Here is a 72,089-nt window from a genome sequence, read left to right on the forward strand (position 1 = left end):
GGTCCTGTTGTCTTTACAGGGGGAGAACAGAAAACTTTAAAGTGGCCTTTACACAGCATAGAAAATCATTCCAGCAGCAGTTCAGTGGGCAGCGTTAGAAGTCTGTCAGCATTTCCATTATAAACTTGTATTTTCTGGGGTTTATAACTTAGCTGTAAAATTCACTCCAGACTGGAACTTGGCATGAAAGTTCTCACAATCAAGTATTGTATTTTTAATATACTTATATAGGGAATATACTTCAAAGTGAACTTGGAATGTACTAAAGGGATTCTGAAACTTCTTTTTTATAAAGTTAACTCAAGACCAGTTTAACAGTGAAAAAAACCCACCCTAAAACCTGAAAAATACTTGAAAACTAAACCCAGCATTTACAGGAAGGGACATATGAAAGCTCAAAACCTTCAATTTTGCAGCAGGCTTGTGACAGTACAAGAAGGAGAAAAATTTTTAATGTGTTGTATTGATGTCCCGTAACTGAAAAACAACATTTTCTAACATTCACTCTAGAGCAAAGCAGTTGTTAGGAGTGTGAATCAGAGAGAGGACTGAAAATTAAAAGAAGGGAAGACAGAAAAAAAGCAACTCTTTTTGAAAAGATTCCTTCAGGATTTGTTCAGAGATAATTATTCCTTATTTAAATGGTATCATCCTGCCTTGTTTGACATGGTCACAGCTCAAGCTAGAACAACTTCCACCTTCACTTGACTGAAACGATATCCTTTTGATGATGGCTTTTGTGTCTGTGGCATGTTGAAGAGCCATTTGCAACCTCCCCATTCGGCCTTGGTCCCCATTAGGTCTGGGTTGAACTGGCCAGCCTGTATGTGAACTCCTATCACGTAGGAAGTCCTATTGTGTTTGGACACCTGTAGCTTTCCTGTTTGAAAGGCTGGTCCCCAAAATGTATAAAAATCAGATAGCCTCATTAAAAAAAACCAAACCAAACAAAACAAAACAAAAGGTGGAAGAGTATTTTGGCAAAAAGTTATTAGAAAAAACAAGATTTTTAATGCAACATACAGTCAATCTCACCTAAAAAATTGCAGTTATTTAGTCTTATTTTCCCATATGACTACATTACCTCTCTCTTTCTCAAAAACTTGCTTCAAAATTTTTATTGTGTCTTTGATGATTCTTATATTCTCCCTTTAGGAATGTGTTTTGATTGAAAGCTGAATGAAGAACCAGGAGGTCTGGCATGGTCCTTTAACTCTTGAATTTGTGTTGATGAAAGGCTATTTAGAATATCATTGGACAGCCAATGATCTCCTGAGCTTGTAGGAAGTTCTGTGATTTCTGAAACTGTCTTGTTCCTCACAAATCGAACCCAAGTCCTGTCAACATTTTCCAGGAAACAGCCACGAACAATTCAAGAATAGCAAATAGAATGTGCCACTTACCCATGTTGGTGAGATTGGTTTGTGTCACTGTTACCTAGCTGATGGGAGATATACAGAGTATGGGTCAATCGCCTGCTTACAAGACTATTAGTTAGTTCTAAAATCATGTAGAAAAGATTACTGAAAAGGTCTACTAACTTTTAAAATATTTGGGGTATAATCACATCTGACTAACAGTTTAAAAATATTATATAACACAATTCATTATGCTTTAGTTTATATTGTAATGAAACCTGAAAAACATGTTCATCCAAGAAGTAATTCAAAATTAAAAGACTGAATCAAAACCCAGAGTCCAAGATCCTTGAAGCTTGCATATTAGGTTAGAAACCCTAGTTTAAACCCAAGCTTAAATAAGAATTAAAGTTCATAGTCTAGGTACATTTCTAATCATTGTAATTATAATGATCATGTTTTCCTTTTTCATGGCTTTTTCATTTTATGGTCATTCTGTGTCTTCATAAGTGGAGGTCCTCTCTCATAAGCCAAAAAATCTTTATTGTTTTCCTGACTTATTTTGAGTCCAGTTATGTTTATAGAATTGTTGTCTCCCAGTCATTGACAGTAGGTCATTTGATGACGACATTGTAGTCATCCATACTAATCTACGCACATTATGAGTTTTTTCTTAATTGAACTTTATTGCACACATCTTTTATGTTTAGAGACATTAAAAGCAAAACAACTACAAGCCTATTAAAAATGTTTATTTTGAATAAGGGACTTTTGAAGTTTGAAAAGAAGTGTTAATTGTTTCTTCTGATAACAAATAAAATTTCTTATTTTTTTTAATAAAATCTGATTAAGTTTCATCTCACAGCACCTGGATGAGTGATTTCATAGTAAAATTGCACTGATATCATAAGTTCATGTCAACCATAGCTTGAAATCAAACCAAAAAAAAGAAAAGTAGCAACAAAGAAAAAGAACATAAATAATCTACATTACTTTCTTTCACCTAAAACTGAGCAGATGTTAGCTCTTTCTGGAGTTAAGCTACCATTAGGCATTTACAGGACTATTCATATTCCACAAATTACACACAGGAAATTCAATTCTTTTTTAAGTGGCAGCACTATTTGCACCACAACTACCTCGTTTGTTGGTGGGTTCCTCAAAGGCTTAAGTAAAAAAAAAGTTTCAACTTAATGTTTAAATTCCAGGGTATCATGAGTCATAATGTATCTATTCACTGTCATATAATGTGTATTGCAACATATTTATGGTGTGGAGAAAGAGCAAGCTGTAGTTTTCTTATGTGAAACCAGGGACAAAGTGATTTTTTTCCATGGATTTCAAAGACTGCAGGAATTAAGGAAATTACTATTAAAAATAAATTCCATTGAATTGAGTTCTATGGAGATGTTACTTGTTTACTCTTTTGAAATGATGAGAAGAACCAGGGAATACGAAATGATCACCACATAATATCTGTTAGAAAATTATTTATGGTGCTGAAGGAAGTATAAAAGGTATGACCTTCAATGTAAGCAAAATTGTAAACCAAACAAAAATGTATCTTGCAGTTCTGAAGTACACATTTGATGTCTTCCTTTATTTAAATGTGTTTTCATCTCCTCCTCACTGGCTGATACTTGTGAAGGTGACAGGATTCTGATATGATCATATTTGTAGCCCAAAACACATATATAGACCTAATAAGACATTCACCTGAACCTTGGAGAATTAATCTGAAGTGAACCTGAATGTTTTTGATACTCAAAAGTGTTTTCCTCCAATACAGAATTTCAGTGGAAAAAGATTTTTTTCTTTTATTGTTTCATTTTCCAGTTCGTGTAGTTCACTAATATTAAAATGTTTTCCTAATGATTCCCTGTTAGCCAGAAATTAGCTAAAACATTAGCCATATACTCAATATAAAACATACTAAATGGTACAGCAGAATAAGAATGAAGATTGAACTTCAGTAAATTAAAGCTAAAATGTCAATTTTCAGCATCATATGACTAAGTACTACAGTTTTTAAAATACTGCAATAGTTTAAGGAGTAGTACAGCTTATTGTTAATTTGATTTGGAGGTCCATTTAGTTCATGCTGGAACTGAACGTTAATGGATCTTGCGTGCACTATCAGATTTTCCTGGCCAGTAGCATTTTGACCCTTCCATACAAATTTGCATCATATTTTCTGAATCAAGTAGCTGATGCTACTCATGGAAGTTTTAAACAATGTCATAAAAACACATATTGAACAATTTCTTAGGTCATGAATGCAAAGAGAAGCCTACATTTAAAAAAACAAACAACAAAACCAAAACAACAAACAAAACCAAAAAAACCCAAGGCCTTTTAATAAAGAAGCAAGAAACTGAAGCTCATTTTAGGATCTTAAATTATCTCTGAACATAAAAATGGAAATAGTGACACCGTGACAAGATAGATAAGTTTTCTGCTTTGCAGAAACCAGATTTATTTTTAGGAGGTATGAATCAAATCTGTGCTGAGAGGCCAACTTCAAAAAACAAAGGAAGAATTGGCAGTGAGAGGTTTTCACCAATTTGTCTAAAGTGAACCCATCCACAGTGTTTCATCCTAGCAGAGTGCCTAACTGTGAAAATTGTTCAAAGAGTAGCTCTCCTTGGCTTGCCAAAAGGGGATTACAAACTGAAGTCAGTGTTGCAGGAAATGTCACCTACCCTTCTGAAAGACTAACAATTAATCAAAAAAAGCCTTTTGTTCATCTAAAAAAATAACTGTACTATAGTTGTTATTCTTTATTTAACAAGCTAAGTAGATAACGTACAGAATATTTCACTGTAATTATTTTATTTTAATTTCTGCTGGATTAGCTTGTAAGGGAATGTAATGAACTGCCTTTCAGTTTGTGCTCACAAAGGGGCATGAAACCTGGCTAAAGGAAAGTAAGTGATAATTGATGAGGTTGTACTCAGTTTATTGTGACAGGGATTGTAGCTTAGCGTAGAAGGAGTTTTTAAAAGAGATTAAGGTTTTTGTGATTTCTTTAGTCATTTTGGTCCAAAACAACAACAAAAAACAACCCAGTAACAAAGCAGAACTAGGAAAAATAATCATTCTCAGGTCCCATATTACTACACTGTGTTTTAAACTAATGGAAGCAAGCCTATGAAACCAGCATAGTGGGGATGCTTTTTGTCTGCATATTTGCTCTTCTCCTGTTTTAATCATCTCTCAAGAGACATGGGCAATAAATACTGTCTGTGATGAGAACACTTTATCACACTATTGAAAGAAAGTTATCTCCCCCTGGGACACTCCCTGCCTTCTGGGTATTTATGAGTATGGTGATAATGTCACTTCTTCCAGGAAAATTACAATTAATTATGTATAGTTGTTTGCTATTCTAAAAAGACCAGGGAGACTAAGATTTACACGATAATATATTTGCAAAAGCTGTTTTCTCTGCCTCCTCTAACACTAACATTCAGGGAACATTACGATGTCACAAACCATAAAGGCAATAATATTCACAGGTCAGAAAAAACCACACTTTAGAGTTTATGCTTTAATACTAATGTACAATGTGCACCTGAAGGTTTCCATTCAGAAAATCATCCTTATTTAGAAACGGCAGTCCAGCAAGGGCTTAAGTTTTGCTGAACACAATGAAGCTAACGCTCACGCTTCTAGGCTTGCCTGAGCTGGAGACAGCATTCAAGTCTTCAGCATTACAGGCCAGGTGGTGCGTTTCACATTGACTTGCCCTTTCTTTTAATAGATTTACTACAAAGCCTAGCAGAATTGGAAAGCAGTGTTTGTTGGAAATTTTTCTCCTTTTTTCTTCCTTTTGATGTTTTAAAGGCTTGATTCAAAGCTTGTTGAAGTCAACGGGAACATACAGCGGGTAAGTTATCGAACAAGTTTTGGAAATGCTAAATGCCTGTGACTCTTACAGCGTTTGGGCACCATCAGTATCTCTGAAAACTATTCGGATCAATGCAGGCACGATCCTCGAATATTATGAGAGCCACCGTTTGTAATAATTAACGCAAGCACCTATTAACAACCTTTGGTTCGCGTACAAACGCTCCAGCACACATCAAATAGAGCCCCGGTAGCGTGCAGTGCCTAGGCTCGAGGAATAGCTCCTCTAACCATGAGCTGTAACAACCCGGGTTGGGGAAGGGCCAAGCCGTGAGCCCTCCTCGCAGGCTGCGAGCATTCCCAGCGTGCCTCGCAAGCCTCTGCACTCCCCGGCCCGCTTTCATCTTCCTTCACCTCAGGCTCCAGATGTGGGAGGCGGCAACGCGATGGGAGTTCAAAGCGGCAGCCCACGAAAAGGGCTCGTCGAGGCTCCTCAACGGGGAGGCCCTGGCTGGCAGATCCCCTTCCCCGTCTGCAGCGCAGCGCAGTGCAGCGGCCTCTCCTCCGCACGCCGCCCTGATGGGCCAGGTGCAGCTGGCGGGCAGATTGCGAGCCCTACCAACAAGCTGCGTCTGGTAGAGGAGACGGTGGAAAGCCTGGGAGATCAAAGGACGCGAGGTGTGGCGGCAGCTCCTGGCTCCGAGCCTCGCCTGCTGCAGCTGCTTGCTGCCATGAGGCAAACCGGGCTGTGCAGATTGTAGGTGTGTTAGGTTTGGGGGAAATGGGAGTCTCCGGTGCCGCTGCGCTCAGGAGCCCATACACGCCAGGGGTAAAGGGCTGGGAATAGGAAAAGGAGTCAACGGAAGGACGTGGGTGGTGGACTAGGGAGGTGGATGGCGTCCGTCAGAGGAAGAGCTCCGGAGCTGCAGCCCTGCACCTCTCCTTCCGCGGTCCGGGTGGGAAGGACGCTGCAAGGTGGCACGAAGCTCACGGGATTTGGACATCCAGCCAATATAGATACTAGAAGTGTGAAATACTCAAAAGAGGTTTAGAAATCTGAGCCAAAGCCCTGCTTGCTACTTGAATGATATTTTATGGTCCCGAGTGGAACATGAGTGTATTACTCTTGCTGTTTCCCTGCCAGCACGTATCGCATTACTTTATTTAGCCTCTGTTTGCAGTAAACATAAGCTACTCTTGTGTTAAAAGTAAAGTAAATCTGAGATAGTTTTATCTTTTTCAGGTAAGAAAGCTCAATATTTGCTGGCAACATTATAAGAAATGGATTTTGCAATCTGTTGACACTTTAATTCCTCCACAACCCCCAGTTTGCAAAGCACAATAATGAATGTATTGGAATTTTTAAAAGGTGGAATTACACTTTTTTCTAGCAAACAAAGATGGCTTGAATGGAAATTTTTTGCTCTATTTTTTCCTCTTCAGGCTGTCCAAATGTAGAAACCGTGTTTGCACCACTTCATAAACAACAGTGAGCATTTGAAAGAGAAATGAGCTTTTGGTCAAAGAAGTAACAAAGAAAACACTGAACCATGAAAAAAATATTTAAGTCTTACAGAAATTTCCATGAAAAATAAACTCAAATGTACACATGACAAAGCATGTCTTCCCTGGATGTGAAAACTCAAAGCAATTTTAAAAAAGAAAAGAAAACTAAAAACCGTGCCACACAACTTTTAAAAGCTCACGAACACCCCAGCTCCCGTAAATAAATAAATATAAGTTTTGTAGTGCTAAAGCATACAGAAGGCTCATGTATCAGGATGAAAAGGTGAAGACTTTTTAAATTGGGCCTTTTCTGAGGCAATACATTTCTTTTATTTCCTATTCTCTTTTTTTTAGTAAATGCTATTACTTTGAAACTCTCCTGGCATTTTGCAAGCAATAAAAAAGGCAAACAGTGTTCTTTTCTGTAAATTGCTCCTGTCTAGTCCTCTGTATGCTTGCTTAAAAGGAATATGTAACTACTTCCATTCTGCTGCTTTTCAGTTTGATAATTGTTACATTTGCAGGCAAATAAAGTCACAGAAATTTCCATAAAGACATAGGACTAGTGCTACACAAAACACAGTTCAGACATTTTCCTTTCATTTCATACTTTATCCTTTTTCCTTCAGGAGAACACTAGACTCAGACTCAAGCAAAAGCTAAAATGAACCTTCCTCTGACTTTGATGAGATTAGTAATGTGTTTTTCTTTAATTAATCACAGCAATCACTTAATATTAGGGATACTGATCTTTTCTTTAGCTGGTATCCTGACCTATCTTACAAATTAGCATCTAAGTTATGAACCAATTCCATTGATAATAATCTTTCTGTCTTTTAACAACAAAAAGTAGACTGATCCAAAAATAACCATATTTATTCTTTTTCAAGGAAAATGCTTGAAAATGTTCTTTATGATTTGAACCAGTCAGTATAAATGCTTGCTTTCTGCAGACAATGTGGCAAATATAGCTAGTTTTCCAAAGGAGTTCCAGGACAACTTATCTCAGGAGAAACCATTCAATTCTCTGGCATCACAAGTTTCTCAGTGAGATAACTCCAAAGTATCCATCTTACTCTTTCTCCATCTAACAGGCTCTTAAGCTGTCTTGTTTCATAAGCAAACAAACATTTAGGCTGATCACTTGCACCTCGCACCAGTTTACCTTTTCACTGACTCTGTGTTACTGGTGGTAACACACCTAACCAGATTTTGGCATCCCTGCCTCCCTTCTAGAAACGTATACAATTTTCCATTTTATTCCCCTGAAAAAAAACCTTAATTAACAATGTATATCCCATGGAACTTTCTACATTTTCAACTTTTGTGTTTCTGCAAACACCGGTTACAAGTAAAAGGAAATAGAAAATTTTGTTCAGAGCGTTCCCAGTTTTTGCAGAGTTCTAGTAAATATGCTGCTGTCACCTAGCAACTTTATTTTCTCTCCTTTTGGTATTGGAATGTCAATATGTGGAGAATGGTAAACTATCAGCCAGCTCTCCTTGAAATAAATCTTCAAGAAATCCCACATGAAACTGACTTAATTCTGTCTCCAGGAAAATAACTCAGAAAAGAGACTTGCTGTAATAAGGTAATGTTTTTCAGCTGGTGTTTCAGGTGAGCTTGCAGGTCTGAATTCTCTACTCCTGAAGGAGTTTTCCACAGCATAGGGTTCATTTGGACCCAGCTTCAGAAAAGCATTTAGGGAGTGCTGAAGTACATCTGTAAGTGGTAAGCACCTAAACAGAGCCCTAAATGTGAGTACATTAAATGTATGTTTAGACTGAAATGTGTGTGCTTAACTTGGAGGGATTTACAGCTAGTACTGTAAAGATCTTCGAGATTTCAGTCATACACTTTCTAACTTGCTTTTGAATCCTTAATTAGTTGCTGAATCAAAACCTCCATGTTTTGTCAAAACAAATTAATTGGTGGTTATGTCTGTACTTTGTCAAAGTAACAGACCAGTAATTTAATATTGAAAGGAATCTCTGGACAACTGTCATTGCTTACCCTGGTAATGTCTTGCACAAACAAGGGATGTTACTTCTACAAAATATATCTGTCTGTAAAAAAAATATTCTGCTCTTCTTTATATATTTGTCTGGTTTTACTTTTAAATCAGAGACAAAATAAAAAAGAGACAGAAATAAATAATAGAAACTTAACCTTACTACTTTAGCATAGAGATGCAACTAGTCAACATCTGAGCAATCTTAGTATGCAGTTGTAATAAAATAAGATAAATCAATACTTTGGAGCAGATGCAACACAGACAAGCAAGGATGCAAAGTCTGAAAGGATGTAGAATCTCTTGGAAAGAAGGGGAGGAGAAAAATCGGCTAGAGGAGACAAATGTATTTGGTACCCTTCCTCAGTTGTCTGAAAAGGCATAACAGATTATTTCAAACTCTTGTAGTTATACAATGTGTGTTAACACCAGCATGTCTTGAAATATTCTATAATCGAAAGTAACGTACATGTATGTATATTCACTTAAAAATAAAATTAAAAATATAATTTCAGTAATCTTAGCAATTCACAATCCTTCCTAACCGAAGATCTCCAGTCCGGTTCTTCCTTTCTAATCAAGTACTTGTAGCCTGTCAGGATCTGGTTTGGGGTGTAAACCTCCATCATTACTGAATGATTGCTTGATATTCTAACTGCTTCATTTCTTTCTAAGTACAATCTACTATTTTAACAATGTAAGACACGACTCAAATGGCATTGATATTAATTTCCTGGGAGTGGTTATTTCTACTGAGTTTGAATTTTAGCTGCTACAAGAAACTTTTTATATTTAAATGTCTATTATTTGGGACTTTCTAATGTCAGTGCTGCAGATACAGTTGGCCTCTAAAATGCCGGGACATTTATAACTTTCTTAGAGAGACAATAATGCTAAGGAATTTCCCTTGTGTTAAAATTCAAACCATCCACTTACAGACTGTCCCTGTAAGAGTAATAGTACGGTTTGTTAATTGTTCAGCATTCAATCCTTGTGTGAGTTCAAGACAACCCAAAATGTGCAAACACAGGGAAATATGACAGTTCCTGCCTGACTGAGTGTATGGTTTGAACAAAAGATTTTGTAAGGACAGACTGGCAAGAACAAGGAATATCATAAGACTATTGCTTACATGATTAGTAGAAGGTGCACAGCTGTCAAATTTGTTAAATATATCATGCTTTTAGGAAGAGATTTGAGAGATGGGAAGGATATAAAGGTTTGCACTTATTTATATACTGCACCTCCATATGGGGATCAGCATAAGAAAGCACAAAATTTCTTTGAAAATCTGTGAAGTGTTTGAGAGCAGTTGAAGTCTTGAGTCAGTCAGAAACAAGTCAGCCTTTCCAAGTTGAATGAGAGGAAATAGTGAGGAAATAGGGAGAATCATTAAGAGTGAAATTGAGTAGTTTTAAGCTCAAAATTATAAAGGAGCAGGAGTCAGTGGAGATATGTTGTGCTGGTTTTGGCTGGGATAGAGTTAATTTTCTTCACAGTTGCTAGTATGGAGCTATGTTTTGATTTGTGCTGAAAACAGTGTTGATAATACAGGGATGTTTTTGTTACTGCTGACTTCTGTCATCCTAGTGTTGAAAGTTAATTTCTGTGCATGTTGCTTCCTTCAGGTACCATTTAATATGACATGAGCTGCTTGGGAAAATATATATATATATATAATGAATGTGTGAAGGTGAGGAGCTCTTTACCACATTATCATACGATACTGTCCAGAAAGGGTACCTTATGCCTTTCAACTTCAGCTGTGTCATCCCTACCAGAAGTGTATGATCAGGATTTAACTTTAATGGAGATTAACAGAGAAGACAGTCCTACCTACATGTGTTTCTTACTGCCAGACTTTTTAGCAGAGTTCCCTATGGGTTAGTAAATGAAGGTTAGCTACCATATAGGAAATAAAAACTTTATCTAATTCTTTTATACACAAAAATAGTGGGTTTACACATAATATTTTCTGTTTTCATTTCAGGTATTTGGAATCTGGAAAATGTCCTGGGCATACAGAGGACAATTCATGTGGACCTTTTGAACTGGGAATATCTAATCAGCCTCTTCCATCTTGTAGAATCTGCTGGTGGGGTGATGTTAGCAAGACATCTGGCAGCATGTTCTTGGAGTTAAACATCACTTTTATATGAAAGAGAGAGTTCATATTACTCAGGAGTATTATTTTGAACTGCTTGGATGCTCAAAGCCTGTTTCTGTTAGGCACATTTGCAGTATAGGAACACATACCTGGTAAAATGACTACAGACTTTCCTAAACTACAAAGGTCTGGTTTCCTTAATCTGGGCTTCTGCAAACTTTTTTAAAGCTTTTAGGGAGAGAAGGTGACTTTAAAATGGAAAGTGAAGGCCTGAAGTATGGTCTTCTAGTTTATATTAATTTGGTCTTATGAAATAAATGTCCTAAAATTATGTGCTGAATATATCCTTTAGTTGATGGTGAATTATGGATCTGCAATCACATTTTGCCTCCACAATCTCCTTTTCTGAGACATCTTGCATATCTATAGACGTGTGACATTCAATCCCATTCTGAACATTGGTGTATGTTTGGGGTTTTTTTTTTTTAGTTTGTTCACATTTCAGGAAACATTAACAATCAGCTCTTGAACACGATCATTTATTTCTTTTAAATGTTAATTATTCCAAGAAATCAGTGGACCTACATTCTTGGTGGCTTAACAGACTATCTTTCTATCTCTTCCAGAAGGAATATCTATTGCAAATTATCTGTGACTGATGCTGTTTTTCTAACTTTCATAGAAAAGCAAATACTACATTACTACAGCACTGTGCTGATTTTATATAATATTTTCTTAGATTATTTTAGTCATATTCCCAGATGCAATTAGTATTTGCAGTGTCTGATAATATCCTGTATGTGGTATTTAGCTTTAAGATATGTTTTGTTCTTTCTCAAGGACTAATTTGTGCAACTGATGACAGCAGAGACTGAAATCCTGAAAGCTTTTCTGCAGACATACTAAAAGATAAATTTTAGCCTAATGAGAAAAGTTTAGTTCTGCTTCAAGGTTCTTGCTTATTTGTTTTAATTTTTTCACCTTGTTTTTGTGTATTTTTTTTTGTTTGGTTTCCACCTTTCTGGTACTGAATATTATACAGACATAAATCCATTCTGAAGGGAACTAATTATTCCTCAGGGACTGAAGATACTGTTGTAAAAATCAGAAGAGGATTTGGGTTGGCTGAATTTTTCAGAAATGGCAAAGGATCTCATTGTTTCAAAGTTCTTTCTAAGATATGGTAAGACATTTGAGCCTCTGAGTCCCTGCTTATGTGAGTATGCAATTGGTAACGGCCAAAACCCAGTCATATTAGGAGACAAAACTGCAAAAGATCTAAGATTAAAATCTGAAATGAGAGTTTTAGAATAAGTCCCAGCAAGCAAAGGAGAATAATCATATAAGGTAAGAAGAAGCAGATATGTCTACCAAAGGTTCTGAAGAAGTTCTGTGTGTGGGATGACCGTAGTCTTATTCATACAGCAGGTTGATATAATATTTGAACTTCAAGTTGTTGGTTTTTTTAACTTTTAAGTGACATTCCAACTCTAAATGTTCTCTGCCTGTAGAGGAAATCTCAGATTTGTCAGAAATTAATACCATTCATCACAGAGATGTATTCAGAAACAGTGTTGTTATTTCTTATGTTTCTGCTAAGCCTTCTAATTTTCCTTCTTCCCCCTATGCATCTTCCTGACTAAGACATCATATTTTTGTTTAGTCAGAGTGTGCAGAAAGAGACTAAGTGAGGAACAGGAATGTTTGCCTCATCATTTAGTTCTGAACAGGGACAAAGCATCTTTTTCTTCCCATATGAACATTCAAGACTGAGGTTGTGTCTAGTTCCAGAAGTAGTGTGGAGCTACCAGAGTGGATTTACAGGGTGAAACAGTTTGTGCTTGATGTCCATATTAATCATGTTTTGACAGGAATTTACTTCAGATTAGCCTCAGTTTGGTTCCATGACCTAAATGACCAAATGGAGCATGTAATGTGTGCTCCTGAACTCCATCTTCTAGTTTTACTTCATCCATAAGAAATCCAGTCTGTATATTTCAGGACTGCACCACAACACAAGCCGAAGTACAGTAAGTAGATATGACCGGGACATTCACTTCAACTGTGTTCCTGAGCCTGAACAGCAATGCAAATGTAGATTGGCTTCCAGAGAAAAATGACAGAAAAAGTGTGCCTGTCTTTTACCAAAACAAAGAAAAGGTGTGAGCGTCCACTGAATTATCCAGCGTTCACTCCAATTCTACTATTCTGTGCTTTTCTTTCTAAACCAGTGGGATAAGGAAGAGGCATGATAATTTTATCCTATCTCCTGCAGTTTTCTGTTCTGTCAGGATGTCATCCCAATTGTTTTTCTTTCTTGTGAGAATTTGTTAGATTTTTCTACTCTCAAATCATTAGAAAATAAACAGAGACCCCCCCACCCCCCCCCCCCCCCCCCCCGGGATATTCCTAATAAATGAAATATGGTAAATATATTTAAGTGTAGCACCTGGTCCAATGTACAACATTATAGAATGATAAAAAGGGTATTGGAACAATTAACCAATCCATTCATGTTCTACAGGCAGATAGGAAATATTCAAGTTTTTCAAACACATTACCTGTACTCTACACAGGAATTCCCCAAAAGGCCCAGTAGGTCTTTCACAGTAATTAACACAAAGTGTGGAAGCATGTCAGACAGCAGTCAAGGGAATTCTGTGACAAGCTAAAGCATCATTCAGGAGACCAAGGTGCCTTAGTAAAATTAAGATATCAAGGATACAACAGTAGGCATGGTGAGTGACTCTTGCAGCTTCTGTAGTTCTGTATGGTAGTAAATCATAACATATACAGCAACATAAGCAATTAGAGAAACTGGAATATACAACAGGTATTTAGAGCAGGACTGATACTGTAAGCTCCTTCATAACCAAAAGATAAACAGATAGTTGGCTCTATACTTCACATATTTGGTTAGGCAGCGAAGACTGATGATATGCCTGCATTTTAGTCATCTACCTGCACTTGAGATATTATTTTAAAGGATTATGAGATATTTTTAGTGACTTTTGGTACTGATTTGTATATGCAAATAGTGAGATCTTGAAACTCCTTTGGAGGCATGTTCACTAAAACAGCTGGAGTGGATTTAAAGTAAACTAGAAGCAAGTAGAGCACACTTTTGTAGAAAAATAATTAAATATTATTTCCAGACAAGTCTACTAAATAGACAAGAAAATACAGATGACCCACAAGGAAAAAAAGCTTGCATTTTAGCCAACAATACTAAGGTCCAGAAAAAACCCCTGAATTTTATATTATTTGCAGACTTTTTTTGAAAAATCTAGAAGTGGACCCTGCAATTTATAGAAATTTGGAAGCATCAAAGCCCATGGAAAAAATGAAAATAAAGAAGTGAAAATAAACTCAGATGAAGACTGACTTCTCATGATCAACTAAAGACAGAAGATATTACTATATATACCCTGTATCACAATTAAATCTACCTGCACACAAACCCCAGGAAGACTTGTTTCCTACCTACTTGTAGTTTCAGAGAGTTTCATTATCAGGAAAAAATGCCAGTTGAATAATGCTGGAACTCTTTAACAGGGCTCCTATTAGGCTTGGTGAGTTAAAAAAACAAACACTGAGAAGAATTTAAGAGAGTTAATATTAAAGGATGTAGCAGGGACACCCCAACCCTGACAGGAGGAGGAGAGGAAAAAAAACCCAAACCCTAGAGGCCACAGGCTGAAAATTGAATTGACCAATCAAGACGTGCCAGGTACACGGAAGTGTTTACCTTTTGGCTGTTGGGGATTAAAATGACCACAGATCAGATTTGACAAGAGTATAAACGGGGTCCCACCAGAGGACATTTTGAGTCAGTCCTCCTCGGAGCAGCGGGTCTGCAGTCGAGGACTCTCCCCTTGCATTGCGATGCTGCCCTAGGTAACTCCTTGAGGTTGAGAGCCCTCATCTTTTAGGTGAGTGATATGTGCATTTTGAGTCATCATTTTAAATCTTAAGAATTCTTAAATCTGCTGTGTAGTACTAATTCCCCTTACATCATTGAGCCTGTGGTTTACAAATGTTATCGGAGTTCTAACTAACTTTTTACTGAAGAATAAATCTGAGTTTTAACATCTGTTGGATTTGATTGTGTGAGCCTCCATAACAAAGGACCATGGCTGTATCAGGCACCAAATACTCCCATGCACCAGCCTTAACAACATTAAGGCATAAAAAAATGTTGTTGAAGGTATTCAAGTATTTTAGATAATGTGACCAACGTGTAATAAGTAAATTAAACTTCCATTTCTAGATTTGAGTTCGTTATGAAATGTACCAGTGTGAAAGCCCTGGAGGAAGAAATACTCTTGCTTGCCCATGGAAAATATACAGCACTTGCAGTACCAGAGTATTCCATGTTACCATCATCCATCTCTGCAAAGAAAAATGAGATGTTGTTTAATCACCATGCTTTGGGCTCTCATTACTTAATTTTGATAGTTCCTGACAGAAATTGGGATACTGGGAAAAAAGAAATTTATTCCCCTTCCCTTAATTATAATACTTCTGGCAAGAAAAAGACACTGTATTTTATTAACCCCACTGGGTAAAAAAAAAAAATTGCAAAAGCAACAGGATTTTATTGGTCATATATTATGATTTCATTTTTTTATCCTAAGAGTATGGTTCAGTTAATCACAATGGCCTCTGGTTAAAAGTGAAGATGTCTATAAATTTTTTTGGCATGAAAGGATACTCAAAATATCAGAACAGAGCAAGCATACAATTTCAAGTCCTAGTTATTAATCCCTTCATTCCAGCATAATTCTTTATTGGTCTCCTAAGACTGCTCTCAGATCAAAAGATGATGAAGTCCTTTGATGTGAGTAGTTTCATGCTCTGCACATTCTCCTGATCTCCCTTCCTTGTGCTGACCAAACTTCCCGGACTTGTTCTTCCTTTCCCCAATTTCCTGTAATCTCTTCATCTTCCCATCAGAGGCCACTTCTTCTCAGTATTCCTACTACTAAATCTAACTGCTTATCTTTACCTATTCTTCCTTCAAGAGTACAATGAATTCATCTATTCATGCTTATGATTTTTCCCTCAATATCCAACTCACTAATGCATTTCCCTTGTCACTTTCCTTTCTCTTCACTCTCTTCATGGTAATTGCTCTAGCTTTTATTCTTCTGAACATTTTTTCTTTTTTTTTTTTTGTCCATCTCCTATTGCTTGCTCTGTCTGTCACTCTCAAGAATATAAGAATAGATGAACTAGATGATGATAAAGATCCACTTAAATTAGTGCTGATCAGAGGACAGTTCAAATATATAGTGTTAGTTCCCATGATACTGTCCCAAATTCAATATCTTTTAACCTGAAGGGCTCGAGATGGGGTGAGTCTCTGTAAACCAGAAGCTGTGTCCTTTTGCAGAAAGGCTGCAGCACTGATGAAAGATTGTCCAAAATTAAATAGGTTTTGGGTTTTTTGGGGGGGGAGAAATGTTTTGAGAATACAATATTCCCTTATTTTTTCAGCCAGTTTTGGCGCTCAATAATGTAAACACGTAAGTGTGTCATGTTAAATTAAAATTACTCTAACAAATTTTCACCCATGTATGAATGCTAATATACGATCTTCTCAAAACCCAATTGATATGCCATTTCTATTTAAAATAAGTGAAGAGTCCTTTGAAGGGAATCAAGAAAAAGGAAGGTAGAAAACCTGATGCATTTTCTGTCCAACTGTTTAGATATAATCACTTAAATCTACCAAGTGGTTTGAAATGTGAGTCCATGAATACAAAAAGTTGCTTTATTCCCTTTGCTGTTCAATGGAAATGGTGTTTTGCAAAGTTCTTTCTCAAAGCCTTTTAGGGCACATTCATTTATAATTTTGGCAAGCATCTTCCAAATGGTGAGGCTAAATTAAAACATACACACTACAAGCAGAACAAAACCAAGCAATAAAAACAATTTATAGTCCAGAAACATGGCCTCCTATCACCCCACTCAGGAAGTTATGAGGACTTGCTGAATTTCTGGCTGAAATATTTTATATTTGGCTGAATTTTAAAGTGTTCTTTAGGTAGAAGTCTTCACATTTGTATCATCGCAACTATTAATAAACTTTGCAAACTTAGTAAAGTCAACCAAACTGCTGTGAATATACCTAGTGAATTGCCAGATGGTGCTGCTGAAATGATTTTGTTTGTGGTTTTCAAATGTTGTGAGTGCAGTTAGTGTAATTTTTGAAAAAATATGTAAAATTAGCAACAATTAATCTCTGCTCAAAACAGATCCAGGGCCCTGATTTGTCAGTCAGATTTCAAATTCAGATGGTCTTTAGGCATCTGAATGTTGCCTTTCACAAACTTAATTACTAGACTGAAGACATGCACAGATCTTAAGAGAACCGTAGCACTTTAAAAGCATCAAAGTGGCATAAGCAGATGAATGAGCCTCTGAAAGACAAATATCAGTGTGAGCTTCTTACACTTAACCTGTATGATAAATGTGAGGATTCTTAGCTTTCTGTTATTACCTGGACTTAAGTTATCTGGGAGCATTTCTCACTTACCATCAGGTACACAGAAATGACAGCAGCTGGCATGAGTTAATGTTCACACTACTGTACCTGAGGGTAACTTGTTAGTCTACCTATTCCTTAATCACATCAGAAAAATGTACCCGAGTTCCTGAAGACACTGAACCAAGGCTATATTTCAATACTCCTCACGGTTTTGTACTTTAGCATTACATACCAAACTGCTGAAGACACAGCACTTAAAAAAATGGAAAAGGTTATTACTCCTTTTCATTAAGACCACTGTCATGGTTTAACCCCAGCCAGCAACTAAGCACCACGCAGCTGCTCACTCACTTCCCCCCCACCCAGTGGGATGGGGGACAGAATAGGAAAAAGTAAAACTCACGGGCTGAAATAAGAACAGTTTAATAGAACAGAAAGGAAGAAACTAATAGTGATAGTAATAACAATACTAAAATGACAATAATAATAATAATAATAAAAAAAGGATTGGAACATACAAAACAAGTGATGCACATGCAATTGCTCACCACCCACCGACCGATGCCCAGTTAGTTCCCGAGCAGCGATCCCTCCCTGCCCAACCCCCCCCAGTTCATGTACTAGGCATAACGTCACATGGTATGGAGTAACCCTTTGGCCACTTTGGGTCAGCTGTCCTGGCTGTGTCCTGTGCCAACTTCTTGTGCCCCCCCAGCCTTCTCGCTGTTGGGCATGAGAAGCTGAAAAATCCTTGACTATAGTCTAAACACTGCTTAGCAACAACTGAAAACATCAGTGTTATCAACATTCTTCTCATACTGAATCCAGGGCATAACACCATACCAGCTACTAGAAAGAAAATTAACTCTATCCCAGCAGAAACCAGGACAACCACTCAGATTCAACACCCTGCTCTTTTCCTCAGCACCTTTGTAAGTCTACTTGAGAAAGGCAGTCAGCTACCACAGACAACCCAGGATGCTACAGTAGCACTGTGATTGAAGGTACAGGATTGCCATCATAATCATGTAATTCTTTACGTGTTGGCATCTACTAGCGTAGTTAGATGAGCTCATCTTGAGCAGGTAGCTGTAGATGTTCATGAGTTGTCTTAGGAATATGAATTGGTGGTAAGGTAACATACATATGTAGGTATGCCTGTGAATACATTGGCAAACATACGTGCAGAATCACAAAACAAATAACGTAGCACAGTGCCATGCTGTTTGGAGTGAGGCTGGTTTTGCCTGACAAGATGGTGATGGATGCATAGAAGACCTTCTTTTCTGCATAAGTTGGAATAAAATTCAGAGCCTTTCACAGCTACCTCTGCTGGTGTGGAGACTGTTTTCTCAAAGCTTAATTTTCACCCAGTTTTGGCACTCACTGACAGAGAAGGGAGCTGGCTACCTATAGCCCTTGCCCAGACCCTTGCCCAAGCAGGAATATTTATGGCATTTCTGGCAAAGCATCTACTTTCAGCAAGTTGTCACTGCCAACAGAGGTAGAAAAGAAAAAGCAAAATCAATCCTGTTTGTTACTAGGTGGGAGTTAGTCAAGTTTACTTGCAAAAGTTTTCAGCTCCTAAAAGTAACAGCATTTTTTACTCTGGTGTAGACAGTTCCTGCCTTACAAGGATGGTTTGTGCCTCTGAAGGCAAAATGAGCTGCACAGGGGTGTTCCAGACATAAAGAACTGTCAGCAGAAGCAGTACTCACTGCCCTTGAAGAACTGGGCAGCCACCCAATTAAGCCGGGGTAAACAAAGCTGTTTCAAAGTCTTCTCTGCTCAAAAAGCATAAAAGGAACATAAATTACATAACTGTAATATTAAGATGTTAAAAATCACTAAAAATCTGAATCAAACCCAGAAGACTAGCCACATATCAGATGTATTGTTTTGACTTTTAAATAGAAGTGCATAACAGCCTACAGAAACATATTTTTTCAAACAAACCTGAAAGAACAAATACTCTCAAACACATAGATATTTTCCAATGTAAGTGTTTGTTTCCCCGTTTTTCATGTAATGTTACGTGTTTTCAGGTCTTATTCAATGTCATTGATGACAGTATTTTTTAGATATTCCCTTTAAGAAAAAAAAACTGATAGACAGACTATAAATAGAGAACCTTATTTTGAATCTTAGGGATTACTTGTGTATTTTTAAATAACCATTATCCTTTAATATAGAAGTCCAAGAGAAAGAGTTGAGAGGTAATTGCATACTATTTCTACTCTATCCCAAAGCAATAAGCTATGCAGTTACAGAAAACCTTACCTAGGCTGAAAAAGCATTTTCAACCAATACCAAAAAAATAAATTTGATGTCCCTCTCCTTCGCCCCTTTGTGCACAGTAGCCTATTTTCAGCCAAATGTGTCAATTTATAGCACATAGGGTCAGTTGGTGGTGGTGCCAGCAGCCTGCTAGTGGTTGGAGAAAGTGCATCAGGGAGCGGATTCGAGCTCAGCGGCTCTGCCAGCCTGGCCCGGCCCAATGCCACCCTCAGGCTGGTGACAAGCTTTTCTAAATCCTGACATTGGCTTTGGTTTGCCCATACCATGAAATGCGAGCATCATGAAAGGGAGCCTACATATATCTCCTCGTTTCATAAGTCAAAGAGAAAGGAGGAGAAGCAGAAGTGTTAGCATTGGTACAAATGCTCTAAAAGAGGGGATTTTTTTTTTTTAAGGCTTAAAGGATCATTGAAGTGTGCTTTTTTTTTTGTGTGCTTGCTTTCTTTTTGAAATGGGACTTCTAAGGTATTTGTTTATGTAATCCTAGCTCCATTCTCTATTATAGCGGTTTCCTGATGTGTTAAGGAAAAGAATCAGTTCAGCTTCTAACCAAATCATTACACTTATCTGGGAATATTTTTGCTGCCTAAGGGCAGCCGTATTAGTTACCTGCAGTTCAAAAATCCTTCCAATATATGTGCCGATCTCAAACACTGAATTAAACAGCAGTACTGCCCTTTAAAGAACATTCACTATTTCAACAGTATGAATGTGCAGATGACTATATATACTTTTCAATAAAATTCTTCCTCTATTGCCAGCAAAAACCCTTTATTACACTTAAACTCTATTTGTTTCATTGCTTGTTAGCTTAGTTTATAGAAGCTTCCACGGCATTTTTATTGTCTCATGGTTTTATTGTATTTTTTTAATTGTGATATAATGTGCCAAATCCCTTGGCAAGGAGGAACTATATTATAGTTTTATAATGCAGCTTTTCGAGGAGCAAAGTCTATGAGGAAAGAAAGTCTATGCCTCAAGGTAAAAACTGGTGACCTGCTTGGTCCAGCAACATAAGATTGAAGGATGTAAGCTCAACATTTCCATCTGAACTTCTCTTTTGTCTTCTGAATTGGGGGAGTCTACAGTTAAACTTTTATCTTCTTATACAACAATCCCCTGAAGTGTACATTGAAGGGAAAGAGTCTTTTGGGTTGTGAATCAGAAATCATTCTCATACACAAAGAGCTGTAGGAATAGATAGCCTTTGCAGTATCTTTTGTAATTGCTGCAGATAGCTCAGATATGCTTTTCTGATTTTCCATGCTGTACTTTTAAAGTTAGGAGACACTATACAGAAAGGCTCTGACTAAGAGCTAGATAAAACCTTGAATGTCTAGAGTAATCATAGTCTCTCTCTATGAATGAAGTAAAGGAGTAGACTCAAATCCAGGGATTGCACTGAATTAATTATAAACTCGTTCTTTTATCTTGTAATGCTGATTAACTTCATCAAAACTATTCCTGGTTCTCTATCAGTGGATAGAGATCTCCAGTTGTGTAACAGTGCAATTTTCCTCAAACCACTTCCTCATCATGTGCTCATTCTGCCATATTAATAAGGGTAATGAAACACGATACACATCGACCAGTAGAAGAAATAATTTACCTTTGCTGTATAGATTTTTTTATTTAGCCACCTAAAAGATTTGGTGTTTAGCCTCAATAAATGGTGAATCTAATAATAAGTCTGCACCTCTCCTGCTGTGCCAGGAGGCTTCAGATACAATGATGCAGAGTCAGAAGAAGTAGGTTAAAACTCCTTGCCATAACTATGGTATTCTATAGTTTTATTTCTGTTGCTGTTCTTAGGTTTCTTTTCCTTTTGTTTTTTTTTTTTTTTTTCCCCGTGGAAATTATTTGTCGTCCAAAGCTGCGCATGTGATAAGCTAATATGCCCTGGATGAAATAATGCTGTTATTATTTTGATTTTATTTCTTTTTTTTCCAGCTTATCCCCTCTTCTACGTTTTAATTTTGTTTCATACTATGACTCATTTTGTTCTGAAGACAGTAAGGTATTCAGAGGAAGAAACCATCTTTTTCTGTAAAACTTTACCAGCTCATTATAAGAGTCTGCAAGGAATAGTATTGCAGAAATTATTAAACATTACAGTGTATTAAACAATGCAAATGACAACATGATTTCCAGATGAACTTTTTCTGTTTTGGACTGGAAGTTGAATGGAAATCTGACTTTGCAGTTTTTCTTTCAATGCTTATAGGAATTCATCTGCAGACTAACAGCATTGCAGCTTATCCCCCGCATTGAGCATCTCAGTGAAACCCTGAGATTTGAGCAGAACCATCTCCATCAGAGAACATCGTGACATGTCAGAGATTGTTAAATAGTCTTGAAACTTTCATACTGTTGTATTGATGCTTGAATGGAGTCATGCAGGAAGAAACATCTGAATGATATTGTGCTCTTAAGAATACAGCTGTCTTGTATTATGCCATCACTACTGTATCATGAGCTTTTGCTTGTCAAACCCCCTCCCCCCCAATTATTGTGCAAAAACCCCACCTTATAGGGACTGTGAATGGTAATTAAAACAATTAAGAATAGCTACAGAGGCTAAGTCATAAGTGAAGTATTTTACAACTGAACTCCTTTTTGAGGCTACCTGCTGGATGCACAGAGTGCTCCCAGCACTCACTGCCACTAACCATACTGCATCCTAACTGAAAAGGTAAAATGTCATCAAATGCTCAACATGCAGTTTCTATAAAGTTTTACAAATATGTTCTTACATCCATAGCTATGGGTATCCTGGTGAACGTATTTGTTGTTCTTATTGTTCAGGATCACCTTATGCCACATGGTGGCTAAGTAATTTGTGGCTTTTCCTAATCAACTGTCAATGAAAAACTCATAATTCCCTCAGGGTATGTTGTAATTCAGCCTTCATCATCCAGGACAGACTTGGCACAGCTATTTTTAGAAGAAATAAAAGTCACTTGATTCCTGCTATTTTGGAAGTGCAACAACCATCAGCAGACAGAAACCTCTGTTTTTCATCCAGAAGATAAAAGTAGGTCAAGCAGCCTTTTTTTCATGCAGGCAACATTCAGTAGTTCAGCCTGGGGTGAGGGTTTGGCTGACACTTGCCTCTCTCAAGGCTTTAAGCAAAAGCCATTTGAGTTTTGTTGACACTTTTTCTCACAATCTTGTAATGCCTTCTCATTAATGAATGCACTTGTTCTTCCTGCAGCAAAATGCATAATCTAGAAAAGCTCTCTTCATGCAAATTATGTTGCTGACATATCTATCTCTATGATAATGGTCCAAGGGATTTGCATACTCAAGGTACGTAACAGTTTGGCATTTCATTCCAGGCTGCCTCACGGCTAAAGAAATTGCTCAAGTTTTGTCACTGAGGTCAGGGTCAATGTACTACCAGTCTGTTTGCGGATCATTTGAAGGGCTCCATTGCATCTGACTCCCCGGATGGCTTCTTTTGGCCAGGCACAGCTTTAGGAGACCTCCACTCATGCATTCAGCTGTTAGTAGGGCTGCACTCCAAAGGATCCAGCAGCAGTGGCTTTTTCCTCTCCGAGAATGCTTTTAATCCAACTGATGAAAAAAAAATTTGCAGAATATTGTGTGTTTCCTGGTGTTGGTAAAACCAGAAAATATTTATCTCTTTCTATCTATTTGGGTTTAATTATTTTTGTTGTTCTTCTAATTATTTTTTTTTAATGTAACAGTTAAAAGTCTGGCAATTTTGTTTATTCTTCTGTGGAATAATTTGAAAACTGTTAAATTTTGCCCCAAATAAATCTATTCTAAAGGCAATCTGTTTTTATTTAAAAAGCCCAATTGTGGTGGAAATATTATGAAATTCTGCTCAGTTGTCAAGATGTCAATCTCACATCACAAATGTGAGATCACAGTTTTGCAGCATCCAGAATAAACAATCAGTTCAGGCTAATGAGTTCCAAACCAAACTAATACTGAACATTAACACTGTAACTTTTTTTGGAAGAGATATAATAAGGAATGGATAGATTGTGTTACATTGCCAACACTGTATACTGTAATCTGTAGCTACTGAAAGCACTCCCATATGACACTGTATTATAAATAAACCAGAAACATTTTGTTGTTTGAAATTTTCTTTTGAAAAAGAGGAAAGAAAAAGCAGTACAAGAGATTCCCCCCACCCCCCTACCCCTTATGTTTATTTGTATGTAACAAAATATCCTAAGGAAAATAATACTGATTTTTTTTTCATTTGCTTATTTGATACACAAAGCAGTTCAAAAAAATCCTACATCCATTCACTGTTGGGACATTTCCAGACTTCTGTGATGTTGTTGGAAATGGGAAAGTGTAAAATGGAAGCTTCTGTACTAGCAACTCTACCACTTGACACAGAAATAAAAGCCTTTTACAGGGAATCCATTTGTATTCACTCTGGATTTCAAAATTATTTCCATCCACTGACAGCTTTGGAATCTGTGTACTTGTAAATGCAAGATGTGCAGATGTGAGGAGAGCCTGCCAAGAGTCTGGAAAAGCAGCAGAAGCTGGTGTTGTCTGGTTTGATCAGGAAGGGGTTGACAGTCAGACAGTGAAAAGATCCATTTTGTGTGACAAGAAATATTTCCATATATAAAGCATTGATATGTGTGATCCTTATTCTTTTTGAAACTTGAACGCAAGTGTGCCCATGAGGATTTGTCTGCGTATTCAGAATGGAAAGAGACACTGTGGCCTGGAAGGTTTGCAGAGAGGATGTAAAGGGAGCTGGAATAATAAATACATTGATTTTGGAATTATTGCTTCGTTTCTTCATTCATATTCCACTTGGTATAAATACAGTGACTTTTTAACTATGGAAAGTTGGGAACTAATCTGTTCTGTTTGGAAAGCATTTAGCTTAGTGGGGAGACGTTGTTTCAGTTCAGCTCCAGGGATAAACTGGAGCTGTAAGTTTTGCACTTGGTTCAGTTCAAACACATAAGTACAGCAAATACTTGCCCATAAGTCGTTCAGTGTACATTTGTTAAATAAGAAGTCTGAAAATAAATATGCTACTTAAGATACTTAATGCCTAGTCTTTTTCTGTAGTGTTACAGGTAGGGACATTACTGATTGGGAAATGTTAAAAGAACTTTTACTTTCATTAGCTGTTTACTTACTAAATGTTGTGATCTGAAGCTTTAGGTATTATTTTAGTTCTATCTGCATGCAAATGGAGTTACCTATAAAGCAGGTGAATTTAAAAATGGGCCTGTTGGTTTTTTTAACTCTCAGTGGCATCACCATACATTTAAATGACAAAACTAAGAATATAATGAGAACAATATGGTCTATTGCCCTATTACCTAATGTTAAGTTAGCTATGCACAGCGACTTATTAGCGAGTAAAGGCAGGCAGCATTGCCATTGGTATGAGAAATATCTGAGGAGACCTATGTAAGGTAAAAAGTTGTGTAGCAGGTATCACACAGATTTCCTTCCATTGAGCTCAGCTACTGAATCATTCCCATAGAATGGCAAGTGGAAACTCTAAGGAAGGCGAAGGCTGGAAGCAGGTGCCTACTGGCACCAAGAGGAAGGCTCCTGTTACACCTGAACATTTGCAGCTACTGAACAGGTTCACTACCCTCAAAGCTGAGGAGGAGCTGGATTTGCTTTCAAGCAGAGCACCTTGGCCAACCTGAGCCACAAAGAAGCACCAGGAAGAAGTGGCAACTGATAGGAGTGGCTGACTCCCTGCTGCGAGGGACAGAGGCACCTGACCTGGCCTGCCATATAGAGAAGTTTGCTGTTTCCCAGAGGCTCAGGTCCAGCTTGTTGCAGAGTGACTGATGAAGGCTGAGTAACCCTCGGACTATCCCCCCCTGATATTCTTCCATGTGGGCACATGTACAAGCAAAGAAGGACTCACTGGGGATATGAAAATTGAAGGTAGCCTTGTCTGCAGTGACCATGAGATGGTGGAGTTCAGGATCCTGAGACAAGGGAGCTGGGCAAAAAGCAAAATCACAATGCTGGACTTCAGGAGAGCAGACTGGCCTATTCAGGAATCTGCTTGAAAGTGTTCCTGGTGAAACTCAAACGTAAAAAAGGAGTATACAGAAGGTGGAAGCAGGGACAGGTAACCTGGGAGGAATATAGAGACACTGTTCAAGTGTGCATAGATACAATTAGGAAATCCAAAGCCCACCTGGAGCTGGAGCTAGCAATGGAAATGATGGGCAACAAGAAGGGCTTCCATAAGTACATAAGCAGCAAGGAAGACTAGGGAAAACGTGGGTCCACTGATAAATGCAGCAAGGGCCCTGCTGACACAGAACATGGAAAAGGCTGAGGTACTGAATGCTTTCTTCACCTCAGTCTTCACTGGTAAGAACAGCCTTCAGGGATCCAAGGCCCTGGACACAAGGGGGGAAGTCTGGAGAAAGGAAGACTTGCACTTGGTGAGAAAGGATCAGGTCAGAGAATACTTAAGCAACCTGGACATATATAAGTCCATGGGGCCTGATGGGATGCGTTCATGGGTGCTGAGCGAGCTGGCAGATGTCAGTTCAAGGCCACTCTTGATTATCTTTAAACAATCATGATAATTGGAAGGGCTGAATGAGGACTGGAGGAAAGCAAATGTCACTCCTATCTTCAAAAAGCTCAAGGAGGAGGACCCAGAAAACTACAAACCAGTCAGCCTAACCTCGATCCCTAGGAAGGTGAGGGAGCAACTAATCCTGGAAACCATTTCCAGGCACCTGAAGGACAAGAAATTCATTTTGAGAAGTCAGAATGGATTCACCAAGGCAAAGTCATGCTTAACCAAACTGACAACCTTCTGCAATGAAATGACTGGCTAGGTAGATGAGGGGAGAGCAGTTGATATTCTCTACCTAGGCTTCAGTAAGGCTTTCGACAATGTTTCTCTTAACATCCTTATAGAGAAGTTGATGAAGTAGGGGCTGGATGAGCAGACATTTAGGTGAATTGAAAACTGGCTGAATGGCCAAGCCTGGAGGGTTGTGATCAGTGGTAAGAAGTCTCGCTGGAGGTAAGTAACTAGCAGTGTAGCCCAGGGGTCAATACTGAGGGCAATCCTGGTCAACATCTGTATTAATGAGCTGGATGATAGGGCAGAGTGTACCCTCAGCAAGTTTGCTGATGATACAAAACTTGGCAGACTGGCTGATACACCAGAGGGTCGTGCTGTCATCCAGAAGGACCTCAACAGGCTGGAGAAATGGGCTGACAGGAACCTCATGAAGTTCAGCACCAGTATGTGCTGGGGGCTACCCAGCTGGGAAGCAGCTTGGACCTGTAAGTCCTGGCTCCCGGGGGTCCAAGCTGAACATAAGCTGAACATTAATATCTCCGTGGAGATATTCAAAAGCCATCTGGACAAGGTCCCAGGGATCCTGCTCTAGGCAGCCCTGTTTGAGCAGAGGATTTTGACCAGGTGACCTCCAGACGTTCCTTCCAACCTCAACCATCCTGTGATTCTGTGATGGGTTGAACAGTTGCATGCTGGTGAGGCTGAAACTAGAATTTTTCACTGAAGCGTAACATGTAAAATCTTCTCCTTTCAGTAAAACCCTTACAGTAGTTTTTGCAAAGTTTAAGTAACAACGCAGCTTATATTTAATGCACTTTGATGCAAGCGTCCTTTCTTTGTGTCCTAGGTTCTTGCAGTTTGTGCTATTGAATCATAACTACTTTTGAACTAGGCTTCACTATTTCAGTGAAGGCTTGGGTATAAATATTGGTGGCTTCAGAATGGTCAAGCCCTGATGCAAACTAGAGTGACATAAATTTTTCCCACATCTCACATAACTTATGATATTATTGATTACAGGCTCGCACTGTACTGCTAATCTCTTTCCACTTTTTTCAGGTATTTGTAATTTTTTTATTTCATGTGTTTTCTTAGTAGACCTGAATTCCAATTTCAGTCTCCAGAAAATTAATAGGAATGTTGAGACACACATTCCTTGTATATAAACTATAATGAAAAAGTTATGGTGGGCTGAGGAAGAATGTACATGTACATGATTTTAAGACTTCCATGGTTTTATATCAGCAGTGCATTCTTACAACAGTGCCACTGTAGAGCTATAATATACCATAACACTGATTGGAACACTGTTTTTTGTAACACAGTTGTGAAGATTAACTATGTAATATGTAAGATTTTTAAACAAAGGAATGCATAGTATAATCATTTAAATAATTGCTTTCTTTGGTATTTTGAGCATGTGTGTACTTAGCAAGTGAAGGAAATAAACATTCATATTTATTTTTTTTGTGTAAAAGTGATGTTAAATAATACATGTAACGTTAATAATATAAATTTACAGAAGACTAAATATTTTAGTATGAAAACACTCCTGCACCCTGTTTCATATCTAAATGGAGATTAACAAACAGGTCCAGGTTTTGCCTGCAGTGATTAGATGGAATGAGCTAATGCCCATTTACATTAGTAGACAGATCTTCAGTTAGTTCTTGATAATAGCATCTTAAAAATAGGCATTTAGTTTGTACTGGCTATTTAGGTTTCTTTCAGTCATAAGAGCAGAAAGTGAGTAATTCATCTGTTCTGAAGACTGATTCATCCCTTCTTTGAGAGCAGGAGAAGAAAGAGTAAGTGAGAAGAGGGAGACAGAGGCATGGAAAAGGCCATCCACTAATCTGAAGTTTCATATCTCCTACTCTTTCAGGGTGAGACTTAGAAGACCCATATTTGAAACAGCAGTTGGTCTAATGGCAGAGTATTGCTGTTTCAGTGATTATAAAGAAAGCCTAGAAAGCTGGATTTGAACTTTCTAACGGATTAATTATAGGTAAGATTATCAAACCAAATGAATAAATATTCAAACTTTTAAATAACATAAAGGTAGAGAGGTGAAAGCACAGTATGTATGTATCTTCTGAAATGCCTTATTCCTTTTATACACAAAACACCCCCCCTCCCCCAGTGACTGAATTGTAAATTGAGCTTTCCTTTACTGAAACTATAGTTTCTTGTCAGTTTCCCTGATACAGGACAGACATTTCACTATATTCAAGGTTGTTACAAGGACGTTCTATTATTTTCAAGTGAACAAATCTCCCTAAAGCTCATATATATTTACACATAAATATATACAGATTTATAATTGAATACACACATGCACATATAAATCAATAATTATGTGTATAAATATATATATGTGCAATTTTAAAGGTACATAAAAAGTCATAAAGTGGTTCAATTGTACTTGGTTGCTGACCTCTTTCAATGCTGGTATATTCAATCACATGCAGACATTTTCACACAGAGAGCAGATGTTTTTCTATTTGCTCTGCTGCATGGCTAGGTAAATACATAGGCCAACTTTCCAAATATTAGTGCCAGGTAGGCTTTTAGTTTAGTCTCTGCAGATACTGATGATATGAACCTGAAGCAGATCATACTTTCCTCCTGGACTTCCCAGACATGGTTCTGCACAAGTACTTAATATGCCTGTAAATAAGCTTACAAGTATGCGGAGGTTCAATAATTTTTATATTTTAAATTCTTATAAAGTTGAATTAATAAATTAAAACAAAAATTCACATAAAGTGGCGGAACAATTCCCTTTGGCCTGTATCTTTAAATTAAGATATCTTTGTATCTGGGTATTTGGTTATGCAAAATTTTTTCCTGTGACATTGTTTGTTCCTGTGCTCGTGCAAACCTTCAAGGACTGGGACATGGACAATCTTACTGTTATTTCATCATCAGTAACAGCATCTAATGCACAAAGCTTTTATGATGATAATTGTATTAATCTGTATCAGAGCAACAGATCCAAATACAAGAACTGAAATAGCTTTGTATCTATGAACAGATGCCATACCTAGGTCACATAATACACAGTTATTACTGTTTTGTTCAAAATGCTGCCTTTTCCCCTTGTTTGTCACTGTGTAGTTACTGTGTTTTGTTTTATATTAGGCATTTTCCTGGCAGGTATTACACATGCTGTAAATATACACCTGTGAATGGCACAGTAGTAGCCAAATTAATCCTAATAGGAAAATTTGCCGTGTGTGTGTCTCATTGATTCAGCTGGTCTACCCACATGGTTAAGTTGATTGCATTGGACTGATGTATTTAACTATAAGCTGTTCAAGGTAAAGACTCACTATTCCTACAGTGACATACATGCTGCTAGAAAAGACCATCTAGATCATCAGAACCTGTGTCTTGTTTTTATAGTCAAGTGAGTCATCTATGTATCTTATATGGACACACAAAGTCATATGTAGAATAACTTGTCCAGTGCAATACTACTTCTGATTTGAGATGTGGGAACCATTTTAGTTAAAACACTAAGGAATGTAACATTGAACTAAAATAGAAAAAGTGAGTGAAGAGCCTCTAACTTTGAGATATACGTTGCTCAAATTGTTAAAAGACCCTACAAAACATAAAATTAACAATGTGCACAAAACCGCCTCAAAACAAAACCATACTCCCAAGTCCATAAATAGAAAAAAAGCACTGCCTTCTGAAACTTGGTATAAGATGACTTTTTTGTTTATTGCAATGTTATATTCGGTGGGGACTTTTCCTCAAGAAAATACAGTAATATACATTGGTGGGAACAGATCTGTTTCATCTGCATCACCATTCGTGGGAACAGATCCGTTTCATCTGCATCACATATATGTATAATTTTGCATTTGTAGAGCAGAACAACATAATTTATCTGGTATTATTTCATGTTAATACTGTTTCAGTACATTTTTTTCGTCATCTATCTACCTTACCATTTTAATCCTTTCAAACATGAAATGTCTATATACACTGAGCACAGTGTCTATAAACATTAGATTGAGGGCCTTTTCTCCTAGCAGCTGAAAAATAGAGAGAGATTAAAGGAGTAGCCATATTGCTGGCAAGCCACTCACATTTATCATCATCCTGGGCTGACATTGTGGAGGAGAGTCTCAATACATATTTAATTAAACTTCTTGTTCTTCCTCAAATGAGAGCTTAGGATATAGGGAAAAGTAAGATGAAATGTGTGCTGCAACTGAATTTAGCATAATGCATCTATGACGCTTAGTTTTGGAAGGACTCCAGATCTCAATAACTGGCAGCTAAAAAAAAGGGGGTGTGGGGATGGTGCAGGAGGAAGGGAGGGGAGGATTATCCTGTTTACCAAAAAGCTCTTTTATTTTAGTGAGATGTGGAGTTATCTTCAATTGCTTTTACTTTGGTAAAATTAGAATCAGAAATAAAGCTTTAGTTTGATATCTTAAAAGAAAGTGAATGAAACTAAATTAGAATCTTCATAAAATTTTAGTAGCACCCAGATGGGTAAGAGACAATTATCACTCTGTGAATGGAAGAGCTCCTTCCTGAACATCGCAAGTATTGCCATCTCCCAAGCTTTCTAGAACTGAAACAAAACATATAATAAAAAAAGGAATTTGGGGCTGTTTCAGTGTATATAAAAATACGATGTAAATTATTCTGGATTACCACCAAAAAGGCAACATAACGGAACTGTATTTATGAACTATTTAAATACAGCAAATAACATTATCCTGAATGTAGATATTTTGTCTATAACAGTATTTTTTTCTGTTTAACACCTTGAATTCAAGGTTTTCAAGAACCTGATGCATGTTAAATAAATTTTTTATGTATTTTGACATATATTTTCAAAATTACTTTTCCAGAAATTAGACTTCTGAGTTTATTCCACACTAACTTATATCCCAAATAAAGAGCTAAGCCTATCATCTAGTTGCTAACATCCACTCCAGTATAAACTGTGAAACCTTGACCTTCCCTTTCCATGTTGGAGTTAGATTTTCATTTTCAAATATTGCAAAATGAATGATATAACAGAGTTAGTGAACACTTTGATGTCTCCTGCCCATCTCTCGTAAGAACAAAGTCACTGGTTTCTGTAAAGCATTTAGATGCTTATGTATGGGAATGGATGCTTATCGTTAGGTGTATGCCTGAACATTTTTTCCTCATCCTTGAGCCTAATACACATGATTTTTGCCATTACCAGGAGAAGGAGCCAGGCTTTGCACTGACCTGGTAGTGCAGGGTCTCGGGACTTTTCTGCAGTTGCCTCAGCCTGAGCTGGCAGTAGTTTAGTTTAACAGCTGTGCAGTGGTCAGTGACTGCTGCCTGACCTGTTTTAGTTTGAGCAATGGGAAACCGTATGTGGTAAAGGCCTGACAGCCCCAGGGAACCACTGTGCAACAAACAACAGCCCCCTGGGGTAACAGGGCTGGGGGAGGCTGGGGGCAACTTTCAAACTTCAACCTGGAACCACTGAAAAGAAAGCAAAGTGTGTCATGAAAACAGAAAAATAACCATAAGCAGCCCCCATGATTAAAGAGAAAGAAAGTATTGACATCAGCATCATGTTTCTCTTCATAAGAGGAAAAAGAAGCCTCCACCATTGACTTAATACTCCTCTCAGCAGAGAGGGCAGGGCACTCTCAGCTTGTCACAACCTCCTTTCCCCCCTTTTCTTCTCAAGGAAGGACTAAGTGTTGACTTTCAGATCCTAAGGGACATTTCTTAGATGTGAGCACCACACCAGAGAATAGGGGTAGCTACTAGGAGTGTCTAAGTGGTTTTTGGAATAACAATTGTAGGTGTATTGTTAATGAGGCTTTTCTGCATTAAATGGTCTGGACTATTAAGCTGTTAAAACATTAATTGGACTAACAACAAATTCTTATCTCTGTGTACAAGATATATTCGCTCCTGCTGTTCAGAAGATTTTGAAGTGTAAGAAGCTGTTTGCCTACTTTTCCTAAGTACACAGCAGCTTTCCTTCTGTACAGCATTACCCAGCAGAAAGAAATTTTCCATGGTAAAAGTCATATGGTTTGTGATCACCTTAGATAACTTTGGTAGAGAATTTCCTAGCTGAGTGATGCATGTCCTAATTCCAGGTTAGTCTGTAGCATATTACATTCTTTTATGCTTTTGAATCCTTTGGTACTAAGAAGAGTAATGAATCTGGGTCTCAGATTCATTTTTCCTCAGGAAGTTTTTGAATGAAAACAATGCAACTGCTGTGACTCAAAGAAAACTCAAAGCTTATTCACGGTCTGAGCATGACTGGTGGATTGAAGCTACCATGAGTTTGGGTGTCATTTAGTCCTTTTCCAATTGATTTCTGAATTGTGATGGAGTGTAGGCAAGAGACAAGTGCCTCACATGGAGCGCATGACAGGTGCTCAGATGGAGTGCATTTTATATACTTGTATTTAGATAGCTATAGCACTTGCATTCAGGAGGCTGTTCAAGTATTTATGTTTAACTAGGAGAATTCATTGCTTAGAAGCAGAGGCACTAGTTAATTTGTGCACTCTCAGGCTCAGCATTAGAGAACAGGTTTTCTAACTCACTCAATGAGCAACATCATGTACAAAACTTTACTTTTAATACTTAAAGCACAGAAAAGAACATTAAACAGCATGTTCATATAAAATGTGAATTATCTGATTTTCACCTGTGAGAAGAAGATAGCATTACAATTTTGGGATATCATTTGAAAAAAAGAAAAAGTGTATTCGCTGTGTGTGTATATGTACATGCGTGTGTGCACATACAAGTATGATTTGGTTTCTTAAAATAGCTGCTTTGATATGTGCAACCCTGCATGATATCTATGGTAAGTAGCGTAGTGGTAATGAGACAAAAATTGATCTTCATATAGCCCTAGAGATGTTCACTGAAGAGCATATAACCTTACAAAACCTTGTAAATCATTGTTTAATGTTGTTGAAATGTTTTGAAAAATAATTTTTGTGAGACAATTATATTTTGTTTGGAAAAGGTTTCTCATGTGTCTATAATAGTACCTGTGGACAGAGAAAGAAAGACTGCAGAGTAGCCAACAGTTAGTGTGCTCATTATGTGGACCTCAAATGTCTTTGCTCTGCGCTAGAGTGAATTCACAGACATCTGAATTTAGCTCAGAACCTGGAAACAACAGGGACAGCAGAGAAGGCTATGGAATTTAATGTATCCTTGTTCCCAACAAGAGTTTATTGAATTATACTTTTCCCACAGAATAAAAACTAAAATGTCCACCATTTTGGTAAGTGTCCTACTGACTCTTTTGGGAGGAGAAAACCTCACAATGAAACACTGTACTTCTTCCACTAGTTTAGAATCAGATCTGAGCTATTAAACATTCATTTACAATCTATGTGGTGAGAAGGATTGTTTTGTGGCTCTGTGTTGGCAATGGTAATACTACAGAAAAGAAGGACAAGGCCAAAAGGAAAAGGAATAATGGAGAGAAAGTGTATCAAAGCAGTGATCAGCCAATATTCTAGATGCCACTTCATTGTTGTGTGACACAATGTGAATAAGCACGCTGTCAGCTCCTCACATCAAATCAAATAACCTTTCTGCTTTGCCACTGTGAAAGGTATTCAGTAACATTGTCATGGTAATTGCCAGAGCGCAGCACAATCAATTCCCACCTCATCAGTGGCTAATCTATTTGCTTATAAGTTGAGAACATGCAAATTATAAGGTGTATAAAAACACTTGTTGATAGGAGAGAAAGCAGTGATCAATCAAGAAGGAACACTAATGTTTTCAGTCTTGCAAATGCTTTTTATAACAAGTAAACCTTTAGTTAATATATCCTCTAATTCAACTGATAAAACTCCTAGGTATTTTAGGACAATCATAAGCAGTTCTCATGATCATTTTGTTTTTGAATGATGCCTTTTTTCAAGAACTTGAAGTTTCATGAGTCAGACACTTCTGATGGTTGTTCATTATAGCATAGCTTTTCAGAACAATTAGTTTAGACAATGAAACCCCATTTATCATCATCTCACATATGTTAATTTCTTATATGGCCATGGACTTCTTCATACATTAATCTGATTCCAGTCAGTGTGGAGTTGCACACATCAACAAAAGTACAATGTGTCCACAGGCAGAAAGCAGTAGTAAACATAAATGACCAGGAGTAAATTTAAAACTGAAGCAGAGATCACTCAATCCATCCTGTTGTTACCAGGTTTTCCCTGAGTTACCTGTTATTATCTCAGCCTCTTCAGCCGCAATATAAGCGTACTTTGCAGAAGTGAAATTCTATTTCTAAACTTCTAGTGCTATTGGAACTGGCAGTTGGATTTTAATTCTCTACAAGACCAAATCACTTTTTAATGATGTTCTTTTTCTCCATAATATGCTCATTTCCTGATATGTGTTGGTATCAGCTTAAGAGGTAATTCTGCACACTCTGGGAAAGACAGATATATAATGAAAAATGTTTAGCTTTTTTGTTGTAGTCATGAGATTCTATGCTTGTGTGACAGATTTTTTTTCTTTGTTGTTATGTCATGTTTTATATACAAGCATAGATAAAATGAGTTAAGTAGTTTAAAATCAAACTAGAAAACTTACTACTGAAATAGAAATTCTTAAAATCCCTATATGATTTCTTGTCAGTAGATGATTATGATGATATAGTCTCAGGTGTCAACAGGAAGCATAGTCATATACTAAATCTTTTTACTCAGGATTATTTTTAACCGTATTAAGTTCAATTACACTTAGGCATGTGCTAAGTAAGTTTAGAAAGCATTGCTGAACTGGGAACTTACTGAATATATAAATTTCCAAAAAAGTTCTGTAAACTAGGAAGAAGAGAGAGGAAATGATACCTTATATTGTGTATCTAGTACAGGTATTTGTAGATAGCAGACTAATATTTCTGTAATAAAAAAAGGGACGTATGATGAGAAAAGAAACATATCAAGGAACCTGAAAGGTATAACATTATATTGATTCATATAAAAAAGTATTATCTTAGTTTATATAAATATTTATTACCTTAGGTTTTGTATTTATATCTTAGACATTTAAGTCTTTCTGCATAGGCAATGGAAACAATTAGGTAAACCTTAGATGAGATTCATCCCATCGTAAAATAAATGTTTAAGATATATCAGATGAACTGCCTATAATGTGACCTTGACTACAACTGAAGCCTAGTTCTCAGGTGGGCTCCTTAGAGTAGACATATTTAACGAGGTAGTCTGAATCCCACGCTTTCAGTAGGTTGAAAAAGACAGAAAGGCACATCCTGGAGGAGCAGAGATCTGAATCCAATCTATGTTTGGGTCCCTCTGAGAAATAAGTTCTATTGTTCCCTTTTATATCTCTGTTTCAATACAATGTGACGGTACAAGTGTAACATTATTATTTAAATACTGGTTTTAGGTGAAAAATTCTGCAAAACAGCAGGAAATGAGTCAGAAGATGACTCTCTGTATTTGTAAATGAAGCCAGGTGAAGATCTTTTTCCAAAAGGCTGTCATAAACCTTTGTTGATTTGTGTTAGAGTTATACTAACTTTTAGGCTATAAATATGAAAAAATTGTAAGAAGAAGTTATATACTAATCGGTCTAAAAAATGTATTACCTCTCCCTATAAATATGGCCACTCTAAGGAATAAGGAACACAGATAAGATCTGATCTGAAGAACATAAAATGAAAATTTTAAGGGTAAATTTTGAGAGGTCAGAATTCAATATTGACAAAAAAGAGTTGTCAGGAGAGTTTGTACAAAAAAACCTCAGAACTGCCACGTTTTCTACTGCATTGGTACATAAACTGAGGAATGGCCAAAGTCTTTCTTCTTTTTGTACTTCCTAATTCTGGAAAACAACTTGTTTGGAAATGAAGTGACAAGTAAGCAAAGGAATCTGTCTGGAACAGTGATTATCAACAGTGTTGGTATCCTTTGAGGATGAAGGAAAGTAGTGTCCAGAGTACAGGTAAGAATGTATACTTTTCTAGTCCAAAATAAGGAATTCAGTTGGTCAAAGTATTGGATAGTTGTTGTAGATCCTCATTTTTCTTTAAACAAAATTCCTCAGTATTTTTTAAGGAATTTAAATCAGTCATTAAGAGCCAATAAGTATAATGTTACCGTTAGCCAGAATGTCCCAGGACTGCTGACCAATGTTGTCTTTTCTCATGCCTACAATAATCAAGCTTCCCATTTGATTCCATTTGGAGGTTTGTGTCAATCTGTGTGATTTCATGCACCATTAGCTGAATTGATAGATCTTAATGAAACCCACAGAAACACTGTAATTTTTGATGTTTTCCCTATCAAGATGTTTATGCATTTAGTTTGTGAGTTAGGTGAGTATTTAAATTAATATCTTTAGTTTTCTAGAATTTTAATTTGGAATCCTTGTGTTTCCCATTTTCAGAAGCTATGTTAAATATACATTCAAGATTTCCTCTAAATTAAACTATAGTATCCTACTAGGAACATCATAAAAATATTTTTAAATTTTGTACAGAATTCTACCACTACATCTTCAGGGTTTTTTAATTGGGGAGTATATTATTCATAATTATATATAATTTGCACAGTGTTCCCAGAGTTGTCAATAGGCTTCCTTTCAGAAAACTGGTTCAGAGGTGTCCCATTTTTCTGTAACCCTCCTCCCTAGGGCTTTGATATCTGTAATTTATGCCCTATTTTGGTGCCACATGGCTCTGTGACCTTGACTCAGTTTTACTAACAGATTACTTGTGAGAAAGTCTGTGAAAGGAAGATATATAAAACAAGTAAAAGCACAGACAGAAGTACAATTGCTGAGACAGTATTAGCAATTCAAGGATTCACAAGGAGAAATACTTATGTGAAACTTTACAAAAATCCCAAGGAAAAAGTCAGAGAATCAGGAGACAGGAGGTCAGAGACCCTGACTTCCTCACCTGACTCTGGCTGGCTGGCCTGCAGACACTTATCAAGGTTGGTGAATGCATTAAGGCTTGGCTTAGGAGTTTTGCAAGTCCTTGTGATTTAATGTCTGTCTTGGCCAATAAATATCTTCACACTCTTCAGTTGCGTATATTCTGTTTACAGTGTCCTTCAGAATAGTAAAAACTGTCTGAAGAAAATGATTCGGAAAGGAAAGATTACAGTCACCATATAATTACTATGTATATCTTAAAATATTAAAAAGGTCAAAGATATCACATCTCAGAAGAAACAAATGTATGAGTTACCTTTAGGTAACACTTTTGCTGGCAGTGTTACCACAAATCACATGGATATAGAAATAGCATGTCTCTCTTCCAAAAACTTCCTTCAAGTCCAGGTTGAGGCATACTAGTGTATTATGTTTATAAACAAAAAGGTTCAATGTTTTAGTCTCATTACTGAGGCCTTATTTCCTAATGAATACTAAGGTCATTGTTCAAAATATGCTATCCTTCCACTGACATCCTGTATCTTAGATCTGAATTTCAAATGATGCTGAAAGTAAGGGAGAAAATCTGGAATCAGAGAGAAACAAAATGATTGCAATAACAGGTTTGTTATTTGAATGTATCCATAATTGCAGGTTAAGTCCAGATATACTTAAGAGTCTAGACCCTACAATTTGAATGTTGAGGAAGAAAACCAAGTTTGTCTTTTAAAACTATTTGTAACAATAAAATAAAAATAAAATAAAATAAAAATAAAAAAAATATGGTACCTTCGTACCATAACGAAGAATCAGACTATAGAAAGCAGAAGTAAAAGCTGGCTTACATTTGTATTGCTTTACTAAACTATATAAACAACAAACATGATCCTAATCACTTTGTACAGCTGATTGTAGTTTCTCTACTAGAAGTTCTAGAGTGCACTTAACTCAAAAAATGAAAACTCTCTTGCTAAATTAAACCAATCGAAATGGAAATTAGAAGACTTTTATAATTATATACATTTCCAAGGACAGTCCATAAAACTCTGCAGTCGTTTATTCTGTCTGAGCACAGGCAATGGATATCTTATAGCTTCTCCAGGTCAACTGGTTAGAGGCTTTAAATCATTTCATAATTTTATGGTCACAAATGTATCCTTGTAGAAATGTTACCATCATGTCCATTTCTCTCCTACTGACTATAATGATAATGTAAAATAATCAAAATATTTTAGGTGAAACTAATTACTCTGAATATAGGCCTTTGAGGCCTCCTGATCAGAGACAATTACAACACCTAGGTTTACAAGACAACAGCAGCCATTGGCAGGTTAAAAAAAAGGTAGAAAATCACAGCTATCATTATATCACCATAACTATCAAAATGCATTTTCTTGTCTTCTTTATTTGAATTCTCCAGAAAAGAGAACTTTTTTTCTGGAATGAAAACATCTATTTACTTTGACTGGATATACATGTATAAAAAAATTATTTCCCATCCTAATCAGAAATTCAAATCCTGTGTTTATGAAGTGCCATGTGATTTCTTCCCAGGAACAGCAGCAAGGAGATAATTTTTTAAACTTAATTATTTTTTAAACAATTTGCAGCAGATGCTTTACACTCCTTCCTATGTCTGATGAGCCTAGCAGATTACATGAAACCATGATAGCTCTGCTGTCTTTCAAGACTCTCTGCAGGTAAGAGTATAATCTTTTCCCTAATTACTAGTGATGTATGATAACACATACTGTAGTTTTTTAGGGTTTTGACACACTGAAACATAAAGTAATGACTACAGTGCACTGTAAAGAGCTCTGTGCTCCCTTTTCAATAAGGTCAGGTAGCTTTCTTAATCACTTCTGTCAGCTGTGTTAACCTTCAAAAACTACTTCTGTTTAGTGCAGTTAGGACAGCTAAACCTGTAAAGGCTAATTTATTCCCTGATTTTTCTCCTGCTTCTAGGCAATTAGAATTCTGTTTTGTTTTGCTAAGCTGCATCAATTTAAACTGAGCATGAGATTGACCTACTTAATATTACAGGAGTGTTGATGTGACCCCTCAGAATGAAAGGTTTTCCTCTTCCAAGTACTGAGGGCAGGTAGAAGTTAAACTAAGGCAAAACAAATGACAAATTAGGAAAAAAACAGTATTTGAAGTGTAAACCAAGGAATTGGAACTAGCATGAAAACACCTTTAGAAAAATCCTGATGTTTTATAAGAGCCTGAGGAGTCGTTGGATACTACCCGCATTGCCCCAATTACCTTTGCCTGGATATGTGAGATATCAAGGAATAAAATTAGGCTTTATAGTCAGTGGAATCATACCACAGAGCTCCCTTCTCCTGGAGTGACACCAGCTAGTATACTGCTAACAGAAAGCTGGTAGGTGGTTTTGTGACTTCGTAGGAGCTGGTGCAAAATGTGCATAAAAGAAAAGAGCTGGGTTGACAAGGGAGTGAAGTTACAAAAGGAAATTCTGGAAATGGAAGAAAACTTGTTGCTGTAGGTCACTGCAGTGAAAGTGGGCATGTGGCAAGGTCTGCTCCTTGTGGCAGCAGGAGACCCTGTGGAGCATGTGAACACACTTGTGACTCCAAAAAAAAGTAGTAAAATTACTAAAGAATAGAATAGAATAGAATAGAATAGAATAGAATATTTCAGTTGGAAGGGACCTACAATGATCATCTAGTCCAACTGCCTGACCGCTTCAGGGATGACCAAAAGCTTAAGTGTGTTATTAAGGGCATTGTCCAAATGCCTCTTAAACACTGACAGGCTTGGGGCATCGAACACCTCTCTAGGAAGACTGTTCCAGTGTTTGACCACTCTCTTGGTAAAGAAATGTTTCCTAATGTCCAATCCAAACCTCCCTGGGCACAGCTTTGAACCATTCCCATGCATCCTATCATTAGGCACCAGGGAGAAGAGATCAACACCTCCCTCTCTACTTCCCCTCCTTGGGAAGCTGTAGAGAACAATGAGGTTGCCCCTCAGCCACCTTTTCTCCAAGCTAAACAAGCCCAAAGTCCTTAGCCGCTCCTCACAGGACATGCCTTCCAGGCCTTACACCAGCTTTGTTGCTTTCCTCTGGATACATTCGAGGACCTTCACATCCTTTTTAAATTGTGGGGTCCAGAACTGCACGCAGTACTCAAGGTGAGACCACATTAACGTTAAATACAGTGGGATAATCACCTCTTTTGACAAAATGGTTATGCTGTGTTTATTGCACCCCAAATTGAAGTTTCTCCTCTTGGCTGCCAGGGCACACTGCTGACTCCTGTTGAGCCTGTTGTCAACCAGCACCCCCAGATCCTGTTTTGCAGGGCTGCTTTCCAGCCACTCCTCTCCCAATTTATACCTGTGCCTGGTGTTACTCCATTCTAGGTACAGAATCCGGCATTTTGACTTGTTAAATTTCATCCCATTAATCATTGCCCAATGCTCCAATCTATCTAGATCCCTCTGCAAGGCATCTTGGCCCTCAAGAGAGTCAACAGGACCTCCCAGTTTGGTATCATCAGCAAACTTGCTAATGATGCATTCAACTCCTGCATCCAGATCATTGATAAAAATATTGAACAGAACTGGCCCTGGAATTGAGCCCTGAGGAACATGGCTGATGACTGGTCACCAGCCAGATGTAGCCCCATTCATTACAACCCTTTGAGCTCTGCCCTTCAGCCAGTTCTTCACTCAGCACACTGTGAACCTGGTCATCCCACAGTTGGACAACTTGTCCAGAAGGATGCTGTGAGGGACAGTATCAAAACCCTTACTAAAATCCAGAAAGACTACATCTACTGCCTTCCCTGCATCCACTAGGTGGGTGACCTTATCACAGAAGGATGTAAAATTAGTTAAACAGGACTTTCCCTTTGTGAACCATATATAGGTTTGACCCAAGGGACCCTACACTCCACTGATAAAGAAACTCCTATAAGGAACACCATGAGCTTTATGATTCAAAGGAATGGATAAAAAGGAGTTTATATTGACTACAGTCACAGTACAAGTAGAGTCAGTGGCTGATTGCCATTACCTGTCTTAGTGTTAGAGTTAGTAAGAAGGGGCTCAATGCAGTTTTGTATATGTTAGGGGAAAACAAAGAAGGATTGAAGGGGGATTACCTCAATACTCCTGTCTGGAGACTCCTCATTCACCAAAAAGTGAGTACAACAGCGCCATAATGTTTGTCTATCTTCCCTTTTCCAGGCACCAGTTTGAGAATCACATTGGATGCAAAAATAAGGCTTTGGCATTTTGATCCACTGGACATGACAAACTGCAGATTGGCCTAATTCCTGCCTGTGGAAAAACAGTAAAGAGAATGAAGTAAATGAAGTAAAGGGATTTTCAAAACCCAAACAGAAATACATGAAAAAGGAGACTGAAATCAATGTGAATTAAGACTCGGTTCTCCTCTCCCAGTTTAAAATTACTACCAGAAGGCTTTTTGAACTGATGTGAACTGGCAGAGTTTCGTGGATTTCAGTGTGACAGTGCTATTACTGAGATATTACAGTGGTTTAATTCATAACAAACTGGGAAGAAAATAAAGTATTTTGCTATTATGCTGATAGATACAATACATACAATATTACTACTATAACACAAGAGCACACTTGTGACCTACGGTCAGCATGTTTACCTCAAACACCTCAAGGCCCTTTTCTGCAAAGGTGCTCCACGGTCTGCCAGATCCCAACCCAGTCTGCTTTATGAGATTGTTCCATCCTTAGTGCAACACTTCATATTTCTCTTGTATGAATTTTATGAGGTTTCACACAGCTCATTCCTCTAGCTTTTTGAGGTGCTTCCGAACGACAACCCTACCCTGCAGTGAGCTGATTGCTTCCCACAGTTGGGTATCATCTACAAATTTGTTGAGGGTTAATTAGGCCCCATTGTTCAGGGCATTGATGATGATGATAAATTTTCATGTCCCCATTTTTTACCCCTGAGCAGCATTAAGATGTTAATTTTCTTAGAAAATACATAGGTAATTGCCACCATTTAGTCATGCTTTAATTCACAGAATCACAAAATGGTTGAGGTTGGAAGAGCTATCTGGAAGTCAGATGGTCCAACCCCTCTGCTCAAGCAGGGCCACCTAGAGCAGGCTGCCCAGGACCTTGTCCAGACAGCTTTTCAATATCTCCAAGGATGAAGACTCCACAGCCTCTCTGGGCAACCTGTGCCAGTGCTCAGTCATCCTCACAGTGAAAAAATGTTTCCTGATTTTTAGATGGAACCTCCTGTGTTTCAGTTTGTGCCCATTGCCTCTGGTCCTGTCTCTGTGTACCACTGAAAAGAGCTGGCTCTGCCTTCTTTACATCCTCACATCAGGTATTTGTACACATTGATGAGATCCCCTCTGAGCCTTCTCTTCTCCAGGCTAAACAGCCCTAGCTCTCAGCTTTTCCTCATAGGAGAGATGCTTCAGTCCCATAATCACCTTCACAGCCCTTTGTTGGACTCTCTCCAGTATGCCCATATTCCTTGTACTGGGGAGCCCAGAACCAGACATGGTACTCCTACACGCAGTGCAGGATACTATTAGCCACATGGGCACTTAGCTGGCTCATGTTCAACTTGGACCCCCAGGAGCCAGAACCCCCAGGTCCGTTTCTGCCAAGCTGCTTTCCAGCTGGATAGTCCCCAGCATGTACTGGTGCAGGGGGTTGTTCCTCCACAGGTGCAGGACTTTGCACTTCTCCTTGTTGAACTTCAGGAGGTTCCTGTCAGCCCATTTCTCCAGCCTGTTGAGGTCCTTCTGGATGACAGCACGACCCTCTGGTGTATCAGCCAGTCTGCCAAGTTTTGTATCATCAGCAAACTTGCTGAGGGTACACTCTGCCCCATCATCCAGCTCATTAATGCAGAGGTTGACCAGAATTGCCCTCAGTATTGACCCCTGCGCTACACTGCTAGTTATTGGCTTCCAACTAGACTTCATGCTACTAATTCTGTAGTTGGGAAAATAATATCTGTCTTCCCATTGTTTTTGAAAACAAATATAGCACTGAATGTTTTATTTCGTAAAGCACCATGCTGTTATGAAAATGTGAAACATCACAAATGCCAAGAGATGGGTCAAATTAGTCAGATTTAGGTTAAAAAATAACATCACATTAACAATAAACAAAAGAAAACACAGACTGTTGCAGAAAAATGAAAGTAATTCCAGCAGACAGATAAGAAAAGACTTCAAATAAAAGTAATGAAAACTCTTCTCAGAAAGATAATTCACATGGAAGAATGCACTCCATTTGTACAACAGTATATAGAAAAATAAAAGAAATAATGAATGAAGCAAAAATGTTCATGGATATAGAATTGGACAGTGTATTCTCTGCTTCCCACATAGCTATATAAAGTGAGTTTGAGGAACTCTCACTCTCAGGGCAATATGCCAAACCAAATTTTATCACAGGTCAAAGAATGTGCATGATGGTAGAAATAAAACTGGCAGTGATCTATGAGCAGAAAAGGGCAATTTTACTACTGAATTTGCTGAAGATCAAAAGATAGGATGCTCTTCAGCAGATGTTTTCTTCCTTTTAAATTGACAGATGTCTAAAACTGTGCAGGCTGTAAGAAAAATGCCCTTTAAAACCTTTAGTCAGAGTATCTAATTAAAATAAGGGGTCGGATGGGGAGTATGTGTGTATATGTAAATAGCACGTGAGATTCACTGGTATCACATGGGTGGATGTTACAGGCTCTATACATGGGAATGTAGAACTGGAAAGAAACTCCTAGGTAACCAAATCCAGGCTACCAATACTGGAGGTTGCTACTTTTAAGCTAACATTCATAACCTTTTCAAACCTTGCAAACCTGCAAATTCAGCTTTCTGCCTCAAGTTTGAAAGCTATTCTTGAGCTTAATTTCTTAATTGCCTAGAAATCATTTTCTTAATTCCCCAACTTTAAGCATGAGATATTATTTGCCTTTTTTTTTTTTTTTACTGTATCCAATTTTATTTTTTTCCTTATGGTTTCATCATATTTTGGGGAGACAATCATTTTATAATTGCCTACAATGACAGGATCTTTTTAATCTTGCTATTTAAAACAGTTGTTCATAGTCAAATTTCTTGTTAAGTAACTAATACATAATCATGTTTCTTTATCCCAGTCCTTAGATCATTTAGTGGTTTTTTATACATTTTTTTGATCCTTCAACACCTTATATCATTATGAAATGTCACTACAAATTTTTTTCTCCTTGTTGCAAGATCATGGATACTATGTAAAACTAATCCTAAGATCGGTTTGGAGGAACTTCTCTAGAAAACTCTGTATGAGCTAATAATTGTCACTCCAAAACTATCTACTGAATTCTCCTGTTACTTTTTTAGGCATCTTATTTCCTTTCATTTGAATTAATCTATATTTCCTTCAGTTTAATTAATAACTTATTGTGGGTATTAAATATCTTGTTGAAACATAAAGAAACCAATTTTTTCATTCAAACTACTGAACCTCTAGATCTGTTTGCTGTTGGATCACTCACACGTTACACTTGCTCTCTACAGCCACCCGGAGTAAAGAAATGTGTGTGATAAATTCAGTGTCAGGTTAAGTTATATAGCTGAGTAGGACTGAATAACTCTGGTTCCTGAAAAGGCATGAAAGAAACATATTTTCCAGCAGTTATTTATGATCAGTGACTGAGCAGTTGCATCGTCAACAACCTGGCATGTCAGTAGCAGTGAGTAAAACTTGGCTGTCACCAAAAAGTCCCAGAACAGCAGACCTCGGAAGTAATAATCAATGTTCAATATGCTTGAGTTAGTGAGTTAGGGATACTACGTAAATTTCATCACAGCAAAAATTCTTCATAACTTCTCAAAGTGGTAGAACATCTTACAAATAAAGGAAGATACATTTTATATATCTATATATATGCATATATAATATTGGGAGTGTGTTTTGGCAACTGCAGACTCCTGTCCTCAAGACTTCAGAATAACTTTATAAAAAAAAAGGTTGAAGCGGAAGTGCATTACAAGTGAGATGAGATTGACTTGTTACCTTACTTGTTAGGTTTACTTTTCATGTTAAAATAGATGAGCCAGAGCAAACTACACCAGTTTTACCACCTAAAAGCAGGTTTATTTTCTTGTCATGCTAATAAAATCATTATCACCTGGAGCTAGTATACCAGCATTACAGCCAGAATTTCTTTTTCTACCATTATTTTCAGTATGTATTTGTATTAGGTTTTTGAAAGACGGAATGAGAAGCATGTAAAAGAACAACAGTTCTCCAAAACCAGGACTCTTCAAATAAATATATAGGGTTTTAAGGAAGCCTTTGCTGGGAGGATGTCTCAGTTTCTGGCCGTAAAAAGCAATGGACCCACCAGTACAGCCAATAACAGGCAGCTTATAAAGGCTGTTACTTAGCACATCAGCAGTCCCTGTCTGTGTTTCTTTTCTGACTGATGCTGAACTGTGGCTCATGTGACTGTAGAAATCCATAGTAACAAGAGCTGTTTGCTTTAGGAAACTAACAGTTTGTGGTACAGGCAGAACTACTCTACACCCCTAAGTACACAGTGGCAAAACTTAGTAAAGCTGCAGTTACTGAACTGTGCCCTCTGGTTCTTGTTAACATAACATAACATAACATAACATTCATTTCAGTTCTTGACTTTAAGAGTGTCAACTTGTATTATGTATAACAGGTATATGCATAGTCCACAAATGCAAATTTCTGAAATGCAATAAAATCAATATTTTGTTTCATTTGGGCTGCTGGTGAACAAGTACTTGACAGAAATAATTTGTGTTACCGTAAGCTCAGACTACAGAAATTAAGTGAATTAGTATTGTATTTGAACACATTGATTTTTTGAACTATACTGAAATTTGTGAAGATGATACAGTTTCAGTATCTATTTTATAACCTAAATTATTCCATTCCTCATAATGTATTTCCATTTATTTCAAGTTTGTGTTTGATTTTATTACCTCACATATTTGTAGCCTCAAAAAATATTGTTTAGGGTTTTTTCAAGAAATTACTGAAATTGGTAGAGGTGCTTCTGTGCAATCTCAAGAAATTGTGCATCCAATCATCTAACTGACAACTTTCAGGATTCTGAATCAGACACATTACAACAGCAAATGTTGCATCAGAATGAATAAGCTCACTGGAATTTATAAGTATAATATGAAAAAGGAAGTCTGTATAGAATAAGTTCTAATTTTGATCTAACACAAAATTTTAAAACTTTTTCTGCAGAGGCCATATACCCTAAATGATGACCCATAGTTTAGAAATGAACTTGTGTTTTCTTCCAGATAAATGTGCACTGATTGTAGTATAACAGATTACATTTTAAGACTGTCAGAATGAAATAGCCACGCATGTTAGCTGAATATTAATAACCTCTATATCTAACCAAGGACTAACGGTCTAACTTTTCTGTGATTCCAAGTAACGTGCATGCAAAGACAATTTCAGACTTTGCAGTCACCTTTACAGACTGAAATATTTTTTTAAAACAAATTTACTTCTTAGTTCCAAGAAGCCTTATCCACTTAAGTACAAAATTTTTGGTGGAACTGGCATGAACTCTTGGTCTTGGCCATGTTAGATCCTATTTTCTCCAAAAAATATTTTTTTGTGTTTTTTTGAAAAAAAGTCAAGGTTTCCACTCTGTGTAAAATAATGTTAAATCAAAGAAATGAACAGAATTTATTTGGGACTACATACAGAGTGGGGTAATTTAATGCCCTAACTATTAGTCGATATGTAATCTGCCTAAATATCTGTTCTGTTTAGAGCTGAGTGTACACCTCATGCCACACAAATAGTAACAATACCAGATAGAGCAAGCCCTGACGAGAAGAGCTGGGTGTTAAAGATGAGAGGAATTACTTTATTAAACTTTCTTATTTGTATGATCATTTCTATAAGCGTGCTATAATGTTTATCAGTATGGCTTCTCATACGATATTGAGGGAGGGGAAATCTATTAATATCCATGCACAGCTTTTACATTTTTCTTTAACAAATTATGACTGTATGAACACATTTTGCCAGCTTTGACTTTGTATTATTTTTTGTTTGAACATCACTTTCAAACTTATTTTCAATACCTGACAATTGGGCTGGTATTTTTTTGGGAACATTACCACTATGCTAATTATAGACTTGTGTCATGAACATTTTTAATGCTTGCCATAAGTTTAATCAGATTCTGTATGTTAACTCTTGCAGTCCTGTGAGAAGTTCATAGGGTTAAAACATTTACAGCAAAATGAAGGTAATGTGTATACTGTCTGCATGCATATAGAGAGAGCAAGAACTCATTTGCACACACATACATATGAAAGAGAGATGTAAAGGTCTAGAGGTGAAAAGTAATTGCAATTGAATATCCATGTAATATCGGAAATAATTGGACAAAATATTATCCTTGTTATTATCTTAATAAATGGAAATGCAAAAATACTCAACAGATAGAAATATTCAAGCATAGGTTCACTAGTTGATTTCAAATTATGCAGAGATAGCATCAAAATTTAAATGAAAAGTTCTGCCTTCTAAGTTTAAGGGAGAGGGTTTACCATTAGTTTAGCAGAGAGCAAAGAAAGGATCTTCAGCTGGTGGTGAGTTTCAGGAAAAGAAATGTGTAGGTATTCACAGGAATTTTGTGCCAGAACAGTATTTTGCATCTCATGAGGAGCATGCACAGACACTGCCTGCAGGCACCATTCCTGCTCAGGGTGGTTCCACAATCCAGGTTGCACAAACCAGGTAAGTATCAGTGAAGTGCTGAGGCAAATAAATAAGTTTAAAAGAGTCTTTCCCCCCAAAATGGACATGTAAGATTCACAGCAAGAAAGTGAATGTGTCATTGGTACTTTTTACGCTTTTTGCAAACAGTCTATATTTAAAATAATTTCAGTATAAAGTTAAACCTGTTTAGTTTACAATGAATAGAGTATTGTTAACACTTTGTGGATACATGACTGAAGTCAATATGCAGGATTTACTTTAGTTTTAAATCACATGGACAGTAAGCTCTGGGTACACTCCAAACTCAGGCTGGCTATTTCTAACTCCTGCAACCATCTCCCTCAGAAAAATTACACTGGAGGAACAGAATTTATTGAAGTATCATTATCAAATCATGACCTTGCCAGATGTTTCATGAAAAAATAAAAACTAGAAAAATCCTTTGTGATACACCAAAAGAATTAGGTTTCCAAGTGAAACGTTAGCAGAGTTTTGTAAAATGTACCGAGTACCCAGTTAGGCCCTGGTTTCTAACACCATCTCTTTCACACTGACCTGCTCACAGGTATAAAAAAAATGGATTTTGTTAGCTTGGTCAAACTATTTCTAAGGTTTTCATGATAACTTCCAAACTAACAACTAGCAAACTGAATCTCATATTTAGGCAATTTTAATTTCAGTTGGAACAAAAAGAAATTCAGTATAACTCATCCACAGACCCTGAATACTTAAAACATTAAATATTTTCAGAATTATTTTGTAAATCATGGTTATTTCAATCCAGTATGTACCATAATACCTTTGTTCTGTATGAACTGCGTTCCTCTTTCAGCAAGTGCAATGTCAAAATCAATCACCAACTTCTTTAGAGATCAATGTGTATGCTAACAAAACATCACTCTGGACACTCCATAACATATCTTCAAACACACATTTCTCAGGTCTGGCAGACAGAAGACCTTTGATGCTTGCAACAAGTCTGGGTTTTTTTCGTAAAGGTGGCATCTGAACAATTTTTCTGGTACTAGTGCTGATTATCAAATCTTTCTAGCTGTTTCTGCTGGAATCAAGTTTTCACCCTTTATTTCTGTATAGTACGGTACCTCAGACATCATAAGAAAACCTAAGATGTTCACAGACTTTTACAATTTGAATTAATCTGTCTGGAAAGGAACATTGGTGAAAAGACCAAGGGCAGTTTGATGGTTAAGCATCAACCATTTTGTCTTTAATTCACTTTCAAATGAATATGGTTGAAAAATGTACCAGTTTACCCTGTAATTTTGAATTTCTGAGGGAACTGCATAATCCTGAAACAAATGTAATATAATGCTATTGATTATAATTATTTGCTTATTTTATTTGCTCACAAACAAAATAAAAGTCCTAAGTACTTACCATATTATATAGAACATGTTTGCAAGTATCTTCAGTTACAAAATGTACTATTTGTGAGAAATCTGACAATTCTAATCTAAGAAAGTTTTATAATTTTCTTTTCTTTTTGCTAAAGGCTAAGTTTGATGAAAGGAAATCTAAGCACCATATCTTATTTGCAATATTTGCCACTTACAAGGCTTCTCTGTGTAGATCTTCCTAGTCTGAACACTATATGACTGAGAAAAAGATCTGTAGAAGTGGCTGTTATTAGTAATATTCTAGAAAATAATTGCTTAATTTCAGGGCACAGTATGTAAGATAATTGTGTTTGCTTTTTGCTGTTTGTGCAGTAAAAATCTGATGAACTAAGTAAAAAGAGATAAAAATCAGGGTTGTTCTGGTGAATTACTTCAAAGCTTGGATTTATTATGACTAGGCAAAAGACCTGTGTGACTTCATCTACCCCAAAAGACTCGTAAGAACTACTAATAGGCTCTCACAGTTTTTTTTTTTTCTGCTATCATGCTATGTATATTATATTAAAAATAAAGAAAAGAAATTATATAAGGGCAATCATGAAGAGATTATTTTCTTCTCGGTTGAAAAACAGATTTATAATAAATAATTTAAAGGTAGATTACATAATTTAGATTTTACATTCTTTGTTTCCAATTAAAAGTGTAAGCAGAAAGAGGCCAGCTCAGGCAAAAACATTGTTTTAAAAATATACAACAGTCGTCTTTGAGGAAAGAATGTTGACATTGTCATTTAACATGTATTCAAAGGAATTACTTTCTTCTTTGAAAAAATACAGCACTTACCCAATTACAGAAAAAGAGAGGATTAGTGTGTATTTTACGGTCCACCAATGGTTTTAATATACACACATATGTGTTATTTCTTTGTGTATACAGCTGGGACATTAAATTTTAGTTGGATCAAAATAGAAAAATGTTCTTGGTGGCTCTAGCACCAGAGCAGGTTACTGACATTTCAAAGCAATTGAAGACCTAGAGATAGCTCTTGAAAGTTTCACTCGAGAGCCTACCAAAGTTTCCCTTGGTTTCCCATGCACCAGACCTACATTTAAAACAAAGAAGAGTTATATATTTTTATATATATACATATACATGTACACCATGCATGCCTTTTATTTTTTAAGTCCAGCTTCTGCTGCAGTATAGCTAAAGGATGTAAAAGATGAAACTATTCCTTGTTATTCTCTGAGGCACCATCCCACAACTGTCGAGAGATTTTTTCTGGCAGATTTGTTGTGAGTAATCCTACACTAGGAATGAAAGATGAATTAATTCTTCCCTACTGCTGATGCTTGTTACTTTTATAATAGAAATTGATAATGTGAAATTTACATGCATTTTGCCCCTCTGAAATGTGCCCAATAGAGCTTTCTGAAGATCGCAATTCTAGTGAGACAAAAAACGTGACTACTAACATAAGAACTCTTCACAAGAATACCCCAAATCCCCATAACTCTAGAAGGATAATCTTTGCTAGACTGAGGCCTAAAAAGGTTCCTTGGAACAAAGCCATCACCTTTATTTATGAAAACCACACAAAATAGTCATTTTTTGAGAAAGAGCAAAAGTACTTCACCTCTGACTACTAGGGAAAAAAAGTATTACTGAATGGATACCTTCTTGAAGTACCTTTTATTCTATTTTTCACAGAGTGACCTTAAAAATTAAATTTTAATAAATAATAAACATGTATCTGCAAGTTTCTGCTTCTACTTCAGTGTCTGCTGATTTTAGTTCTGATTATTCTTTATTGCCTTGACTATCCATTAATAAAAGTATACCTTTAGAAAAGCTGTCTCAGGACTGTTTTATAATGATAAATGTTCTAGGCACTGCTTGCTTTTGTTCATCGTTTGCTGCCAGGCACCTGAGTACTGAAAATAGCAAGTCACCTCTAAAGATGTGCCAAGTGACCGTAGCTAATTTGAAAACCCTGTGTCATTTTCAGGTCTGTGAACACCACAATATTTCAGCTCCCATGGATCTGTTAAAAAGGAATCAGCCCCAATAATGACACAAAATTTTATTCAGAATCCTCATAATTAAAAAGCATTGGGACTAATATATGTATAGTACATGTTTTTATTAACAAATTCTTATGGAAATGTCAGAAATCAATGTAATCTTCTGAGGAAAAACAATAGTTTGATGCACTGCAAACTCTCAAACACGGTTTGTACTCTTCTGTGGTAGAAAGGCATTTCTAAAATGGCTGCTTATGGAGTTTTAAGTCATATACTCTACAGACTCGGGTTACCTACTTATTTTAGTATTTTAGAACTGAGCTATCAATTACATGTGTTTTACTCTGTACTAAAATGTTGTGTAAAATCCACATGTGCATAATATTTGAATAACAAAAAAGAGTGAAGATAAAATTGGTATTTAGAAGAAGTGCTGAAATTTTTAAAATTGAAATTAGATTATGATACCTCAGGAAACAAGAAATCAAGTTCTTCAATAATTGTTTTGTTCCCTTTAGGCTTGGGTTATAATTTTAGCTCTGCTTTTCACCAATTTACTCCTTATCTTGAGGAGATTAAAACATAGTTGGCAGAAATAATTTAGATCTTATCTTAGAAGGGGAGTATTATTTCACAGTTTCTCAGACTAACTGGGATTCCATAGTCCTTCTATGTTCCCATTTAAAGCAACTACTGAATTCACCGCTAGTGCATTTGCAGGAAAACATTCTTTTGAACCAGAGAAAATAGTAGGAGTTTATGTCCCTCCTATGGTTCATATTTGCTATGTAGATGTAAAGTATCATTTAAAAATATGTTTGTTTTAAACAAAATTTATTTATACACTATGCAATGGCTTAAAACATGAATTTATCATTATAGAGTTCCTGTATTTGAAAGTCTGCTAAAGGTGAAAAATATGACAGTACTGTTGAATCCATAAAAATGTATTACTTGAAAAACAATTACATTACTCTATTTCAAACACTGGCACATTGATTTTGCGACATTTAGCTTACCAAATGCTCCAACTTCTGCTGCACGTGCCATTTACCATACATCACATTTACAAACCCATTAATAAGAGGATTTTAGGATTACAACAAAATTACAGAAAAATTCCAAAGACTGAGGATTTGACTGATGCTGACTCAAACTGGTGACAGCAAACCAAACTAGGGTCTCCCACACATGGCACAAAGCCTCTTCGGTCCTCTGAGGACTGATGCTCTTATGCCACCTCCACAGAGCAGAGTAAGCTCTTCAACCTGCAGACAGATCTTTGGCTGACGAAGACACAAGGGTTAAAGGAGGACCACACATTTCCTGTGCTGTCACTGCTCTTTCTGAGGTACTAGCAGTAAATGACCCCAAGAGAGCTCTCAGGCTGCATCCTGTAAGCGCAGAAATTGCAACTGTACTTGGGCCTGACTACATGCACTGCAGTTTCTTGAACTATTAAGCTAAAGGCATACTCTTACTGTGAGTGCTTAAGAATTTAAAATGCCTAGCTGTAGTTCTGCAAATTGCTCTTCTGATTTGGTATTTTTTTGGTATTTTAATCAAATCCTGGACACCAAAGGAAGAGTAACTATTTTGCCATCTGCAAAAATGGGAGTTACTCATCACTGAAAAGAGCCCCAAGGGTGTAATGGAAAGCACGCAACCTCTTACACCCCTGCATGAGGTCATCTGATAGTTCATTACTGACTGAATCCTATATACAGTTGATGCCAAAAAAATATGCTTTAGATTCTCATTTTTCCACTGTTTCTCACATAAATGTCTTACCTTCAGCAGGGTGCACACTTTGCCACACTGCCAATAGACTCCAGAAAGCCTGTACTGATCCCTAAATGGATTAGTCTGCTTTAAAGGGCTTTTGTTTCACTTAGAGTCCATCATTTACACTTTTGAGTTAAAAACCAAAACCAACCAGCCAACCAAACAAACCAGAGAAGAAATACTTCATTTGTCCAGAAAAAAGAAAAATGGAAATTGATTTTTGGTTTTAGTTTTGTTTTGTTTTCTTTTTTTAATGTGCCTAAGTGGTACATACCAGAAAGAGGAACACATTTGTGCTATGAAATTAAAGATTTACAGTATATTCAGGATGAGATATTAATGACACTCTTTTATTTCTCCAGTGGAACTTGATTTGGGACACTGGTTGTATTTGTTTTATGAAAGACCTCACTTCATGTTTAATTGTACCTTGGCATAATAAAAGTTTGTTCTGTCTATATTTATCTCCTTTGTAAATTGGTGTCTGAAATAAATATATATTTGTTTCATGTTGTAATAAATAACTTATGGTACACATGGTTGAATTGTAATCCCTAGTTAAGAGTGTAAGAAGCCTTCAGATATGCTTTGGATTATTTATTTATCTAGCATGTGTTTAGAGAAACATTGTACATTGTGTGTCTGTGGTGTTTTACTTGATTTTGCTGTTTAAAATAAGGGATTAGATGCTGGAGTCACTATTCAGACAATCTTCCATTAACATTTGTTCACAGAAGGATTGCTAGATGACTGCCATAAAGAAGTGTAGTTCTTTCTGAAAGTCATCATAATGGACATTAACTACCAGGATGACTGAGCTCATATCTATTCGTAGTAACAGCTTACATACTTCTCTATTCAAGCACAGATTTCTTTGGTTTCTCTTCTTCATTCATGCTTATCTAACTCTTAAAAGAACTGGTTCTTTGTGGCTCTTTAAGAAAACAAACTATTCTACAGAATGAAAGAGCTGAATTGACCTAGGCCAAATAAGTGACCCTACAGCACATTCTTGGGAAAGGAAGCACTTTAGAGAAGAGTAAAATGAAGAAACCCATATGCTATATACTGAGTTCAGCAGACAAAGTGCTAGCATGAACTCAGCTTCACTTGAAGTGGATGAAGTAGATTGTGGTTATATCCTTTCCTTAAACCTGTATAACAATGGAAACTGGGAGAAAGTGCCTATTGTAACATCAGGGCTCAGGGGCTCCATCAGACCCACAATGCCAAACCTGCTATTCTTCAAAAAGATGAGGCTCCTACTAATTCACAAACTGTATCAACAAAACTACCATTTTCTTGAGTTCAGAATTTTCATGCCAGGGTTGATCTTGAGATCATCACTGTATTCATGACTAACCCTTCCCCCTCCTACGCTGCAACTTGAAACCCACTCAAAAGCCACCCCTGAGGCACATACTGTATTTCAGTCACAGTTCTACGTGATAGTGATGTTCCCTCGTGCTGTGGGAACTAGGGCCCTTCTTGGAGTTTCGTTACATGTTCACTGCCTCCCCGGTTGCCTAAATGTGGAGGTAGGAGGGAGGAAGGCAAAGGAGGACCTGTGGCCCTGGGAAGTGCCACCGGGCAGCTGCCTATGCTTGAGGCATGCAAGCCCGGGGATATTCTCAAACATACAACATACTTGGGAGGTCGTTGCATGCAGGGTCAGTCTGGCAGCCTCAGTACTCCCTAGGGATGGTGCAGACTGCTGACAGGTTATAAAAGCAGGCACTGCAGCAGAGAAATGGCATTTACAGACTCGAGTCCAAGTTCAAAGTGAACCTTAAATATCGTCATGGATTTAGCCGCTTGTGCGTGCCTCGGGAGAGACCCAGATAGGGAACTGTGTCACAGGCAGGCAAATGCTTTTCTTTAACTCTTCGCTTCAGAAAAGGAAATTCAGGCTGCCTTTTTGAAGCCAAGCTCACTTTTCCCTTGTGCTTGCCTAGCCCTATCAATCTGAATTATTGGAGGGCTGACACAGTTTGACGTTTTTAACTCACCGGGTCAGCTAGGAGTAAAGGTAGTAAGAAATACAGGTAGAGAGGTGCTGAGTGCCACTGTAAGGTATCTTATGTTAACAGAGCATCACTAAACCTACAATTTGTCATTTAGGTCACTGTAATCATATAAAACATATTTCTAGACTCATCTATGATGGCAGACTTGGAGTGCTGAAGGCATTCCTGAAAACTAAAAATATAAAATGGAATTCTAATACTAATAGTGGGAGGAAAACAGCAAGAACTATGGTTGTGGTCTATATTTTCACGAGCCAGAGTCTTACTGTGTATAACTTTGGTTGCTAAGCATTTCTTGTTTATTTTCCTGCTTTTGAAAGTGAGTAAGTTAACAAGCACGCTACTGCTTAATTCCTGTCTCTACTTTGCCTCGTAAGAAAAGTAGTAGCCCTGAGGAAGACATCCTCTTTCCCTACTATGCCGTCTCATGGTTTGAAAAAAAAAATGAGCTGTAGGTTTAGAAAGAGTGTGCATCCTTTTGTTGTCACAATGATATGTGCAAGGTAAATAATGATTAGCCATTGTTTTCTGAACAAAAAGTTAAATCTCCAGTCCCTGTCCTGAACAGTGTTGATTTTAGGGGTTAGGGTTTATGAATCTTATTTCCAGGACAGAGAGCTCTAATAAGATACTACTTGGATCAAATGGAGTTAAAATAGACCTTTCTGGCAGACCACAAAATATGTTCTTCAGCTTGAAATACCACATTAAGCTCCAAATGGTCAAAGGGGAGATGGTAAGAAGTTATTTCAGCATCAGCTCCATCCATTTATATATTGTGACTCTCTTCTATACGTGGCAATAGCTGACCCCTCTCTCTTACAGTCAAATAAATAGCCAACATCAACTCAAAATGAACGTTACTCAAGTATGTTTATGTAACTGATAGCCCTTTTTAGTGGGTGTAGTCCCACTAATCTCTAGTTTTCAACAACACTAAGGTTTAGTGAGTGATTTTTTCACTTACTGCTGGATTTCTGAGACCTTTTTACATAAATATGCATATGAGTAATGCATATCCAGAAATTTAAATCAGACACTTGCAAATCAATAATATTTATCTGACTCCAATTCCTGTGCTCTTTGCAGACATTTCCAATCCAGTCTACAAATGCCAGGTTTCAATTAATTAGAAACAGTTTATCTTAATTAGCATGAGTTACCATCCTAACAAGAAATAAATTGTTTCAGCAGAGAAGGTGAATTTTGTGAAATGCTAATGGCCATCTAAAGCCTTTTTGGAAAATAAGGGGCAACTGGGAATTTGGGTGTTGGAGAGACAATTTTTGCTACTTCTTTATTCTAACTGTGGAAAAAAGAAAAACTAGAGCATATCCCTAGATTATCTTGAACCCTATAAAAATGAGAATCATTTTAATTCCCACCAATATTCATTAAACATTTAATAAAAGAAATTTTAAGGTCAAAACTTCCTTTGCTTAAGCTATTTTCAGCAGAGTATGAATACTACCTGCAAGTAATCTATCTAGTAACCCAAACGCTTCTGCCCTCCCCTTCTTGTCTACTACAATATCCACAAGGAAAAGAGGGCCCAACTGATAAGACTAAAACAAATTTTCTGCTTTTCAGGCTGTAGATGAAATAGATTTCTCTTTGTTCTGCTCTTCTCTCTTAACTTCCTCTCCCAAAACAGTGTTTGAAGAGATTTCTGTAAGATTAAGAAAAGGGGAGAAGTCACGTTTAATGTCAGCCAAAGCCATCCAAACTGTACCTTTTCATTTGTATGAGCAGAGAAATTAATCAGCTTCAGTTTATTAAAGTCTGTGGATAAAATCCTTAGCTTATTCATCATGTTTCTCTGTTTTTGAGCACTTAATGCTCAAAATAGTTCACAAAAATCCTGATCCTGTGTTGCCAGTTCCAGGCATGAAACTTGTAGCCAGAAGTAGTATACCCTGCAGGTGAAGGTCATATACAGGTTTATACTAACTAGCTTTCACTCTAATGAAGGCCCAACTGACCTTCTTGTAGAATGCTGTTCATAGACTCTGCTGAAGCAAAAATACCACTAATCCAACTGGAAGCCTGTACGGCACTCATGCCTGTGAAGGAATGGAAATTATAGGAGACATTCAGGTATCTAAACAGAGGAATCTAGTGCCATTTCAGAGCTATCTGATGGTTCCATGCTGCGTGATTTGATACAGGACTTGCAGAAAACCCATGCATTTCTTGAGAAGTACCTGGATACATCATGCATCACGTATGTCCTGGATCTTGATGTTTAGGTGGGCACTAGGTGCTGTAAATTACATCTGAGTGACAGGTGAAATAATAGGAGAGATCTCACAACCTGATGTTCATAGTGTGGTATTGGTACTGGAAGTTCAAGTGAATCGAAACAATGAGTTCCTTCTTAGAGTTTTCATGCCCTTAATCACATGGGGCACTAATATCCATCTGGCTGTAACTGGACATTTGTCATCCACTTTCTGCAAGGTATTCTGAATAGACTGAACAAAAAAATCCTCATCTTCTCTGAGAAACAATTTTTGGCACTAATGCACATTTGCATCTGCTTACATCCTTATTCCTCATTGTTCTTTTACTTTCTCTTCCTCACTTTTTAAATCAATCTTTACCTTCCTTGCCTTCTGTTAGAAATAACTTGCTTGGGTAGCTAACACCTCACTTTTGCAGCACCTCTGAGAGATTAGGAGTGAAAAGGTAGCTAAAAAATGTGATTTAGGGAGTCTGATGTGCTGGGCCTCCGAGCAGTTGATGTGATTTGACAATGCTTTGATTCTGTTTTTCTTCAACAGTAGGGCTGTAGAGTAAGTCAGTAAAAGAAAAAAACATAGCTACATTTTATGTCATTCTATTTCTTTCTTTTGCCTTTCGTATGTAATTTTATCATATTTTGTCTTCAAGGAAATAAGATTAACCTTAAATAACAGTAAAGACAATAGCTTCAAACACACTTCAAATAACTTTTCCTCTTTTCCAAGTAAAAGGCAATTAATACCTTATTAATACCATCTAAAAGCCTGTCAAGCAAGTTGTTTTCCCTTTGAAAAAATTCCTCAGCTTAAGAAAAAAATGATAAAGGAATCAAGTATGTGCTTATTGATATTTTAAACTACATTATTACCTATCATATATACAGGTATCTTTTAAAACAGGCACAGTATATTAAATGTCAGTTGCTTACACTGGAATGAAGCACAGTAAGCACATGTATTTAAAACATGAAAACTTCCTTAAAATTTACGGTGACAGTCACATGTCGCTGTGATTCCCATTTACTTTATCGAAATAGACATGATGCTTAGAATAGCAGTATGTTAATTAGTTACCTGTACTACTATATCAATTGGTCTACTAACCCATTATAGCTAACTGTTTCTGAGATTGTGAATAGAGTGTGCTTGCATTCACATGAAACAGTCTTGCATGGCCTCCACTCTACAGTGTATAACCAACCAATCATTGTTCTTGCAATAAATCATTTCAACAACTGACATTTGTTATAATTAACACAATTTGTCATCTCTCTTTGAGAAAGCACTCTGGAGTCATCACAGTGTCATGGGCTCTAAACTCCCTTGCAAAATCCAGAAAACGGATGTGTTTCATTGTTTGCAGCACTTTTATACGTTTATAAATGGAATGGAAAGTACAGTTTGAAGTGCTTAGGTAAACCTGGGAAACTGAAAATATTAACTTTACAAGAGATAAAACTGTAATTAATTCTAATTTTCTACCACTGGCTGTAATAACTTCTGTCAATCTAAAATGAAACTAATAGAACATATGTATTAACTATAAATCCCTTCATCTTAATCTTCTCAAATATTTTGGATACCATTAGTAAGTTTAAACTAACAGTTATTAAGTACTTCATCCAGAGAAATTACTTATTCTGCTGTAAAACTAGAAATAGAATCAAACTAAAAAAAGAAATAAAATGAAATCATATACACTTAGAAAAAATATCTTAAATGTCAAAACTGTCACTAATATGGCATGCATGTTTTTTCAGTCCCTATGGAAAAGTGAAAAACAAAAGAGAAGATATGGCGCTTAAGATGTCCATACAATATATGCATCTTATGGTATATGTTTTATAAAATAGTATGACAGACAAGAAAATGTTGAGAAAGACCAAGAATTAATCCATATTTGAGAAAATAATTATGTATTCAAGAAGCTATGCAGAATCCTAGGAAAAAGGAGTCATGTCAGCTCTATTTGGATAAATCTTGATTATTTTTTTTCTTTTGGGAAACAAACAAAAAAACAAAGATCTCAGAAAGCCTCTCAGGGCAAACATTCTCTGGATGGGAAAACTAGCAGGGAAGTCCCACAAATTCCTTTCCAGTTTTTCCCCAAGCCACTGGACCAACAAAAGGATAATGTTAGTGCTAAGAATAGTTTATTTCCTTCTTTGGGAACTGAAGTTCCCCTTTTAAACCCTTTATCTCATCCTGACAGAGAAAAGAAATATTAAATTGGTCATAAAATAAATCTCTACTCACATCTAGGCCCTTGTACACACTTCTTAAGAGGTCTAAAAGGGATCTTAAGTACAGATGACAATCAGATTCATGTGGCTTGAATATGGAAAAAATATCAACTTGAGCCAAGAGAGGATCTTGTTTGGAGGAATTCTCTAAAGTGTTGTACTATTTTTATCAGAAAAAAAAGTGATAGAAATGTTCCAACTATTGTGATTGTTATGTGTTTTGGGATATTTCTTTTAAAGTCCTTTCTCCTACAGACTTGTGATTAGGCATAAATCTCAGTCTTCATTAAAAAGACTAAGTTTATACTTTTCCTGTTACAAAGAAAAATTTGAAAATTAGTCCCATGAACAAGGGCAAAACCCCCTAAAAATCTACAGGGAAATAGAGATAATAATGCATTTTTAAATAATTTCTGTGTACTGTAAGTGAAACTAATGATTTATGAAGAACTAATTAATTATTTTCAGTGGTTTGTAGTTCTCAATAGTGTTACCATGCTAGGATAGTAGGACTATTACCACTTGTGGCAGCAGTGAAAATAACAAGACAGGCTAAATAACAGCAAAGTGCAAGATTCAGCAAGATAGAGTGTGCATATATATGGCAAACTCTCTTCCTCTGGTATCTCAGAGGGTTCCTTAAAACTAATATGAGGAAAATGTCATCCAGTCCAGGTAACCTATGTTTCTGATTTATCAGTCAGTTAGTTTCACTTAGTTTTGATTGATTATACTTAAGCTTCATTGATTATTGAGAGTGAACTAGTTTCAATTATTTTACTAATACTGCCATATGACTAATAAGTGTTATACTGTAAGGCAGCCAATGTTTCTTACGTGCGTTAGCACATCAGCAATACCAAGAAACAGGAACCTCAGTTTAAAGCTTAAAACACATTTCTGCTAAGGCATACAGAAAAATTACATCATTATGTCATAATCCTATTCCTAGGAGAAGGATGAGATCCAGACAGGACATAGTGAGAAAGGAGGGTGTGGTGGGTTGACCCTGGCTGGACACCAGGTGCCCACCAAAGCCGTTCTATCACTCCCCCTCCTTCAGCTGGACAGGGGAGAGAAAATATAACAAAGAGCTTGTGGGTCGAGATAAGGACAGGAGAGATCATTCACCAATTACCATCATGGGCAAAACAGACAGCTTGGGGAAAAGTAACTCAATTTATTGCCAGTCAACCAGAGTAGGGTAATGAGAAATAAACCCAAATCTCAGAACACCTTCCCTCCACCCCTTCCTTCTTCCCGGGCACAACTTCACTCCCAGATTCTCTACCAAGCCCCCCAGCGGCACAGGGGGATGGGGATGGTGTTTATGGTCAGTTCATCACACGTTATTTTCTGCCGCTTCATCCTCCTCAGGGTGAGAACTCATCACACTCTTCCCCTGCTCCAGCGTGGGGTCCCTCCCACGGGAGACAGTCCTCCACAAACTTCTCCAATGTGGGTCCTTCCCACGGGCTGCAGTTCTTCATGAACTGCTCCAGCATGGGTCCTTTCCATGGGCTGCAGTCCTTCAGGAGCACAATGCTCCAGCGTGGGTCCCCCACGGGGTCACAAGTCCTGCCAGAAAACCTGCTCTGTGGGCTCCTCTCTCCACAGATCTGCAGGTCCTGCCAGGAGCCTGCTCCAGCGTGGGCTTCCCACGGGGTCACAGCCTCCTTCGGGCATCCACCTGCTCTGGCGTGGGGTCTTCCCTGGGCTGCAGGTGGATATCTGCTCCACCATGGACCTCCCTGGGCTGCAGGGGGACAGCCTGCCTCACCAGGGTCTTCACCACGGGCTGCAGGGGAATCTCTGCTCTGGCGCCTGGAGCATCTCCTCCCCCTCCTTCTTCACTGACCTTGGTGTCCGGAGGGTTGTTTGTCTTACATGTTCTCACTCCTCTCTCCGGCTGCCGTTTCCGTCTGTCCCAACTTTTCTTCCTTCTTAAAAATGTTATCACAGAGGCGTTACCACTATCGCTGATTGGCTTGGCCTTGGCCGGCGGCGGGTCCGTCTTAGAGCCAGCTGGTATTGGCTCTCTCTCAAACATAGGGGAAGCTTCCAGCAGCTTCTTACAGAAGTCACCCCTGTAACTCCCCCGCTACCAAAACCTTGCCACACAAAGCCAATACAGAGGGGATGATTTTGCCACAGGTGGGAAGTACCAAGTCACTGAGAGGAGCCCCTCTGACCAGTGTCCACCTAGGAACTCCTGAGGGTTTCTCAGCCATGAGGCAGGAGAAAGCAACAGGCTGAGTAACTAGCGAAGACCCTGAAACACCTTACACATTAAGCAGGATTTTGAACATGCATTTATAATGATCAATGCAAAATAGAGGAATAACAGTGCTACTAGAGAGTGGTAGGGCTGGAGGGGAAAGGAAGGTGAGAGGTCATTTGGTTCATCTGCCTGTGGTGAGCAACTGCTCTCCTGTTTCCTGACAGAATGCTGTCTTAAATTCTGAAAGCTTCTTAAGGCTTTTTCATACTCAGTAATACTGACTCTGCAGTTATTCCAGACAACAAAGTTAAGTTTCCTTCACCTTTCTGTTGAAAAGGTCTCCAAAGACTGTCCCTGAGTATTGGTTTAAGGCTATTAATTCTTGTCCCCTCCATCATAGACAGGTAGACCAGATGGCTGATCAGCAGCAGTCTTTTAAGTATTCAAATATTGCTACACCCTTCTTAGCCTTCTTGGACTAATTAAGACCCTTTTAAAAATAGTATTGTTCATGTAGGTCATGTTTCCCAAGCTTTTTCTCTCCTCTTGACTCTTTGCATCACCCAAAGATAGCCACAGTCATCTAGCAGTCTTCCCCATGTTGAATGAAGCAGAGTATTTCCTAAGGCTTAAGTTTATATAAACCAATAAAATTGGTTTATTCACATGTGAAGGCAATTTTTGATCCATGTCCATCTCAAGATGCATAACAATCTCAATTTTCCAGTCCCTCTTTGCAATATTGTTACCTATTGATACCTAACCCAGCTGTTCCCCACTTTATATTCATGCACTCTTTTTCTCTAGAGTTTGTGTAGTAAAAGGTATTGACAGAATGGCAGGCTAAGAAGAGACAATGGAAACAAGAAAGAGAAATAACTGAAGGAATGCCAAAGCTGTTGCTCATTTACAACTGGAGACAGTTACAAGAACTTAGGCTTTTACTAGTTCAATATCTAATACTGGCTCTCCCTTGTCTTTTTTTTTTTTTTTTTTAGACAGTAATTAATGCTTGCAGAAATACTTACGATATAGTTGATAAAGAGGAGTCTTTGTGTATATTGCAGCTTGGTAGCAGTTCATTTGTTCTGTTAACCCCATTTTATTATTCTTTCCTTTCACTGTACTTTTACTTTTTTTCTTTTTTTCTATTTTTAAAATTTTATGTCTTGATTCCTACAAATGAATATAGTGATTTGCATTGACCCTTCCCATTGCCTGGATTACTATTAGTCAGAGTATGTTGGATTATAAATTGTAGAAGTCCCTTTGTCTTGTGTTAACAGGTGATGACATAGTTTTTCTTCTTCTTCTCTAGCTTGGGCACATGTTGAATTTTTGATAAAATATTAAAATAAAAATCAGACAGTAAAATAAGTATTTAAACTATAAAGATGAATACCACTATTTCATAGAGAGACAGATGTCCTTTCTTGTAATGAAATCAGACAATGAGGTGACTGTTACAGAAAAGAGAAAGAGAGTAATCTGAAAGGTATTTCAGCAAACCATTGTTGCTCTCCTGTAGTCAGTAGACTAACATTGCACTTGTATGGCAATGGAAAGTTTGCCATGGATAAGATGATAATGTGTTCCAGTGCAATAAAATGTTCTAACATGATAAAAATTTGGCAGCACTCACAGCCTTCCCTCCTCTAAGCATAATGATCAGCAATCACTAGTCTCTCTTCTGCCTTGTTCTTGTAAAAAGCAAGCCAACACCCCAAGAAGCGAAATATTTGTGATTTGCTTCATGAGAATGTGTTAAAGCAAGTAGAAATGTCTCTGAGCAGAAGTTGGAGCAAGGAGTTAAAGGAGTTAAAGTTTTTCCAAGAGGAAATGTGTGGTAACCTAAAGGAACACGGCACAGAGCTATCACTGGGACTTGCTGACAGAAATAACTGATACAGTGAATCTAGTCCAAGGTCTGCATGCAGAGCAATATTTGTATGCAGAGGAGGAGCAATCAGACTCCTTTGTGCTCTCTGGTAAGCTTGAATCCCAGACCATGTTCACGTAACCTGAGCCTGAGATAATGTTTCAAAATCACCTGACATTCACAACTTTGCAAATTTTCAATATACTACGCAGGTGAGACAGTCACTTTAGCTGTGTTTCATGCTGGGATTGGTGCCCAAACCAACTAACCCCATGGATGGAGACTGCGGAACAAGTCCATGGTCTAGCAGGGAAGTGAAACCCGGTGAAATCTGCAGAATTTCACCTCTCTAAAATGCACACAAGCACTTGTGCTCACTTTGCCAAGTAACTACATCATTTTTGTAGGATTAACTGGGTAGCGGCTTAAAAGCACCTGAAAAATCACAGAACGATGTCAGCCATGGTTTTGTAATGACTCATAAGAGCTGTCTTTTATGAAAACAAGCAAACAAAAAAAGGCACCTGGCCTTCAGCTCCCAGACAGGACAAGTCAGGAATCCCAATCTGCTCCCACGCTGGAATTTTCTAATGCTATACTTGGCAGTGCTAAGGGAGTTTAATGTAGTGGAGGTAATCTGCACACTAGCCAAACCCTTCAATGCATCAGCAACTGACACAGTTCATGCCTCTGGAGTTTAGTTTTAAAATGCCATCAATTAAAAACAGGGAGGGGGGACTTAATTACTCGCAAGTTTTGCTATGCTTCTGAGGCACAGAATAAGATTTTTATGAACTGCAGAAGGAGGAAAAACATTGTTTTTTAATGACCTTTTGGAAGAAAATCAGTTTGCAAAGCAAGGAAACAATTTTTGAAAGATATGTGGGCCTCAGGGAGTTTGAAACAAAGAGAACTGAAGTCTAATTCATTGAAAAAGTAGTTTGGGGTCAGCATATTCAGAAAATACTTGTACACTCACTATCTCTCAGTAAGTCTGGTGTTATAGTACAACTTGCTGCTGTTTTGTGGCTCTTAGGAAGGAATAAATTACGTGCATCTTATACTAATTTCCAGTATAAGACCTGTGGTAAATAATATGAAGTTTTCCTCTACCATTCTACACTGTCCAATGCTATGAAATGATGCTAATGACCAATTATTTCTGCATGGGCTATTTGTAGAAATGAAATTTATTTTAATGTTAACATTTCTGTGAAAGAGTGCACAAAGTGTTCTGCTGTAGTATATCATCAAGTGATACTGAGTGGTTCTATAATTTAAATAACTTTAGCTAGAATGTCTCTGCTTAAATAGATCATGTTTCTGTGCCATTTTACTTCATTGACTGAAAAATCCCACACTAATTTCTGAGCTGCTTGGGAACTAATTAATTTTAAATCTGTTTAACTGTTATACAAGTTAAAGTAATAATCTGTTGAAAGTAATTGCAGTGGAAAATTTTTAATTTAAAGTTCCAGAAAGCAATACCTACACTTTTAACATCACCAAACTATGTGTCCTATTAATGCACATAATCTCAGTTTCCATTAGCTGACAAAAGTATGAAAATAGAAAGGAAGTATATAAAGCCAAAAAGAAAGGGAGAACTCACAAGAAATGGAAAATGTGCTGTAGGAAAATTTAATTGGCAGTACAGTAATGCAGGACTCAGTTGTCACAGGAACTATAACAAGATAAAGCAATAGTCCACTGGGCTGCTACACTGACAGAACTTTTTAAGATCTAGTCTTTACACTGATGCATTCTTTTTGGTAATGTTCTGTGAAATTGCATACTGTATTATGGCTGCTTTTCAGCAAAGTGATGGAATATAGAATGTATGAATAAATCTCCCTCCGCTGAAAAACAGCAAGTTACCTGCTGATACCCATCAACTACACAGTTACCTGAGAGGATGTTAAAACTGTGTGCAATGTTTCTTTAAACATCTGAGACAAACTCAGATGACAAACTTGCCTGGGGACGATTTTAGATAAAAGCTGTAGAATGAAGAAAGGGGGAATATAGGAAGTTTAGGAATAATATCTGTCAACTTTTCTAGATGTGCAGAATTCTACATTACTCTAGGTCCAAAAAGATGGTCAAAGAAAAAAAACCAAAACCATCGTTAAGGACTCTAAATGTCAACCTGTGGGAAGATAAAATTTCACCTTATTACTACCAGCCTCTACTGACTTTTAGATTCAGTGGCATGGCAGAGAGGGCAAAATACACTGAGAGTTTTGCAAGTGTAACTTTGAATATTAACCTCAGAAAACTACAGATTATTACCAGAATAAACTCAGCTGCTTATGAATTTTTAGAAGCAGAAGCTGAGTGGCCATACAGATCATAGAGGTAAAAAGTCATTGTTAGCTACCTGCTTACGAGACCCTAAAGTTGTGGGGGAGAGGAGGGAGAGGGGAAAGCAGGAGGATTGCACTGAGGATAGTTCAGCTACTTGTTACTGCTTCTAAATACATCTGAAAAAATAAAGCCATTGGGCAACCCAGTAAGGAAAAACTTGTGTCAGGTGAAGCAAATTTAAAAGAATGACTGAAGGAAATGTTGCAAAGTGCTATCATTAAAATATTATTTTTTTTTAACCAGAAAATGAGAGAAATAGTTACACATAAGTCTATGATATTTTTTGATGCTCAGGGAGAGACCTTTAAGGAAATGTTTCAGGCCTGAAAAAATTATTACAGTCAGGCTTTAGATCTCTTAGAAATGGATTTATAAAGAAACTGCTGACACTACCTGAGCTATAGTTGAACAAATTGCTTCTGTCCTGGTGTAATGAATAACCTCAGCATCAGGGAGCTTTCCTTTCATACAGAAAGGAAAAAAAGACTGATTTCCTATTTTTAAACTTCCTTTCATCTATCCATCTTTCTTTTTTTTTTTCCTTTATGCAAGGTATCTGCATACCTTAATGTCCTATTATTCAGAAGTTGTGCAACAGTCCTGTGACATTTTATCTCCATAGTAGTACTTTGCATAAGACCTGTCTGGTTATTATCTCTGCCACCCAAGAGCTTAAAGTGTTGCTCTCTTTAGCACATAGCCACTATCTGAGGCTCACGTGCACTAGCTATCTCACATTCACAAAATGTATGGGGTTCCAGTAGGATGAGAACAGTCTATACAGAGGTAAATTAGCCTATTTTCTTCATAATTACTTGAACATCTTCATTCTGGAAGGGTCTGAAAACAGTTAGTGTATCATGTAATGGATGGGTTGAGTTGACTCTGTGTAATATAATTAAGGGTGGGAAAACAAGCATCAACATTTCCATCATTTCAGGTGAGAGGTTCAGTTTATTCTGATTTTATGACCTGGTCATAAACTGGCTGTGTCAGATGGAAACTATCATACTGCAGCTTATTTACAGGTCCTCCAAATTTACTGGGGAGAAACTTATGTGATGTCTCTTTAAAGAAATTATAAAAAATATGCATTATGGGAGCAGTTTATATGTTTAGAGTAACCAAGTTAATTTAAATAAAAATAAACAGCCAGCATACAGTAAAGCCTGATAGGAAAAACTGCAATATTCCCTCCATTTTTGGAAGCAATGTGAAAGCAAATGTTATGCTAGCAGTGAGCCACATTCCAGGCACTGATATCAGTGAAGAATTCCCACTGTCATTGGCGAAACTGCAGTCATGTGTCTGTGGGAAAATTATTTTTTAAGGACCGAAATATGATCTTGTAATGCCACTTGGAGTGTTTGCAATACCTTGCCATCTATTTTTATGAGTCTAGCAATAGATGTGGTGTTTAGTAGGCCCTCCTGAAAGAATAGTTGAACTAATCCAATTACTTCTGAAACATTTATTGTGTGATACGGTCTCAATTCAAAGGCTTGCTAAGGTATCTTCTTATCTTACCTACCCAGAGGAAAATAATGGCAATCGAAGTATATATAGTGCACACAGGCAGAATATTAGCTTCATTGAGCATCGATCAAATAAGGTCCAAAATAAGTTTTCAGTCTGTCCCAAGAGACATTAGAGACATGGTTTTAGTCTGTATTTGAAAGCATCAGACTTACAAGTGTTCTTTATGGAGTTATGGCCAAAACTGCATATAGTCAATGAAATAAATTCTTACAAGGTTTCAGCTGTCTAGGATTAAGTTCACATGGGAAGAGTTATCCTTTTTTTCTCCACTGATGATTGATTTGGAGGTATATAGAGCAAAGAGCAAATAAGCAAAACATATTCTTTTTGCTTTTGGATATAGGACCTAAATATGGTTGATTTTTTTTTTTTTGGCCCAGGTAAAGCAAACTTACCTCAGTATAGTCTTTGTATCATTGATCTTGTCAAAGGCCTAAACCGAATAAGCTGAAGGTTTTTTTTCCTGACTTTGCAATTTTAATATAAAATACATATTTTCAGGGGCTGTTGTGATTGGAACAGGAGAGGCATTGGCACACTTTATGGTCTTTCATGTTCATCTGATATGGAGTCCTTTGCTTCCATGTTGTTCCATTGGGGTTTTTTTGTGCTGCCTCTGAAAGGTGGAACTTTTCCTGAAGTGTGACTCATCCCCCAAAAGAAAAAAAAAAATGCATATACGCATCCTTTCATTTTATTTAACAAATTGCCTACTTTGTATTTTAGTTCAGTAAGTCTTGCTCATCTCTTTCTAATGTGTCACACTTGTATGATTGCCTAATACCGCTGAACTAAGACAGCAGCAGCAACTTGTGCAATGCCCGATCTCCTTTGCATCATTAGGGACGGTCTATGAAGCAAATGTCATTAACTTGTGAGGAAAGGAAGCAAAACTGACGAGCCCTCATTGACAAACTCCCCTCCATTTGTTCATCAGTCTTTATTAAATAGCAAATTTAATATCAACATCCTTGCATAAGACAAGCCACTGAAGTCTTTCACCATGAAAATTAATGCTGTTTAAAATTAAACTTGCCTTTGGGTTTCATTTAAAAATTAACATTGTAATCTTTGTATGCTATGTTGTGAAGCCTAAATGAATGCTAGATAATGGAAATAATGAGACACGGGAGCATGTGTAGGGGTACACTGTAGTTCATGCAGTGAAGTGTTAATTAATGTAACCAGCGCTGAGAAATCACAGAATTTATTTCTGCTCTTTTTCTCTCTTCTGCACAATGTGAAAGACCATGGAACAGTGATGTGACAGCAGAAATCGGGGTCTTTCCATGCAGATTATTCACTTAGATTTGCTGGAACAAAATATTAAATAATAAGTTTCTTGGTGCAAATGTATAATTCATTTCCATAGCTGACTGCATTAAAACAAGATAAGTAGTAAATCCAGTGAAATCTCACACAGGTACCTTTAAGCAACTACTTCAGAAAGCCAAAGCACAGTGTGGATTTCCCCAGTAAAGGAGCATATCTTCTTAAGGAGTAGTACCTTCTTGTCATCAAATTCTTGCCATTCAGTTCTCTAACCTCTGCAGTATTAGCCTGTTTCTGTGACAGTATATGAAAAGAGTGGTGTCTAGTTACTACTTTAAAAGCCAGGATTTATATTTATTTGAAACAATCTGTTACATTTCTAATTTAGCATTTCTAATTTCAGCATTTCAAAGATGTGCAGTAACTAACTTTGTGTTTGTATAATCCACTATTTCTAACCCACCTCACATTTTATTTCAGAAACAGGTACTGGTATGAAATAAACATGAGAAGTCCTCACCATTATTTGAAAAGTGACAAAATACTTTGTCCTTTATTTAAATTGTGTTCTTGAGGATTTTCCCTTGAAAATACCTCTTTGTCCTCCTTTCTTATACCTATGAGTGGGTAAGAGAGACATTCCCTGCTCTAGGTTACTGTCTCTATGCTAGGAAATATGGGTTAGAAGTGGCAGAGTGTCTGTACCTCACAGACATCCAGGTGCATGAAAAAAAATGCAACCAAGAATCAAAGAGGTTTTCTACCTGACTGCAGAATGATTAAAAACATAAAACCAGTAATAATGTAAAAAAAACCTGTCAGGGTAATTTTTTTACCTGGATGGTATCTCCTTCACAAAAGTAGATGAGTCTTTAGGCTAAACGTTTCATATGGAAGTAGTTATTTTCCCCTGGAGTTAGACCTATGTGCACAGAAAACTGTCTTTCTGGAATACCTCTGTGTGCACTATGATTTGAAGTCAACATCTATAGTGCTTCTTTAACAGAGTGTCCGGGGCTTCTGTGGAAAATGAGTAGCTCACACCTAACCACAGAGACAAAAGTGTGCAGCTGCTCCGATGCTGAATAGTAAATGGAGTCTTTGTCTAATTGACTAGTATAAGCAGAAAGGAATTGGATGCTACACTGAAAATGTACATAAAATACCTGCCTTTCTACTGAAGCCTTCCTGTGACCACAAGTATGTGCAGTAAAAAAACTTTCACTTCTAAATGATTTTGAAACTTGAGTAGAAGAGGAGCCACCTACAGGTCCCTGAACTTCGCTGTTGATATTGCATACTTATGTCTGCCAGTATTACCTGCGTCTATTTTTAGGATCCAACTCTAGAGATCATTTGTGTTTCCCAAAGTAAAACACTTGCTTGATTGCAGTACTATGTTGGAACCATGCAGTCAAACAGCATTCTCTCCCCCATGTTTTGATTTTCATGGGAAGAGAACTCCTCTCTGCAGAACTAAGAAAATTCATGACAAAGAGTTCATTTCTAATGTGGCTGATGAAGGGATGGGAAGTCCAAAACCATCTTAGTGAATGAACACACCATAAACACAGTTGAAGAAGGTGATCCAGCGAGACTGTACATGAGTGCAGAAGAGAAATGCTGGCCTGTAGAAAGAGATGAAGATGTGTAACTTGTCCCCCGTTATTAATGAGTTAGGAGCTGAGGAGAGGCCTGCGGGTTACTCTTTCCTGATTCTATTACTGAAACTATTTGCCTAAAATAATGATAAGCTTTGATGGATCACCAGATGATTTACACTGAGAATAACATTGTCTAGAAAGAACTCTGTACACCTACAAGAAACCTGGTTTGAAGAACTGTTGCCAATGAAAATACATGAACATTATCTTAATTTCTAACCCCAGTAACACATGTGAAAATAAAACTGAGAAAATGATTATTCTGAATACAGTCAAGACATCAAATCAGCAAATGCATAGTTCATAGTTTTGTGTATGGGATATTACTATGTACAAAAGCAACTGGACACAGTGGTTCCTGGTGATGTTTCACCTTTTGAGAAGAAATCTGGAAAACAGTGAGTTAATTAACAAAATGAAGCAGAAAATGCTATGTAACTGTGTCCTCCAGTAGCAGGAAGGAACAAAACCATATGAACACAATGTGTTTGTCTTAGTCTTAACACGACAAGAGAAAACATAGTTTTCTCAGCCACATGCAAATCTGGCTTCTCTCTCATTCCTTTCCAGAATGAAGATATCTTTTGATTTATGTTCAACCAGAACAGAATGATCTGTCTTGTGGAAAAGTTTCTTCTTCATACCTCCCCAGCTCAAATGCTTTTTGTCACTTACCTGGTCCTTATGCACAGTGAGGACAATCCTACTTTGGGGAAAAAATTTGATTAGAGCTTATGCAATGCAGCTTCTATTGGCTTTGAACAAACTTGCTAGAGCAAGCAGGAGGTGAGTTATTACAAATAGCACTAGCAAAGTGCTGCTTGGTAAGTGGCTGGTGTTAGCCTCCCTGAGCTCTGTTTTGCTGCAGATAGTTTCAGGGTTGCTCAGGTACAAATACAAGAACAGCAGCCATCAAATTCTTGCCTGCAATAAAGGTCTTTTATGCTGCTTTGACACTACTGTATTGCCATACTCTAGTTATAACTGTAATTTACACCTACTTCATCCTTTTTTATGCTGCTGGTGCACTGTAAAGCCAGCTTGATGTGAATAAGGATCAGTGAGAATTAGATTCCACTTTTAAAATTATTTTTTTCTTTCCTAGCCACCCCTGTAAGCCCTCATCTTTCTCTTTGGCTGCGCTTCTTAAAAGTAGGCATGTGACCATTGCACTGCTCGGCGACCTAGGAGATATTTTATGTGATGGATTTTTTTCTGAAAAGCTTGCAATCAACATATAAGCAATTAGAGGCCACTTTATTTCCTGGCAGTACTAAGGCTCCTGCTGTCTGGTTTAGTACTGGCAGATGCAAATAAGGCTTTGAAAGGATCACTGTAAGTCATTCAGACT

This window comes from Haliaeetus leucocephalus, unplaced genomic scaffold (genome assembly GCF_000737465.1).
Source record: "Haliaeetus leucocephalus isolate CR32 unplaced genomic scaffold, Haliaeetus_leucocephalus-4.0 Scaffold284, whole genome shotgun sequence".
Classification (NCBI taxonomy): Eukaryota; Metazoa; Chordata; class Aves; order Accipitriformes; family Accipitridae; genus Haliaeetus; species Haliaeetus leucocephalus.